At 42.1% G+C, this 72089-nt stretch overlaps 2 protein-coding genes across 2 annotated transcripts; both read left to right on the top strand.

Moving 5' to 3' along the window:
- Nucleotides 1–20911: 20911 nt before the first annotated feature.
- On the top strand, nucleotides 20912–25219 carry LOC134290198 (uncharacterized). The gene is made up of 3 exons (XM_062857264.1): nucleotides 20912–21647; nucleotides 22579–24060; nucleotides 24222–25219. The coding sequence occupies exons 1-3, from the start codon at nucleotides 20912–20914 to the stop codon at nucleotides 25217–25219; spliced, it is 3216 nt and encodes a 1071-aa protein (XP_062713248.1).
- Nucleotides 25220–25305: 86 nt separating this feature from the next.
- On the top strand, nucleotides 25306–45470 carry LOC134290196 (uncharacterized). Its single transcript, XM_062857263.1, has 3 exons — nucleotides 25306–25976; nucleotides 29075–31205; nucleotides 45369–45470. Exons 1-3 carry the CDS (start codon nucleotides 25306–25308, stop codon nucleotides 45468–45470), a joined length of 2904 nt encoding a protein of 967 aa, XP_062713247.1.
- Nucleotides 45471–72089: the final 26619 nt, after the last annotated feature.

Genomic DNA, 72089 nt, shown 5'->3' with positions numbered 1-72089 from the left:
TTATCTTAAACGTTTGTGGAAATTGATTGTGCTTCCATTCGTTTACCATGTGACAAGCGTGAAGATATCAAACCGAATCCAGTCACCCTGAGAACGATCTTGCCGATTACCCGCACGTTTACCGCTTCGGCTATTTGGGCTACTAGCAATTATTCCCATATGGTCGGTGTGATGACTGCATGCGACGATTGCGGATGTTCTTGGTGTATAGGAAAATTATTCCCATTTTGTGCAGCCCAACATTTCTGGATGTAGCACAGAACCATGGCATGGGTAGACACAATAGCCACGTGATGTTCCTTACCCGGTTGCAAGACTTATACCCATTTACGGTCGGTACATGTGTTGAGGGTTATTTATGAATAGTAAACAGTTTGGTCGAAACTACGACTATGATGTGGTGATGAAAATAATCCTAATAAGCAGAATTTTGGAAGAAAATTGTAGTGTATGTATTATACCAGAATAATTGATAAGATCAGATTGTTGATCTCTGTTACCCATATTATATGCATCATGCTAAAGTAAAGAAGAAAGATAGTTCGTTCATATTTCTATAAATTACAGTTTGTTAGATCTGAAGAATGAAATTTTAGTTTTTTTTTGTTATTTGAGATTGAGACATGCTCAAATTATAGGTAAATTCGATGATTTCATCGCAATAACTGTACTACTATCCAGGTAATCATCAAGTACTGTTCTAAACATTTTAATGGTCATTGAACAGCTTTTCAGTGTTAAAAAGCTCTGTATAAGCAACAGTAAGAACTAAAATAAGCCCTGTATGCTCATATAGAGCCAACAAGCTGCTATCCCATGTTCAATTTCTACGTATAAAAAGCTATCCGAGCAGCGCACAGTGGCTGATTTCGTCATTTTAGCGCGCTTAATTAATAACTTTTAAACTATGACGTTTAGCATCATGGTGTCTTCGAGAAAGTTTTTCGCTATAATAAGGAGCTTCTTTTGAACTATTGTAAGAAATGATCAATCCCCCTAAAAGTGAGATAGAAAAGTTATTTTTTGCATTTTTCAAGATACAAGGTTGGTGTCTTCACAAAAATTGTAGATAATGTTATTTGGAGCAACTTTGTCAAAGACGCCAAGTTTGTAACTCCGTTACTTTTCAAGATACGTTACGTTTTTTATCATCAGCCCCTTGAAAAGGGTTTTTGCGCAATAACTTTCGAAGGATTGATCCTACATTTTTCTGATGTTCTACAAAGTTATAGATAATGGTAAAACACATAACTTTGCCGAACACGACATCCTGCTAATTTCAAAAATAAAATAGTTATTACGGTTTTTGTAGTTTTTTGGGGCATATTTCAAGCATATATAAACTAGCTATAGGCAATTATATGCAAATTTCCTTTTACGCATGTAAATATACAAGTAATTGCCTCTCTTAGAATGCCAAAACCATCAAACTGTAAGAGACTGTAAGATGGTTTTTGTACAGAAACTTTCAACCATCTATGCTACTTTTATATGGGATTTATCCGTATCTTCACCATATTTTTTTGAGAGTTCATTCCAGCTTGCATTTGTATTGTTATTGTAAGTGTGTGAATATATAGAAAGGATTGTGGTGCATTCTGCAACATTCATGAAGTACGTTACATGAAAACTTACTATCTACTTCTATTTTCTGACTAACTGGCAGTGCTGCACGTAGTCCACGAAAAGAACGCATAAAGTGTTACTTTTTTTGTCAGATCACGATTAAACAGCACCTTACTGTAGAGTACAATAAGATTTATAATTAGCTATAACTATTGTAGACATGTACTAGAGGGAGCCTTCACAAAATATGTCACGCGCAAGTTTAGAATTTAAGAAAAAAAAATGGGACTTCATTCGCTCTTTTCGTGGACTACATGCAGCACTGTGAGTTAGTAAGAAAATATAAATAGATGATAAGTTTTCGTGTAACGTACTTCATGAATGCTCCAGAATGCATCACAATCCATTCTATATATTCACACACACGTACAATAACAATAAAAATGCAAGCTGCCATGAACTGTCAAATAAATATGTTGAAGATATGAATAAATCCCATATAAAAGTAAAATAGATGGTTGAAAGTTTCTGTACAAAAACCATCTTACAGTTTCTTACAGTTTGATGCTTTTGGCTTTCTCAGAGAGGCAATTACTTGTATATTCACATGCTTGAAAGGAAATTTGCATATAATTGCCTATAGCTAGGTTATATATGCTTGAAATATGGCCCAAAAAACTATAAAAACCGTTATAACTATTTTATTTTTGAAATAAGAAGAATGTCGTGTTCGGCGAAGTTATGTGTTTTACCTTTTTCTATAACTTTGTAGAACATCAGAAAAATGTAGAATCAATCCTTCGAAAGTTATTGCGCAAAAACCCTTTTCAAGGGGCTGATGATAAAAAACGTAACGTATCTTGAAAAGTAACGGAGTTACAAACTTGGCGTCTTTGACAAAGTTGCTCCAAATAACATTATCTACAACTTTTGTGAAGACACCAACCTTGTATCTTAAAAAATGCAAAAACTAAATTTTCTATCTCACTTTTAGGGGGATTGATCATTTTTACTATAGTTCAAAAGAAGCTCCTTATTATAGCAAAAAACTTTCTCGAAGACACCATGACGCTAAACGTCATAGTTAAAAAGTTATTAATTAAGCGCGCTAAAATGACGAAATCAGCCACTGTGCAGCGCTGAGAGAATCCTGAACATTCTCCGGAAATCCTGATATCATTTGTATAATTCAACATGGGAACGCTTATGCTGCAAAATTCGACATGGGACAACTTATGCTGAAAATCTCACATGACATAGGACAGCTTATGCTGAGTAAATCTCGAAAATTGCTAGATTTATCGCAGGCCTGCCAAACCTTTAATGCCGCGGGCCACAACTGACACTGCATACCAGTTGACGGGCCAGAAATTTAAATTCAAGGATAACACATTTTTTTTTCAAACACTTTTCCGACCTTTACTGTTAGGGGTAATGGGTTCAACCCGAAATTTTAGAATTCTAAAGATGAGAAAGAAATTAAACACTTTTCAGTTTCTAATAAAATATTGGTGCTTCCAAAATTTATGAAAATATTTCCAGAATATATTAGAGTTCGTCTTAATTTTAAGAAATACAATGGCATTCATAAGGCAGGATTCTACGCTGGATTCTTATGTTTTTCTTTGTATTTTATATCAGAGCTTGCTGACATCTCGTGACAAATTTGAATGCTCGAGAATTCTGATTGATTTATTGTTATTTACATATTTATAAAGCCACTCGATCTTCTTGCTGATTTTTTTTATTTATTTATTTTAATTTAGCAAGAGTTGTCAAAAGTTCACAAACATTCATATTGACATAATCAGATCCTCTCCTCTTCTTGGCGTAACGTCCTCACTGGGACAAAGCCTGCTTCTCAGCTTAGTGTTCTATGAGCACTTCCACAGTTATTAACTGAGAGCTTCCTCTGCCAATGACCATTTTGCATGTGTATATCGTGTGGCAGGCACGAAGATACTCTATGCCCAAGGAAGTCAAGGAAATTTCCTTTACGAAAAGATCCTGGACCGACCGGGAATCGAACCCGTCACCCTCAGCATGGTCATGCTGAATACCCGTGCGTTTACCGCCTCGGCTATATGGGCCCTGACATAATCAGATGCTTCCTTGCAATCTGTAAATTAAAACAAGTGTTTTAAAATTTATACACAATCATCGAAATATACTCTGAAAATATCAAATTATGATTTTTTACCAGTTTGAAATCGATAAATTAAAAAATAAAATAATATTACTGCGCTGCGCAGGCCAAATTCTATTATTTTTCTCAATTTGTGCCGCGGACCGCACAAAATGTCCTCGCGGACCGGATGCGGCCCGCGGGCCATACGTTGGCCGGCATTACATGCCCAACATAGTTTTTCCTTCAAAATTCAAAGTAAATTGAATGTGTATGAAATTTTTTGTTCATACTTCAATGATAAATACAAATTCTAACGCTATCCTCTTCCGTAGAGAAGGAAACAATGCTAAACTTAAAACGCGTTTTTCTCAGTTTGGTGTTCTGGAACATGGGACAACTATGCTGCACACGGAGCATACACAATCGTCTATTCAAAATCGTCTCCAGCACAGGGATTAAAGTGCCCCGCCAATTATATTATGCTCTTTGTTTAATAAATTATCAATAAAAAAATAGTAAATAAAAAAAAATGAGTACCATGAAAATTATTCAAATAAATGTTCACCACGCGAAGGGTGCTTCAGCTGTGCTCTTCTGCTTTATTAGAGAACAGTTAGACGTGGGATTAATTCAAGAGCCCTGGGTAAATAATGGAAGGGTAATGGGTTGCTCTTCGCAGAATTGTAGTATCTTGTATGACGAAAGTCAATCTAATCCAAGAACAGCCATTTTAGTAAGTAGGAGAACAAAATTTGTCCCAATTACTGAGTTTATTACAAGAGACATTGTTGCGATTAAAATGGAGGTCCCAACAATCCAGGGAAAAACTGAGGTATGTATTGCTTCAGCATATTTTACAGGAGACGTTGATGATGTGCCGCCATCTTTGGTCGTAAATTTTGTTAATTATTGCAAAAAAAATAAACGCCCAATTTGTTATAGGGTGTGATGCAAATGCCCATCATACCATATGGAGCAGTACTGATATTAATAAAAGAGGTGAGGATCTCCTGAATAACATTTCGTCTAATAATATAGGCATATGCAATAAAGGGGAATCGCCAACTTTTATGAATGCTATTCGACAAGAAGTTTTAGATCTTACGCTTTGCAGTTATCTGCTATCAGATAAGATCGTGAACTGACATGTTTCTGATGAGGAATCACTGTCAGATCACAAACATATCAGGTTCGATTATAAAGTCGGATCAAATTTAATTGAAAGCTATAGAAACCCAAAGAAAACTAGTTGAGACCTCTATCACATCTATTTAATGAATGAAAATTCATATGCGGGTGAGCAGATCTTGTCTGTTTCACAGTTGGAAAATGCCTCTGATGAGATTATTGATAAAATTATCTCATCATATCATGATAGCTACCCAATCCGACAGAGGTCAACAGGGATGTCCCTTGGTGGAATGATAAGTTGGCAGAACTGAGGAGGAAATCTAGACGGTTGTTCAATAGAGCAAAAGTTATATCTGATTGGGCTCAGTATAAACAAGCCCTTACAGAATACAACAGAGAATTGAGGCTAGCCAAACGGAAGGATTGGAGACGGGTATGTGAAGACATCAATAACGATCCTACAGCTGCAAGGCTTCATAAAGTCCTTTCGAAAGACCATTCAAATGGTCTTGGCAGTCTTAAAAAGGAAGATGGCAGTTTTACTGTTGACTCTTCTTAAACATTGGAAATCATGATGAGAACTCACTTCCCAGGGTCGATTCCTTGTTCGAATGAAGAACAGGATTCAGATAAGGTAAGACATGCATGGTCGACCAATGCCTATCAAAAAGCTTGTGAAATCTTCACGCCGTCGAGGATCGAATGGGCACTGAGTTCTTTTCAACCTTTCAAATCTGCCGGGAAAGATGGAATTTTCCCAGCTTTACTCTCAAATGGTGTAGGAAAGAGGGGTTAAGCGTAAACCCTTCTAAAACTGTTATCGTTCCTTTTACTAGAAGGAAGAAATTACATCTTACCCAACCTTCTTTAGATGGAGTTCAAATTCAGTTCTCGGAAGAAGTTAAACATCTCGGTGTAACTTTGGACAAAAGATTGAATTGGAATTCTCATCTAAACAAGGTATTGACTAAGGGTACAAATGCCCTTTGGGTTTGCAATAAAATCTTGGGGAAAACGTGGGGGCTGAGACCAAACATGACAAACTGGATTTATGCAGCAATAGTCTGGCCAAAAGTTACATATGCTTCACTTGTATGGTGGCCTAAAACAATCGAGGTAATCGCTCAAAAGAAGCTAAGCAAGCTTCAAAGACTTGCATGTATATCAATTACAGGGGCAATGAAAAGCACACCATCGGTTGCATTAGATGCCCTTCTCAATATATTACCATTGCACCAATTTGTTCAACTGCAAGCGGCAAAAAGTGCCCTGCAGTTTCTGCGTCACAACAAACTGCTAGAAGGTGATCTAGTAGGACATTTGAAGATCGTCAAAGACTTCAATTTAAACTCAGATATTAAAACAGTAGAGAATTGGATGATAACGAAGACCAACTATGATGTTCCCTTTAATGTGGTTAAACCAAGCCGCAATATTTGGGATTCTGGTGGGCCAAGCTTACGTCCAGGTTCTATTGTATTTTATACTGATGGGTCTAAGATGGGGGAAAATACTGGTGCTGGAGTTTTTGGCCCAGGTATAAGTAAAGCTATACCAATGGGATGTAGTCCCACTGTATTTCAAGCAGAGATTCAAGCCATATTAGAGTGTGCTAATACTTGCCTGAGGAGAAATTACAGATTTGCAAAAATCTGCATCTTCTCAGACAGTCAAGCTGCTCTAAATGCGCTAAGGGCATTCACGTGCCAGTCCAAGCTAGTGTGGGAATGCATTCTTTCTCTGAAGCAGTTGGCCAGTAGGAACGAAGTAACATTATACTGGGTGCCCGGCCATTGCGGAATTCAGGGAAATGAAAACGCCGACAATCTAGCCAGACAGGATGCAGCATCAAGCTTCGTAGGCCCTGAACCATTCTGTGGAGTTCCTGAGTGTACTCTTAGGACGAAACTAAAAATATGGGAAATGTCTATGGTAGAAACCAATTGGAATGCCACGGATACATCCAGACAAGCAAAAAGATTTATAAGACATAGTGCAGCAAAAGCCAGGACCATACTAAATTTAAACAAGAGAGACCTGAGGGTAATAACGGGCCTGATAACCGGTCACTGCCCCAGTAGGTACCATCTACACAAGATTGGAAAAATCCAATCATCTGAGTGTCGTTTTTGTAAAGGTGAAAACGAAACCGCCGAACATTTACTCTGCTGCTGTGGAGAGCTATCCAATCAAAGGTTGTCAATATTTGGAAAAGGGTTATTAGAGCCCTTGGAAGTTTGGCAAAGTAATCCTAACAGGGTAATAGACTTTATAGTTAAAACGAGTTGTGCCTAGTTGGGATCGAGTGCTATATCAACCAATGTCCATCACAGCTCAATTGTGACAGGATAATCGATTAGCACCAAATTAAATATGGGTCATACCACAATATTCCTAAATAATGGACGCAGTGGTTAAAAGGCTCTACAGATGAGGAAAAAAAATGCTGCACACGGCAGTAAAGTTCGACCAAAAAGTAGGTGTTTTTTGGTATAGGCCATTTTCTTAATATAGGGGTTTTTTTATCCAAAATAAGAAAATTAAAAGTCGGTATTGAGTAATATGCTATGTGTACATAACTGCTAGTAACAGTTTTTTCAGAACAGATTTTTCTCCGTACATTTTTTTTTCGCTACATCTGATTGAAACGATAAAACAATTTTCAAAAAATGGCATTTTGCACAGTTTGTTATTTTGGGTGGTGTACTCTCACCTTACCTTACCGAACAGGCTAAGGCCGGGGTGGCCTCTGCTGTACATTTTTTTTTCCTGTTGGGTACATTTTCCACTGCGACCAGTTTTTTGATCTATTGTGGACGGCCCCGTTTTAATGTTTTTGCCCATATCAGTGTGTCATATCACTATGAGTTTGAGTGATTTCCACTTGCTGACTGTAGGCATTATCCCAGTACGGTATAATAGATCGAATGAAATGTATTACCTTGCTAGGAGAAGTCATCCATACATCTGATGGTTTTATAAAACCTTTATCGAAAAATTTGCATCTTGCTGTACATAGTAACCGTCTCCATTCCACTCGGTCCATGGCTGTTTGTCTCCAGTTCCGCACTCTGCGTAGGATCCGCAGACCGTCATCCACTTGGTCGACCCACCTAGCTCACTGCGCTCCACGTCGTCTTGTACCGGTCGGATGACTCTCGAGAACCATTTAAGTCGGGTTGCTATCCGACATCCTGATGACGTGACCCGGCCACCGTAGCCTCCCGATTTTCGCGGTAGACGATGGTTGGTTCTCTCAGCAGCTGATGCAGCTCGTGGTTCATTCGCCTTCTCCAAGTCCCGACTTCCATCTGAACTCCACTGTAGATGGTACTGCAACACCTTCCGTTCGAAAACTCCAAGGGTGCGTTGGTGCTCTGCACGTAGGGTCCATGTTTTGTGCCCATAGAGGACTACCGGTCTGATCAGCGTTTTGTAGATAGTTAACTTCATGTTACGGCAAATTTTATTCGACCGTAGAGTTCTGCGGAGTCCAAAGTAAACACGATTTCCTGCCACAATGCGCCTCTGAATTTCTCTGCTGGTGTCGTTGTCGGCGGTCACCAGTGAGCCCAAGTACACGAATTCTTCAACCGCCTCGATTTCATCACCGTCGATATGAATTCGGGGTGGCGGGCGCGCTGATTCGTCCCTGGAGCCCTTTGCCATCATGTACTTTGTCTTCGACACATTAATGACTAATCCGATTCACCTGGCTTCACATTTTAGTTGGATGTACGTTTCCGCCATCGTCTCAAATTTACGAGTATTAATATCAATATCGTCAGCGAAACCAAGCAGCTGAACGGAATTCGGGAAAATCGTTCCCCGCTCTCCTTATTACACCCTCTTAAGCAATGCTGAACAACAAGCACGAAATACCATCACCTTGCCATATCCTCTGCGAGATTCGAAGGGACTCGAGAATGTCCCTGACACTCAAACTACGCATATCACTCGATCCATCGTCGACTTGATCAATCGTATCAGTTTATCCGGGAATCCGTATTCGTGCATAATCTGCCATAACTATTCTCGATCGATTGTATCATACGCCGATTTGAAATCGATGAACAAGTGATGTTTGGGCACGTTGTATTTGTGGCATTTCTGCAACACCTGCGGATGGCGAACATCTGGTCCGTTGGTTGTAGCGCGTTCACCCATAAATCCAGTCTGATATTGCCCCACGAACTCTCTTGCAATCGGTGATAGACGGCGGCATAAAATTTGAGAGAGTATCTTGTAGGCAGCGCTCAGTAGTGTGATCGCACGGTAGTTCCCGCAATCCAACTTGTCGCTCTTTTTATAGATGGTACACACGATACCTTCCATCCATTCCTCCGGTAATACTTCCTCCACCCAAATCTTGGTAATGACCCAGTGCTTTCACCAGTGCTTCTCCACCGTATTCTAAAAGCTCGCTTGGTAGTTGATCTGCTCCAGCGGCTTTGTTGTTTTTCAACCGGCCAACCTACTCTTCAATCTCTTGGTGGTCAGGGGCCGGAAGTCTTTCGTCCTGTCCACATACTCCTTGATCTGTTAGCACGCAACCTTCGGTACTTGTAACGTCGCCATTGAGGTGCTCATCGTAATGCTGCCGGCACCTCTCGATCGCCTTATACTCGCTCGTGAGAATATTCCCGTGATTATCTCGGCACATGTCGGTTTGTGACACAAGGTCTTTGCGCGAGCGGTTCAGCTTCTCGTAGAATTTTCGTGTGTCCTTAGCGCGGTATAGCTCTTCCATCGCTTCGCGATCTTGTTCTTCCTGCTGGCACTTCTTAATCCGGAAGACTGAGTTCTGCCTGTTCCACGCCTGTCTGTAACGTGCCTCATTTGCTCTCGTACGATGTTGCAACATTCTCGCCCATGCTGCATTCTGCTCGTTTTTCAACTGTTGTGTCACATTCGCCGTCGTACCAGTCGTTTCTGTGATTCAAAGTCGCGAAGCCTAGTGCTGTAGCCGAGGTACTACCTATGGCGGATCGGATGTCGCTCCAGCCATCTTCAAGTGTAGCTGCGCCAAGCTCCTCTTCCGCTGGTAGGGCCCCTGCTAACTGCTGCGCGTAGTCTTGAGCCACTTCTACGTTACGCAGCTGCTCGATGTCGACTTTGACGCGTGGTGATAACTGTCGTAAGTTTTGAGCGCATGCATACAGCGACTAAGTAGTGATCCGAGTCTATATTCGCACTGCGGTATGTGCGGACATTCATTGGTTATATCCGAGAAGAATTTAGCGTCGATTAGAACGTGGTCGATTTGGTTTTCTGTTTGATGATCGGGTGATCTCCAGGCGGCTTTGTGGATATCTTTGCGGGGGGAGAAGGTGCTTCGGACTACCATACCACGGGAGGCTGCTAAGTTTACGCAACACTGGCCGTTATAATTCGATAACGTACAGGCTGTTTTGCCTGATTACCGGTCTGTACATTTCCTCCCTTCCTACCTGCGCGTTCATGTCGCCGACAACGATTTTCACGTCACGCGGCGAGCAAGCATCGTATGTTTGCTCTAACTGCGCGTAGAACGCTTCTTTCTCGTCATCGGGTCTCCCTTCGTGTGGGCTGTTGAGGGCGCCGCAGTGCCTCAAGCGGATAGCGTTGGACTCTTCGGTATTCCGGGCGGGAAAATGTCTCGCAAGACCTCGGGATGCCACGGAACACAGGAATCCGGCTCGAAGGACCAAATGTTGAGGCGCCGCAGTGCCTCAAACGGGAAGCTCTTGGATTCCTGGCGGGATGGGGTATGGGCAAGACCTGGGGTACCAGAAATCCTCCGTTGATCCGGCTCGAAGGACCAAATGTTGAGGCGCCGCAGTGCCTCAAACGGGAATTTTTCCTTCCGCAGAAAGAAAAATACACGGGAAGTACTTTACTCTAAAGCACTTTATTCTACTTCAAACTTTGCATTGTCGAAGCCACGCAAACGCTTATACACTTCCACTTCGCGTTATCGAAGCCACGCGAACGCTTGTACACTTCGATATTACACACTTCACTGTTGACCGTTTGCCGGGTCAATTCAAACTGTTTCCCAGTTCGGAGTTGGTGCTCTTCTTATATAGCACCTCAACGTGCATCTAGAATGTTCTCCAACTTTCCCGAATTAAACATTCCAGAATATATGGTGAGCGGTCCCGCGCTGTCGCCGTGTTTACATTTGTGGGAGCTAGAGTGACGCTGTTCAATCTCGTAGGGGAATGTGGGGCACATTTTCCACCGGAGTGCCCGATGGGCGCGAACATACTGCCCCCGGGCTGAAAGCATTCCTGTCGAAGCAACGGCATCGGATAACGTTTGTCTTCTCTGTTACTGGATCGCTGCGGAAGTCGATTATGTCGGAATGTCTCCCATGCTTTGTCCTCGTCGTGTCGTTGGGTTTTTCCTTCTCCATTCAAGTCAAGGATTCGTTGGCGATAGACGGTTTCCATCGGCCACTTGGAATTCTCCTTCCGGGTGCGGTACAGGCAGCAAAATCTGATTTCCAGCTTCCCTCCGACAGTTTTCCAAACGGATTGCTGGCCAAATAATGCACAATCGCTTTCCTCTTCCCTTGGCTGCACTATCTTGGTAGGCAGTACGACGCAATACATCATGTTGGACAATCCAGCTTGCCCTGCCTTATCTGGTCTGAATTGCTCGACGATCATTTCAGAGCAAGCTTCCGCACTGATATACTCGGCCAGCAGAGCAGACCTCGAAACATTCGCAGAAATCTTTGGTGGTGGTTTCGCTGGCTTGGTGTGCCACTTTTTTGTAGCCTTCGGTCTTTCCAGGTCTCGGAACTTTACCTTTTCGCAGTACGTGTTAAAGACAATGACACGTGCTGTAGTGTTCGAAGTCAATTTCACAATGTCTAGGGTTCCACACTCCATGGTCTCCGCCTCTGTGCTCTTGGGAAATATCGTTGGGTTCGTCGATATTTTCACATACGACGACAACTTGGAGGGTTCGACCTGACCGGACTCCACTTGGTCGAAAACAGGGTCGAGGACTGTCACAAGTGAGAGCTCCCTGTGTGACAGCAGATGCGGTTCGTCTAGAACGATCTCCCATTGGATTGCAGCTGTTGCACTACTCATTGGCTTTACGTGCGACGGCTTATCCTGAGCGATCTTCACGTGTTTCGGGGTAGCTGCAGTGGAATCTGGCAGATCACTGCACGACTTGGAATGCTCCTTGTGAGCAGACTCTGGTTCCACGGCGGGTGTCACAGTGCGCAGAGAGTATTCTACGCAGGACAAATCAGGGAGCTCCTCCTGAGCGGACTCTGATTCTCTCGTGCTTTCCGTGGACTCGATGGTACGTGAAGAGGGTTTCGTCATATCCATTACATACGACTTTGTCTGCATTCTCGGGGTGAAGACGGATCCTTCGTCGAAAGTTGCAGTGTGAACGGGCTGTTCCACACTGGACGGACCAGAGAGCTTCTCCTGAGCAAGCTCTGGGCACTTCACGGCTGCCACTGTCACTGTCCTTATGCTGGACTCCACATGACGTAGCTGCTGCTCGATACTGGTCGGCTTGGAATGCTCCTTCCGAACGGATTCCAAATGCTCGACGGATGTCACAGAATGGAGATGGACGTTTGGATACGATTCTCCTCTTGGCTGATTGGATTGCTTCTTCTTAACGGGCTCCGAGTGGTGTAGATGATCTACACTGCGCAGACGATCAGGGGCTGCTGAATCGTCCGCGTTCAAGGTACGACTTGGTGAGCCTGAGTGCTCCACCCAAGCAGACTCCGGCTGGCGATGGTTCCGGATACTTACCGGCTTGCAGTGCTCCTTCTGAGCATTCTTCGGTTGGTGATCTGATCGCACTATCTGAGTCGATGGCACTACCCTGGGCGCGTCGGAGAGCTTCTCGCGACCACACTGCGATTGATGGCGAATCCTCAATCTTCCTGAAGTTCTCCAATCCTTGCTGACCGATTGGATTACCTGGACGGGGATCGCTGTGCCACTCGATAGCTGCACACAGGACTGGCTAGATAGCTTCGTCGGTGTGAACTCTGTCCGGAAGGAAGTCCGCTTCCAATCCGCGCCATGTCGATCTTCAGTGCTTGGCACGTCACATCTCGTTGTGTGACGCGGTTCCTTCATACAGGACGACCTATCGTGTTCCCTGTAAACGATGTTCGGTTCGTCCTTGGACGTCTCAGAGATTGCCGGCGGCTCTAGACTGGATGGGTCGAAGAGTTCTTCTGAGACGGACTTCACCTGATGCCGATTATGGAGGCTACCAAAAGCTCGGCACTCTCTCGGTTGCGACTTGGCTGGTGGCTGGGTATTTGTCACAGTGTGATTTGTTGGCGTCACACTGGACCAATTCAAATGCTCTTCCTGAGCGGGCTCCATCTTTTTGACGGTCGTCGCAACGTGATGCAGCGGTTTCACGTTGGACTGGCCAGAGAGCTTCTCCCGAGCTGGCTCTGACCACTGCCTGCTTTGGAATCTTTCCAAAACAAGGCGCTCACTCTTGCTGAGTTCGTACTCACCAGCCAAGCTCGCTGATAGCTGCTCTATCCTTAGCAGCGATTCGGTGTGCAGCCGGTAGAAGTCCATCTCCAGGTCACCCTGATCCTCGAAATCCGATGCCGGGATGCGATCCAAGATCTCCTGGTGAAGCTTGGCGTACTCCTGGTAGTACATGCTTAACTTCTTCTCGTACACTCGCAGGAGCGATGATGTCATCTTCGACGGGTCGTGCTCTGCCTCCACCAGGTTTCCCAAGATGTGCCGGGTCTTCCGCGAGACCTGTTCACGGAGATGAATGAGCAGCTGTGTCTCATGCATGGCGGGTGCCTCAAATTCCGGTGTACGGTGTCTCATCTTCACTTCAACGGTCGGTGGTTGGTCGATAAGTCCTCTTTTCGGTGCTCACGCAAGAATTCACCGACGGTGCCGATCTATCTTGACCGCGGAAATCCTCGACTGATCGCCTTGTTGACCAGGGGAACGATTTGTAAGGGCTGAGCGCCTCACTGATTGGCGGCAGATCTTCTCCTTGGTGTCTCGGCGACTAGAAGGGGCTGTCTCGTTTCCGCTGATATCTCCTTGTTCAGCAGAAGGCTTTGACGGTACCGATCGCAAGACTCGTTGACCGGTAGAAACTGTCTTCTTGGTTGTCTTGCCGTCGGCAAGAATGATGCATCCAGTGCCGATCGTTTACTGACCGGCGGTAGTTCCTCTCGCCCGTTGACCAAAGAAACACTTCTTCTGGAGCCGATGACCTCGGTGACCGGCAGGAAATGTTCTCGTTGGTGCCTTTGCCGGCGGCAAAGATGTCACCCTTGATGCTCGTCGTACACTGACCGACAGGATTCCTCGACTGGTCGCCTCAATGACCAGCAGGACGCGTCGCAGCGTCGTACCGACTCTTCGGTACGTTGATGTCCTCACCGGCGGTAAGGATGTCAGCGTTGATACCGATCTCTCGTTGACCGGTACGGCACTCCTCGGCTGGTCGCCTTGATGACCAGCAGGACGTTTCACCAGGACCGACTGACTCGTCAATCGGTGGGATTCCTTCGACTGGATGGTGTCTTTGCCGGCGGCAAAGAAGTCACCGTTGATGCCGATCTCCTATGACCGACAAGCATCCTCGGTTGGTCTCCTTGTTGACCAGGGGAACAACGCACTAGTGCCGACCACCTCGTAGACCGGCGGAAAATCTTCCAGGGGAAAGGGTCTCGGTTCCACTGATCTCTTCTCGACCAACAGAACCCTTCGTTGGGACCGACCGACTCGTCGATTGGTAGAATTCTTCCAATGGGATGGTGTCTTTGCCGGCGGCAAAGAAGTCACCGTTGGAGCCGATCGTCCGCAGACCGGCAGGGATTCCTCGACTAGTCACCTCGATGACCAGGGGAACAACTCGCTGGTGCCGACCGACTCGTCGATCGACGGAAACCCTCCAATGGGATGGTGTCTTTGCCGGCGGCAAAGACGTCACCGTTGGTGCCGATCGTCCACAGACCGGCAGGGATTCCTCGACTGGTCACCTCGATGACCAGCAGGACGCTTCGATGGTGAACCGGAGACTGTAGGCCGGTTCCACTCCACAGGTACGGTATCCGGTTCGGACGGACCAAATGTTGAGGCGCCGCAGTGCCTCAAGCGGGAAGTTCTCGGATTCCTGGCGGGATGGAGTCTCGCAAGACCTGGGGTACCAGAAATCCTCCGTTGATCCGGCTCGAAGGACCAAATGTTGAGGCGCCGCAGTGCCTCAAACGGGAATTTTTCCTTCCGCAGAAAGAAAAATACACGGGAAGTACTTTACTCTAAAGCACTTTATTCTACTTCAAACTTTGCGTTGTCGAAGCCACGCAAACGCTTATACACTTCCACTTCGCGTTGTCGAAGCCACGCGAACGCTTGTACACTTCGATATTACACACTTCACTGTTGACCGTTTGCCGGGTCAATTCAAACTGTTTCCCAGTTCGGAGTTGGTGCTCTTCTTATATAGCACCTCAACGTGCATCTAGAATGTTCTCCAACTTTCCCGAATTAAACATTCCAGAATATTCTACTCATCTGGCTGCACTGCCTGGTGGAAGTCACTCACGAGTCACTCACGCGCGGCATGCACGCGTTCGTCCAACTGGGTGCCGCCGCGACGACGCGCGCTCGCTTACAGCTGTCATCATCAATCGTCATCGCAATCATCGTCGGTGGTGAGCGGTCCCGCGCTGTCGCCGTGTTTACATTTGTGGGAGCTTGAGTGACGCTGTTCAATCTCGTAGGGGAATGTGGGGCACATTTTCCACCGGAGTGCCCGATGGGCGCGAACATGGGCAGTGGACGTTGATGATGCTGTAGTTGAAGAAACGGCCCTTACCTTTTAACATGCACAATGCACATCCTGGCGTTGATCGGCTGTCACCCGATCACACGTTGTCGCATCTTGCCCAACACTATAAATCCTGTTCCCAGTTCATTGGTGGTGCCACAGCTTTGGTAGAAGATAGCCGCTCGATGCCCGCTTTTCCACACTTCCTGTTCAGTCCAACAAAGCTCCTGCAACGCCACGATGTCGAAGTTGCGGTGATGTGATTCGTCGTAAATTATCCTGTCACATCCTGCGAAACCTAGTGACTTGCAATTCTATGTTCCAAGTTTCCAATCGTAGTCCTTATTTCGTCGCGTGGGTCTTTGCCGATTGTATCGAGTCGTATTTTCTCCTATGTTATTCGCAATGGGGATTTTTACGGGTGGCTTATTGGGCCTACGCCAACACTCCTGTCTCGCCGAAGAGACATCGTGCCAGTTCTGTTTAAAGCCCCAACCAACACTGGGAAGACCACGCTGATGGGGCTACCACCTTGGATCTACCTGGGCGTGGTGCAGCGTTTCTTACTCAGCCGCTGGATGCCAGAACTACAGACGCTGTTTGAGCCGCACCAGCCCTATTGTGCTGATCAAAATATCCATGATGTTAATAACATCAGTGCGGTACGGACCACCTGTTCCGGGGGTAAAAGTCCACCAAACAGGTAACCCCAATCCAAGGTGTCAGGCGACCCGTGCTGAGGGATGAATGGTTGAGGGGGTTTAAAAGATGCTCGATCTTTAACGGAGCCCGTAGCGTGGGTAGATCGCCTTTTTGGGTTGCGTTGCGGAGATAGATCTACCAAACCGAAATCTGTTGTTGTCGAATTTTTGGAATATGTGCTCTGGTAATTAAAGGCATTATAGTATTTAGTCTTTGCTACTGGTGTTGTGATGACTTCCAGTCTTTGAATAAAACTAAGTTTACCCACTTTACTTTGCATATAGTTAACAACCTCACCATCTGAGGCTAACCTCAATGCAAAGGAAATCAAACTGGGCTGGGGTCCGTGTAGGGTCTTGTACCATTTGGGCAGGTGTACCTATTTTGGTCACTTGCCGCTATAACTAAGTCAATTTCAATTCGATTGATTTGAATTTTTGTACAAAGTTAGATACTATACGTGCCTAACTCTATACAAAATTTCAAGTCAATCGGTTTAAAATTGACTTAGTTATAGCGGCAAGTGCCCATAATAGGTACATCTGCCCAAATGGTACAATACCCTATGTACTAACTCTTCGAAGACTGGAAAGTGCTAGTGTGCAAGGAACATTCTAGAATCTTTATTACTGAACGAACACATGTTCCATTATTGGAATGGTATTGCTGCTAATGTTAAAACCCGGGTCTCTTACTGGGGAGAATTTAGCAGTAAACTAGGGTGATGCTAGGTTTCCGATGCATGGCCAATTATCAGTACTCTTGTTTTATTTTCTATGAGAAAGAAATTTCTAAGAAAGCAAAACAAAAACTGTATCAAAATCGATACTTTATTGCCCTTCAATGGCAATTGAGTAATGCGATATGCACTTCACTAAGGATACGGGTGATGTCACAATAGATCTTAAAGCTGGTCGCAGTGACAGACCAGAACAGAAATAAAAAAAGGTTTCTCTGGCTCTTATACACTTGAACCCTTGAACGGGTTTGTGGAAGCTGCTATCCAGCGTTATCTTTATACATATGTATCTCTTAACTGATTCGAGTAACTAACAACACCCCAGTGCACAGTGTTCGAAATCGATGATTTTACGATCAAAATTAAATAACTTTTTTTAGGTTGGTTCTAGAGGTTTGGCGTGTTCCACAAAGTTTTTCTGCATGTTAAAAGACGTCTTTTGATAAAATGTAATAAATGATTAATCCCCCTAGAAGTGAGATAAAAAATTTATTTTTTCGAAATATTTTTTTAGAGGTTTGACGTCTTCGGCAAAGTTGTAGCCCATGATAAGAGAACAAAAATCGTAGAACATGTCAAAGCTCCATCTCTTACGGTTTTCAAGATATGGAGCGTTTTGTGCGAAGTACCCCTAAAACTAGTTTTTTCAGTGTAGCTTCAACAGATAAAATCCTACAGTTTTGTGACCTTCTACAAACTTGTTCAGGACGTCGAATTACATATTTCTTCCGAAGATGTCAAATCATTATATCTTAAAACAAAAAAGTTATAGGTAAATTTATCATATTTTAAGGTGTACTTTCACCTTAAGTAACTATTTCCGGCGCAAAATGGCGCAGATGGCTCAGTCGGTAGTTGAAAGATTAGACTTTTTACTATCACTTGGGGGTGGAAACCCTCGTGGGCAATAGTGGGAAAGGTGGTTTAAATACATGAAAAAAACTAATTATTTTTCCTGTAATACAAGCAAAATAAATAAAAAAATAATAATTAAGAAGCCCACAGTAATTTTTACTGCACTGTGTTACTTCCGGCAATATTTTACTACGTTTTTGCAAAAACCAGTGAGTTTTTATCTCTAAAAATTAAAACATCAGAACAAAATATTGTTTCCGAGAGTTATAACTAATGCTAGTTCTAAATAAAAGTATTGAATTTCTTCAAAATAATGACAACATATCTATGCCCAAATGAATGACAACCTACTCGATAGTCATAAAACTGGATGGCTACAGTGGTTAGAATATCAAATGCGTTTTGATAAATAACTTCGCAGTTCTTATAAAAGTAGTTGTAATTTAACATTCTTCAATACATATTTTGACGATTTCCTGGTGAAAATAAAGTTAATCTTTTATATCAAATGATCAATTTGATATAAAATTTTATTTTCAACCCGATTTTTGTGAAAAGTACTGTTAAAAATATGAAAAGTACTTCAATTAACTCACGATGCAGACGATGGGACGTAACATGTAATTGGTTAATGTCAAGAGATTAAAAATAATGTTTGAAATTAAAAAAAAAACTATCGCGTTATTTCTCGGCACCCCCTGTATTTTATTGATTTATCTGATATATTTCTATTGCTTCCCAGTTGTAAGTCAAACTCGTGGATTGCCGAAAAAGCTGTAAATCTGCTATCGGACGAATCAAAACTTCTCCTGATGTTTTCCGATACTGATTCCGTAGTTGAAAAGTCAAACAACAAATATAAATATAAATACATGAAAAAATAACAAAAAAAATCTACTATGTGTTTTGAAGCACATCTTGAACTGTTTGATATTTCCTTCTTCCTATTTCTAGCGCTACTTAACTTGAATATTGCCCCAAAAAAAACTTCAAACAGGTAATTTGAAAGTAACTTTATCAGAAATTATCTGACCATCTGATAGTAAACAATATGAATTCAAAATCATGAATAAAATATTCTGTTTGGTAAAAACAATGTTCAAAAACGACACGAATGCAACTTTGGTGTAAAGTGTCGCTAATTTAAGTAAATAAATAAATAAATCATGCTCAAAAATGTTGTAAAATATTGCTGGAAATAACGCAATGCAGTAAAAATTACTGTGGGCTCCTAAATGATTAATTTTTATTTATTTTTCTTGTATTACAGGCAAAATAATTAGTTTTTGTCATGTATTTAAACCACCTTTCCCACTATTGCCCACGAGGGTTTCCGCCCCCAAGTGATAGTAAAAAGTCTAATCTTTCAACTACCGACTGAGCCATCTGCGCCATTTTGCGCTGGAAATAGTTACTTAAGGTGAAAGTACACCTTAAAATATGATAAATTTACCTATAACTTCTTTGTTTTAAGATATAATGACTTGACATCTTCAAAGGAAATGTGTAATTCGACGTCCTGAACAAGATTGTAGAAGGTCACAAAACTGTAGGATTTTATCTGTTGAAGCTACATTGGAAAAACTTGTTTTAGGGGTATTTCGCACAAAACGCTCCATATCTCGAAAACCGTAAGAGATGGAACTTTGACATGTTCTACGATTTTTGTTCTCTTATTATGGGCTACAACTTTGCCGAAGACGTCAAACCTCTAAAAAAATATTTCGAAAAAATATTTTTTTTATCTCACTTCTAGGGGGATTAATCATTTATTACATTTTATCAAAAGACGTCTTTTAACATGCAGAAAAACTTTGTAGAACACGCTAAACCTCTAGAACCAACCTAAAAAAAGTTATTTAATTTTGATCGTAAAATCTTTGATTTCGAACACTGTGCAGTGTCACCTTTTCAAAGGATTTCTTACTGTAGCAGGAGGCGTTACACCCGTTGGAGTCGCTGCGAAAAAGCTCAATAGGGATGTTACAGAACTGACAGATGTCCCGTCAACTAATAGCTGTGCTAGTGTAGGTAGCGAATATATGAAATGTCATGACGAAAATTAATATCGAAAAAAGTGGAATGTGGTCCGTGCAGTTAGGCATGAATATGAAATTTGATCGTAATATTGGTATAGTTTGGAATTAAATCAAATAATGTCCGTAGAATGAGTTGTCACAAGCATACGATTGAATTAGTGCGTAATTATACAAAAACCATTGAAATTCCTATAAATTAGTTTGCTATATAGTTTTTGATACACTTTTAGGTTAGTTTCTTGCTCTAATAATCACTACTATCGCGGGATCAAACATATTTCTCTAAAATATTTCCATCAATACACTACCGTGAGTAAAACCTTTGTGAAATAATAGCTCATAATAAATATATTATGACTAAGACACAAACTATGTTTAAACTAGGTATACAGACGAAAAAACACTCTACACGACGGCTACCAGAACATACAGGACGAAAAGCGTATACTAGAGTCACAGAGTTGTAAGTTGTTATTGAATATGTGTGGAAGATTTGCAATTATGGGTAAATTCTGGAGCTCGATTTGAATAGGTCGTATGTGCTTTTGTCGATATAAAATTCGATCAGTTTATTTTAGTTATTGTAGCAATATGGGAGATATTTTGGAGACTTTTAATGATGCAACGGAAAGCCTGTTTTGTAAGGATTCTGCTGCATGTATCAACTTTGTTCAATTTCAATAGTTTTCGCTGTAATAAGCGAATCCAACTGATCGAATTTTTAATCGACAAAAGTACATACGACCTATTCAAATCGAGCTCCAGAATTTATCTTTTAGCTTTAAAGCTGTTTCCTCAACGATGAAATACATGGGAATTGCTACAAGAACTGTGTCTTACGTTTCTGTGTTCTGTGCCGTGCCAACACTTTAAAGAACTCTTCTCGTTGGAGTTGTGTTTCTGTGTACAGAGAGATTGGTTCATAGAGGTCACATAGAGGACGAATCGATGATGCCCACCACTACGCGAGCTGCTGCGAAGGCCACTGCTGGGGGATCCCAGGACATTTGCGAGAGATGCAAAACTCCTCATCACGTAGCAGAAATGGTAGCCTGTGACCGATGTCGACGTTGGTACCATCGTGCGTGTGCGGAGGTGGCGGAGAGCTTCAGCGGTAAGTGGACATGCAAGGATTGTACTTCCATAGTGACGATCAGTGGAGCCTCGATTTCGGGAAGAACCAGTAGCACATCTCGGTCAACACGGGTTCAGCTACAACTCATGCGACTGGAAGAGGAGAAAAGGGCCCAGGAGAAACTGATCCAGGAACAGCAGGAGCAGGATCGTATCCTGCAGGAGAAGGCTCGGGCCGCGAAAGCTGCGCTAGATAAAAGGTACCTCGACGAGAAGTATGCCCTGCTTCTAGCTGATGCTGAAGACGACGATGCTGGGAGCCACAGGAGTCGTCGCAGCCGTTCGAGCAGGAGCAGTCAGGTGAGAATGTGGATCGACGGACTGGATGAAGCTGCCGGGGGGAATCCAATCCCACAGCACGTAGAGGACATCTTTCCGCCGATTACGATTGGCAGTGAGGTCAACGTACCCGTCGGCGGAATACTCGCGAAATATACAGGAGCAGTTCGTAAAATTCCACCAAATCCATCGGTAGTTGGGACAAGCGATGAAAATCAACAACGATCATCCAGGCCGGCAATCGACTGGCTCGCCGATAACGTTGGTACTGAGGGTATGAGTACTAGTGTGGGACACGCTTGTATGAAAAAAACGAATACTCGCTCCAGTCGACTTTTTGGATCCCATTTAGGTCCCATATGAACTATACAAAATTTCAGAGCAATCGGTGAAACTATAATTTAGCGCAAGCGGTTCAAAGTTTTCATAGGATTTACTATGGGAAAAGTTACATTTTCAGATAAAAAATCCCAGAGGTCGCCCTTTGTCTCCTTAATTCAAATCGATCAATGCTTCTTGTAGAAAAATCATTTATGAAACTTTCCTTCGAAGACCGCAAAACAATTGGATGCTTGTGGAAAAAGTTATTGATTTATTACCGATTAGTGATCCAACGAACGGCTTTTTGTTGTGTTTTATCAGCAGCACTGCTGTTGCCGTTGTCGCATGGGGTGGCGGGAGGCATCACCACCCCTAGAAACAGCAGCAACCAAGGCAGCAGCTACCGTGCTGCTAATAAAACAAAACAAAAAGCCGGTCGTTGAATCACTAATCGGTAATAAATCAATAACTTTTTCCACAAGCATCCAATTGTTTTGCGGTCTTCGAAGGAAAGTTTCATAAATGATTTTTCTACAAGAAGCATTGGTCGATTTGAATTAAGGAGACAAAGGGCGACCTCTAGGATTTTTTATCTGAAAGTGTAACTTTTCCCATAGTAAATCCTATGAAAACTTTGAACCGCTTGCGCTAAATTATAGTTTCACCGACTGCGCTGAAATTTTGCACAGTTCATATGGGACCTAAATGGAATCAAAAAAGTCGACTGGAGCGAGAGTTTGATGTTTGTCCCATACTAATGAGTACCTCAGCCGGTATGAAGAACCCGATCACAGCGTCCACTCCGATTCGATTGGATGGTGTAGGTAGGCAACCGACCACACGAAGCGTACTACAAACGCAATCATCGTTGTACATACAACCAGTGTTTACACAGCCAGTGTATACACAGTCGGTGATTGCACAACCTATGCAACCTCCACCCGTTCGGCCGAAGCTCGTACCACGACCGCCACTACCAACGTTCTTGTTTCAAGAACCAATTTCAAGGCCATCAGCTGATCACGTACGTTCGTCGCTCCCACCGATAAGTGAATCACCGCTGCTACAGTCGAGAGTCGGACAGCGTACACAGATGCCCTCATCGAATCCTGTACCACAACAGCCACACACATCTCGAGCGTTTGTATCGCCACCGTCGCAGCAACCGCAGGTAGTGCAGTCGCCGGTTGATGCTTCTATCCAGTTAGCAGAGCAAATATCGAGCATGCAACTACCACCAACGACACGGGCGTCGTTCTCTCAGCTGTCTTCTCGGCAGCCACGCACACTTGCGTCGGTGATGTGTGATCAGTTAGTGGAACAATCGCAGCCCCCATCTGTGTTGCGAGAATCAATTTCGTACACCCCGGAACCACAGCATCCATCCGATCCGGAGAGATTGGCATCGCGATCACCGGTCCAGCAGACGACGACGTCGTCAGTATCGCTACAACAACAGAGCGAGCAACATGCTGCCCAACTGCAGCAGATACAAGATCAGCAATCGTTGTGGGGACAATTCCAGCAGCAGTTATCGGCCAGACAAGTGGTGCCGAAGGAGCTTCCAGTTTTTACTGGCTGCCCCGAAGAATGGCCACTTTTTATTAGCAGCTTCTGTAATTCCACAGCGATGTGTGGATATTCTCAAGCTGAGAATTTAATGCGACTGCAAAAATGCCTTAAGGGCAGAGCATTAGAGGCCGTTCGGAGTAACCTTTTGCTGCCATCTTCGGTCCCGAAAGTGATGGAAACACTTGAAACATTGTTCGGGAGCCCAGAGCGACTAGTCCAGTCGCTGCTCAACAAAGTGCGCGGCGTTCCTACTCCGAAGGCTGAAAGGCTCGAGAGCCTGGTGAATTTCGGCTTGGTCGTGCAAAACCTAGTCGGTCATTTGAAGGCTGCCAACCAGCAAGCCCATCTGTCCAATCCAACTTTACTGCAGGAGCTGGTGGATAAGTTGCCACCACACCTTCGACTGGACTGGGCATTATTCAAAAGGAACTGTGGTGTCGTCGATTTGGGAACGTTCTGCGACTACATGAGTGCCATCACGTCAGCAGCGAGTGATGTGGCCCACTTCACGGATTTTGACGGACCTCGCGCTGTTGAAAACGAGAAACCGAGGAGGGAGAAGGCCTACATCAACGCTCATGTGTCGGCCGAACCACGGAGATTCGAGCAGCATGGAAAGAAAGTGGATACCCAAGAGAGACCTTGCTATGTCTGCCAGAGCGTGAAGCACCGAATAAGGGACTGCAACAAGTTCAAGTCCATGTCGTTCGGGGATCGCATGAAGGCGGTAGAAAATCACCAACTTTGCTTGGTTTGTCTGGTGCCACATGGAAAATGGTCTTGCAAATCCACTCGTACCTGTGGAATTGGAGACTGCACAAAAAAACATCGCTGCACCCAAGTCAACAATTGGCGGCCAAACCAACGACTTCCGAAAATTCTGCTGCGCGGTCAAAAACCGATGCCGTCGTGAACATCCATCGTTGGAATCACAAAACTACGATTTTCCGTATAGTACCAGTGGTATTGCACGGAAAGGAAGCCAAGATTTCTACCTTTGCGTTCCTCGACGAAGGCTCATCATCTACACTGATTGACCAGGAGGTAGCTGACCTCTTGAACCTTGAGGGTAAACGGCAACCGCTGTGCCTCACATGGACTTCGAAGGTTTCCCGTCATGAAAGTGATTCTAGGATGGTTTCACTGAGGATTTCTGGGAAAGAAGACAGCGAAAGTTTCCCTCTGTTGGATGTTAGCACTGTGCGTCAGCTGGATCTTCCGGTGCAGACACTACAGTACGATGAATTGTCGCGTCGGTACACGTATTTGGCCGGACTTCCGGTTAAAAGCTACAAGGACGCTATTCCGAGAATCCTGATTGGATTGGACAACATAAAGCTGTCGTTGCCTATCAAGATACGAGAAGGGCGGCACAGCGAACCAGTGGCAGCGAAAACTAGGTTGGGTTGGACTGTCTTCGGAAGCACTGACGGCACTAAAGTGAACTTTCGGTCCCCAGTATTGCACATCTGCAAGAGCACAGAGGAAACCGACCTACACGACCTGGTGAAAGGTTACTTTGCAATGGAGAACCTTGGCGTTTCCGTAGCTGATGGACCAGAAGCAGAAGAAGATCGACGAGCGAAGGAGATTCTACGGCGAACGACGATCAAGCGTGCTGACGGACACTATGAAACCGGATTACTGTGGCGGTACGATTCAGTGGAATTACCATCGAGCTACGGTATGGCCGAACGTCGTTTGCTTTGCCTGGAGCGGAAGCTGAGATCTAATCCAGAACTGAAAGAGAGCTTGGAAAGGCAAATTTCCGAGTACCAGGTTAAAGGCTATGCTCACAAAGCAACACCCCAGGAGTTGGCAAATAGTGATCCGCACCGTACATGGTATCTTCCACTAGGAGTGGTAACGAACCCACGTAAGCCAGGGAAAGTGCGTATTATCTGGGACGCGGCCGCCAAGGCGAATGGTGTGTCTCTTAAGATGTTCTGCTGAAGGGCCCAGACCTTCTTACGTCGTTGCCAGGGGTATTGTGCCGTTTTCGTCAGCGAGAGGTGGCGATTGCAGGTGACATTCGCGAAATGTATCACCAGTTGAAGATACGAAAGGAGGACTGCCAGGCACAGCGCTTTCTCTACCGGAGCGACCCGTCTCAGAAACCAGACGTTTTTGTGATGGATGTGGCGACCTTCGGTTCGACTTGTTCGCCCTGCTCGGCGAACTTCGTAAAAAACAAAAACGCACTAGAGTGGAAGACAGAACATCCAGAAGCAACAGCGGCGGTGATAGAGAACCACTATGTAGACGATTACCTGGACAGCCGCGATACGGAGCAGGACATGGCAAACTTGGCGTCAGACGTACGGAAGATTCAAGCAGAGGCTGGGTTCGAGCTACGAAACTGGCGGTCAAATTCCAAAAAAGTGTTGCAGTCTCTTGGAGAAGATGCAGCGATCCAAACGAAGGAATTTAGAGTCGACAAGGAAAGTCAGGTGGAACGCGTTCTTGGAATGGCGTGGTTACCAGATGTAGATATGTTTGTGTACTTCGTCAAGATGCCGGACGACATTGAGCGCTCGGATTCTACAAAGGTCGCTACGAAGCGTAGTATTCTAAGGTTCGTCATGAGCGTGTTCGACCCGCTTGGGTTGATTTCGAACCTGCTCGTCCACGGTAAGGTGATCATTCAAGATTTGTGGATAGCTAAAGTGGGATGGGACGACACTATCCCAGCGGAAATACAGCACAACTGGTTGCGGTGGATCGAACATCTATCCAAATTGGAGAAACTTCAGATTCCACGATGCTACTTTTCCGGCTACGATCCGGATAGTCTTCATTCATTGCAGCTCCATATTTTTGTAGATGCAAGTGAGAGTGCCTTCGCTTGCGCTGCTTATTTTCGTATCTGTAGAAGTACGAAGCGAGACATAGTAAAATTAAAATGAATTTCCATTTCAATGCGCACAACAACTTCCATCAGTGTATCCATCGAGAAACTGCATACACACCGAAATCCTTCTTCCGCGCTTGTGGTTGACGAAAAGACAGCGATTGAAATCCTACTCGGAGCTAGGACGCTGGTTGTCGGGAGAAAGAGAAAGGGATCGTATCAAAAGAGAGAAAACAAAGGGAAGAAAGAGCAAGATGATGGATGTGAATGGCTAGGCTGGATGAACAGTCAGTTTTGAGAATGATGTAATTGTGGATAGTTCGTGAGTCTCTATGGTGGCGGAAAATAAATGAATTGTGAATGAAATCGGAAAGAAACAGTGATTCTTCATTATTTTCTTATCAAGAAATCCTACCGACTGCGCCATTGTAGGATTTCTTGATTAGAAAATAATGAAGAATCACTGTTTCTTTCCGATTTCATTCACAATTCATTTATTTTCCGCCACCATAGAGACTCACGAACTATCCACAATTACATCATTCTCAAAACTGACTGTTCATCCAGCCTAGCCATTCACATCCATCATCTTGCTCTTTCTTCCCTTTGTTTTCTCTCTTTTGATACGATCCCTTTCTCTTTCTCCCGACAACCAGCGTCCTAGCTCCGAGTAGGATTTCAATCGCTGTCTTTTCGTCAACCACAAGCGCGGAAGAAGGATTTCGGTGTGTATGCAGTTTCTCGATGGATACACTGATGGAAGTTGTTGTGCGCATTGAAATGGAAATTCATTTTAATTTTACTATGTCTCGCTTCGTACTTCTACATCACAACACAATCACCACACGAAATAAATCTGCTGTTGAAAACTCAGTAAAAAGATGGAAAAAATACAGAACTCAGTGAAAAAATTACTGAGCTGGAACATCTGAATCTTAGTGTGTAGGGAGACCTGTATAGTGAGGTGATCGGAGATTTCTGATTTTGTGCTCGATGAATACTTCTGGAGCCTGGCAAGCTCCACCCAAGAGAGCAAGTTGAAGGAATCTTCTGGAGCCTGGTAAGCTCCATCCGTGGAAGCATTTTCAGAATCAGTTGTATTGAAGTTGAGATACTTGATTAGTAGAATGTGCAAGTGACATTGAATTTGTATTGGTTCAGGATGTTTTTTTCCTGGTTTTGATGCTTGAAGGAATCTTCTGGAGCCTGGTAAGCTCCATCCGTGGATGCATTTTCAGAATCAGTTGTAGTGAAGTTGAGGAATTTGATAAGTAGAATGTGTAACGTGACATTGAATTTGTATTGGTTCAGGATATTTTTCTGGTTTTGGTGCTTGAAGGAGTTTTCTGGAGCCTGATAGGCTCCATCCGTGGAAGCATTTTAGAATCAGTTGTATGCAAGTTGAGGAACGTTATAAGTAGAATGTGTAACGTGACATTGAATTTGTATTTGTTAAGGATGTTTTTTCTGGTTTAGATGCTTGAAGGAATCTTCTGGAGCCTGGTAAGCTCCATCCGTGGAAGCATTTTAGAATCAGTTGTATTGAAGTTGAGGAACTTGATAAGTAGAATGTGTAACGTGACATTGAATTTGTATTTTTAAGGATGTTTTTTTTCTGGTTTTGATGCTTGAAGGAATCTTCTGGAGCCTGGTAAACTCCATCCGTGGAAGCAGTTTAGAATCAGTTGTTTTGAAGTTGAGGAACTTGATTAGTAGAATGTGCAAGTGACATTGAATTTGTATTGGTTCAGGATGTTTTTTTTCTGGTTTTGATGCTTGAAGGAATCTTCTGGAGCCTGGTAAGCTCCATCCGTGGAAGCATTTTCAGAATCAGTTGTAGTGAAGTTGAGGAACTTGATAAGTAGAATGTGTAACGTGACATTGAATTTGTATTAGTTCAGGATATTTTTCTGGTTTTGATGCTTGAAGGAATTTTCTGGAGCCTGATAGGCTCCATCCGTGGAAGCATTTTAGAATCAATTGTATGCAAGTTGAGGAACGTTATAAGTAGAATATGTAACGTGACATTGAATTTGTATTTGTGAAGGATGTTTTTTTTTCTGGTTTTGATGCTTGAAGGAATCTTCTGGAGCCTGGTAAGCTCCATCCGTGGAAGCATTTTTAGAATCAGTTGTATTGAAGTTAAGGAATTTGAGAAGAATGTGTAACGTGACATTGAATTTGTTCTTGTTTAGGTTGGTTTTCTATTCTATTGTATTTTAGTTAGTTTGTGTAAGTGACACTGAAGATGAACCTGATTTATCTTATGTGAAACATTATTGTATTTGGTAACGTGCTTCGTATAAGTTCATTTTAATTTACAGGTCATTACAATAAACAAACGACACGGATTTGTACCAATGATAAAAAATATGGTAAGTAGTTATTTTTTAAGTTTATTAAATATGGTTTCTTTTTCTTTTCAGATTTAGCTCATCATAGTTCAGGCATGCTAAATGTAAAGCAATATAGCTATTCAGTATAAAAAAAAAATAATAATAGTTTAATGATCATGTACAAATAAATATGTAAATTGAGGGTAGAAGAGGAGAAGGATGTAGAAGTACGAAGCGAGACATAGTAAAATTAAAATGAATTTCCATTTCAATGCGCACAACAACTTCCATCAGTGTATCCATCGAGAAACTGCATACACACCGAAATCCTTCTTCCGCGCTTGTGGTTGACGAAAAGACAGCGATTGAAATCCTACTCGGAGCTAGGACGCTGGTTGTCGGGAGAAAGAGAAAGGGATCGTATCAAAAGAGAGAAAACAAAGGGAAGAAAGAGCAAGATGATGGATGTGAATGGCTAGGCTGGATGAACAGTCAGTTTTGAGAATGATGTAATTGTGGATAGTTCGTGAGTCTCTATGGTGGCGGAAAATAAATGAATTGTGAATGAAATCGGAAAGAAACAGTGATTCTTCATTATTTTCTAATCAAGAAATCCTACAGTATCGTCGATCGTGATCTGCCGAGATGCGCTTTGGTAGCATCAAAGACCAAGGTGGCTCCGCTGAAGCCGCTGTCAATCCCACGATTGGAGTTGCAGGCAGCAGTTATTGGAAGCCGAATAGCAAAGTCCGTCGCAGAGTATCACACGCTGTCTGTAAGTCGTAGATTTTTCTGGAGCGACTCCAAAACGGTTCTTTCCTGGATCGGATCAGACGCTCGGAAGTATCGCCAGTACGTAGCAGTACGTATTGGTGAAATCCTGGAAGAAACTCAGCCTGATGAGTGGCACTGGGTGCCCACAAAACACAACGTTGCGGATGAAGCCACCAAATGGGGGAAAGGTCCAACGTTTCATCCGGACAGTCGATGGTTCACGGGACCGGACTTTCTCTTCCAGCGGGAGGATAAGTGGCCACAGCAACAGATACCAGTAGCCGATACGGAAGAAGAACTACGAGTTGTACATGTGCATCGTGCAAAGATAATCGAGCCGTTTATCGATTGCGACCGGTTCTCCAAATGGGAACGAATCCTCCGTGCCACAGCGTATGTGTATTCGTTCATTGGTCGATACCGAGATTTCGGTAAGCAAGGGGTTTCGCGAGCCAAACGTGAGTTGACGCAGGAAGATATGCAGCGAGCAGAGAAAGCTTTGTGGCGGCTTGCTCAAGCCGACGCCTACGCCGAAGAAATAACCATCCTGCAGAAAGAATCAGACGGACACCGTCCGTTAAAACTCGACAGAAGCAGCTCGATTCGTCAACTGTCTCCGTTTTTGGATGAGTTCGGGGTGATTCGTATGGCAGGTCGAACTGAAGCTTCACCGCTAGCAAGTTACGATGCAAAGTTCCCAGTAATCTTGCCGAAACAACATCGTGTGACTGAACTTCTGATCGACTGGTACCACAGACGATTCGGCCACCACAGCAACGAAACTGTAGTCAACGAAATTCGTCAGCGTTATCACATTTCCACTCTACGGATAGTGGTACGCAAAGTTACAAAGAAGTGTCAGTGGTGCACAGTGAACAAGGCGCTTCCTGTAGTCCCCAGGATGGCTCCTCTACCAGAAGCACGTGTTACTCCGTTCGTGCGTCCATTTTCAATGGTCGGCATCGATTATTTTGGACCATATATCATTAAAATTGGCCGAAGTCACGTGAAGCGTTGGGTGGCACTCTTCACTTGCTTAGTTGTTAGAGCAGTACATCTAGAAGTAGCGGCGTCACTCTCCACCGAATCTTGCAAGTTAGCTCTTCGTCGCTTCATCGCTCGTCGCGGGGCACCATTGCAAATCTACTCCGACCACGGAACAAATTTTGTCGGTGCCAGTCGCGAACTGGCTAATCAAGTGGCATCTTTGAACCGAGAGTTAGCGGAAACCTTCACGGATATCAACACTCGTTGGCTGTTTATTCCACCATCTTCCCCGCACATGGGCGGTGCGTGGGAAAGAATGGTCAGAGCAGTTAAGACAGCAATGGAATCCATCAACCACTCTCGCGCGCCGTCCGAAGAAGTGTTCCAGACAATACTTTGTGAAGCAGAGTCAATGGCCAACTCAAGACCCTTGATGTACATTCCGCTGGAGACTTCGGACAAGGAGGCATTGACTCCGAATCATTTTATTCTTCTCAGCTCTAACGGAGTCAAGCAGCCGGAGAAAATTCCGACTACAGAAGGTGAATCACTTCGCACCGGTTGGAACTTGTGTCGATACGTCCTGGACCAGTTCTGGGTAAGGTGGATCCGGGAATATCTACCGGTCTTAACACGGCGCACCAAATGGCACGATGAAGCCAAGCCTATTCGAGAAGGAGATCTAGTATTCGTAGTCGGAGAGCCGACTCGGAACCGATGGCCTCGTGGTAAGGTCGTTAAAGTTATACCGGGTAAGGATGGCCGCATCAGGCAAGCAGACGTTCAGACGAGTTCAGGAATTCTACGCCGTCCAATGGTTAAACTAGCGGTGCTCAACATACTACCAGAAGGTAATTCTGCTGCACCGGAGCAGCATTACGGGGAGGAGGATGTAGCAGGAGGCGTTACACCCGTTGGAGTCGCTGCGAAAAAGCTCAATAGGGATGTTACAGAACTGACAGATGTCCCGTCAACTAATAGCTGTGCTAGTGTAGGTAGCGAATATATGAAATGTCATGACGAAAATTAATATCGAAAAAAGTGGAATGTGGTCCGTGCAGTTAGGCATGAATATGAAATTTGATCGTAATATTGGTATAGTTTGGAATTAAATCAAATAATGTCCGTAGAATGAGTTGTCACAAGCATACGATTGAATTAGTGCGTAATTATACAAAAACCATTGAAATTCCTATAAATTAGTTTGCTATATAGTTTTTGATACACTTTTAGGTTAGTTTCTTGCTCTAATAATCACTACTATCGCGGGATCAAACATATTTCTCTAAAATATTTCCATCAATACACTACCGTGAGTAAAACCTTTGTGAAATAATAGCTTATATTTATGACTAAGACACAAACTATGTTTAAACTAGGTATACAGACGAAAAAACACTCTACACGACGGCTACCAGAACATACAGGACGAAAAGCGTATACTAGAGTCACAGAGTTGTAAGTTGTTATTGAATATGTGTGGAAGATTTGCAATTATGGGTAAATTTATCTTTTAGCTTTAAAGCTGTTTCCTCAACGATGAAATACATGGGAATTGCTACAAGAACTGTGTCTTACGTTTCTGTGTTCTGTGCCGTGCCAACACTTACTAATAATAACAATATCGGAATAACATTTGGCTTGGAGAACCTATTTGCTTATGAGGGCGCATATAGCCGAGGCGGTAGACGCACGGGTATTCAGCATGACCATGCTGAGGGTGACGGGTTCGATTCCCGGTCGGTCCAGGATCTTTTCGTAAAGGAAATTTCCTTGACTTCCTTGGGCATAGAGTATCTTCGTGCCTGCCACACGATATACACATGCAAAATGATCATTGGCAGAGGAAGCTCTCAGTTAATAACTGTGGAAGTGCTCATAGAACACTAAGCTGAGAAGCAGGCTTTGTCCCAATGAGGACGTTACGCCAAGAAGAGAGAGAGAACCTATTTGCTTGTTATGCAGAAATCACTAAAATTGTATGTTTGTGTCTAAGGCCAAATCATATTAATTATACCACAGCACCTTTTGCTCAGAAAATGTATAAGTATACACCGAAAATATTCTTTCGTAAAACGTCTTTTCGTAAATTCATTTCAAACTGTCTTTTAACTTATAAGTATTCCACTAACACGCCCAGGTTCATCGTCAACAAGCGCCTACATATGGGTCACTAGCAATGGTAGGTATCAATCAGAAGATATGTGATCGGAGCCTGTGGTATTCATGCTGTTATATGTTTACTTATTTTAGAATTTTTTTTATGTCACTTCGACAAAAAAAGAGAGAGAAAAAAACTAGGAAACAAATTTATTTTACATCTGAAAAATTGTCAGTATGATGAAATTTGTATAATTTTCAAGATATTCACTTCAAAAGTAATGTACTTTAAAAAGGACGCTGGGCAGATACGAATCAACAAGCTGTACTTCTTACCTTGGCTACCCAAGATTGGATGATTGAATTCCAATCGAGAAGCCATTCATTCCAGCTATAACATTCCAAAATTATGTTATGGCTGGCATCTAAATTGCTATGCACTCACCCTCACCTGCAGCCTACAAAAAATCATAAATCCAATCTATTATACCGATAATATAGGAAAACTCCCACAAAAACGTGATGCCCTGGTACACCATCACGTTAGGTTACACTGTAAAAAAGTATTTGAAAATTCTTGTTGGTCAACGCTTTTCAATTTACGCCTCTACTAACCGACTGCTCACACAAGCTCAGCTAGGTGGTACTGCCGGGGGATGTGTGTGCCATTTTTGCGGTTATGATGTTCCTGCAAGCCATATAGTGAAAAGCCCCACTCAATGATGTTACTGCCGGTGTTCGACGGCCACGTTTTAACCCAACTTGGCTGGACATTTGGACAGTTAGTCGAGCGGCGATGTGGTGTGTAGACCAAAGTGTATACAGTATTCGCCGTGCGCCATTTGGAGGTTGCTGCGGTTTTTGAAACCCAGTAACATCCATTACTATCCTAACATGGAATCTTTACGTCGGCATGGCATGTCACTTTTCCCGGAAGGTGGTTTTGGAAAATTCCAGCCATAGTTCGCGATTCAAGGCCGTTTTGCGATGCTGGAGATTTTAGAGATTCCTAGATGAAGCTGCATTCCAAAAACGTATTAGCAAGGCAGAATACGAGGTTTGGCATGGCAGCGGAATTGGAATTTAAATTCATCTGTCTCCTCTGCGTACACAAATACGCCAATGTTGACAACGCAAATCATCCATTGCATACAAAGCCAATAGTCAAGCCGGAGTGGCAATCAAACTTTTCCCAGTCGCTGTAGACAGAGTAAATTAAGTAATTGAATAATGAATCCTGATAATTTACAGACGCAGCATTCTGCCTGATCGCTTTGTGTAACGAACACTTCTTTGCCGGTCATGTTGACGAGGACGAGACCACGGTCAACTGTGGGTCCACCGGTGTGGGTGTAAAACACAAGAAAACTTGCTGCAGAACAGACCGAGAATCAACAGCAGTAGCAGCAAGGACGAAGACGACGAATGAATTATTTATGAGCTTACGATGGACATTGCCGAGCTGTAACTCAGCGAGTCATCGTTGCCGTCCGTCCGACCGCTCTCGTCCACGTTGACATCCTTTCGGCAGCATCCAAGTGTGAACCGGTTTGCACTGCCCTGGCACTGCAGTTCGGACGATGTGCATCACCATTTCTAATGCAGTCGGGTGCTATTGGAATGGAGTAACGGATCCATAACAAGATAACTTTATTTTCTGTTTGAAAAAAAGTTTCTTTTCAGGAATTGTTTAACTAGAGAGAGTGCACTCGGTTGGTCAGCTCGGCTGACGGCAAGCGAGTTACGAGGGAACAATTATGTTGGAAGCTGTAACTCAGTTGACGACTGCTTTTGCGAGTAATTTGTGCAAATTTCAGTACGGGGAGGCTAAATTATAAACGACTCATAAGAAAGTGATCATTTGTCATAAATAATTCCACAAGTCCCAGTGAAGAAACAGGGGTGTAAGCAGTAATAAATAACAAAAGTTCCATAAACAAATAGAAAAATGCATAAATAAATCAAAAGTTTCCATAAATAATTGATTTTTGAGCAATTAAAAAAGTTAAAAATGCAATGAATAATTCAACTGTTGCAATAAAAAAAGCCAATTTTCCCACCAAAAAACTTCGAATTTTCCATAAATAAATTCGATTTTCCATAATAAATCAACAAAATCACAATAAAAAAATATAAAAAAAGCAATAAATAATTCAAAAAGTGCAATAACAAAAAAATAAATTATCAATAAATATCAAAAAACGAGCAATAAACGTAAATGCATTTTGAGCCAAAAATTACATAGACCATGCGGCGAAGCCGCATAGAGGATTGAGGAACTGAGGCGGCAGAAGGCCGCCGAAGTTTCCGATATCCGACGCACCGCAACTGCATCGATTCGGTTCTAGGCAAACCACAGATTCAAGAATTTGCCCGGTATAATGCAAACATAGATGTTATCCCTTTTTTAGGTCCGACGAGCGATAGCGAGTTCGGACAGCAAGCAATTGCTCGGTAAACTGCAATCATAGTTACGCAAGCTTTTCAGTCGTTTCAGTCATATAAGTGCGATTCAGCATTTCACTGTCTCATACTTTCCTGCATTTGTTTTTCATGGGTAATTTCGTCATTTTTTATTGCATTTATTGAATTTTTTATTGCTTTTTCGATATTTTTTTATTGTGAATTTTTTAATTTATTATGGAATAATCGGATTTATTTATGGAAAATTCGAAGTTATTTGGTGGGAAAATTGGCTTTTTTATTGCGACAGTTGATTTATTCATTGCATTTTTGACGTTTTTAATTGCTCAAAAATCAATTATTTATGGAAACTTTTGATTTATTTATGCGTTTTTGTATTTGTTTATGGAGCTTTTGTTATTTATTACTGCTTACACCCTTGTTTCTTCACTGGGACTTTTTGAATTATTTATGGGAAATTTTGAATTTATTATGGAACGTTTAATTGTCTGCCGTACGGGGAGGTGGCAATGACCAAGCAAATTCAGCGCCAATTATTTCGGTAAACCGCTTCTGTGTGCTGAGTAAAGTTCTTCTAGTAAACAAAACATGTAAGTCTTGTACCGTGAGGAGCAAACAACACTTTAAACTGTTTTGTTGATTCTCGGGTAAAATAGGGATGCAGAATCCGTCTTTGTACGTCAAGCACATATGGTCGGGGTTCTGCTAAACCGAACCAAAGACCATTTTTTGAAAAAATGAGGTTTCTTAACCATTAGATGAAGAATATGATGATCTTCTTTTCGTGTAAAAATCCAGTAATTCTGACAGCTCTTCGTGGAGTAAATTCAAAATTTCTGTTTGGCAGAACATAGGGTATCGCGCTACTTGGGCGGTGGTTTTCTTCGTCTGTTATTTTCGTCTGTTTTCCACTGTAACTCGGTCAATTTTGAACCGATTGACTTGAAATTTTGTACACGGGTAGATACTATACCTATCTCACCGCATTCCAAGAATTGTGTCAATTGGTTCAAGATTGACTGAGTTATAGTGGAAAACAGACGAATATAGAAGCCACCGCCCAAGTAGCGCGATTCCCTACAAAAAATAAAATTGTATCCAACCAGAGTGAACTGTAAACCATTCCATAGAATCAGCGAAATATTTTAGTTTTGGTCCAAATGATGAACATTTCAAGTTTTCCTCATCGCTGTCAAATTTCTAACTTCTAACCGACTCCTAGTAACAATCTGTGACAGAATTAAACACGTAATCAAAAATACGGGTGTTGGAGGATCGGTTTGGATTTCGATGGCGTTGATCGCCATTTCTCCAAAAAACAGTCAGCCAGACCGAACCAAATTCACTGCATTTAAAAATCAATTTATTCTCAACAATACAAAGATGAACTGGCTTTGAATACATGCGTTATGTTGATACATCTCATACTGATTATTTAACCCAGGATCCGTCATTGAACAACAAGGCTAATAAGAATAATAAAGCTTGAAAAAAATCAAACACTTGGTTCGCTTTGGCTGATCGAAAAATGGCGTTTTCACGAAAACCGTGCTAGAGAAGAATGTTTAGAACTTGATTCAGACTTAACAACTGACCTTCAGCTAAGTAAAATGACCTAGAGGTAACACGCTTGGTTATCACTTAAAGGACCCAAGTTCGAATCTCTTTAATATTTTCGATTTTTTTTGTCTTAGTTCACTTTGGCAGATCATTTTCATGGTTTTCTTCGACCAGTATAATTTTGAAGTACACAAATTGCTCCACATTCACATCTCAGGACCTCAGGACATGCAAGGACATCATTTGACATAATCACTCTTGTTCTGTGCCTGCCTATAAAAAAACATAGATGGGAAGGGCTGAGCTGGGAGGGCTTCCGCCGTTTACATTCCACACTATTTTGAGACTTTTGTGCTACCATACTACGCGTCCTCTCTGATTCATGTAAAGGATTGTGAGTGATATCGATTTCAACTTCATAGACACTGAAAAATCGAGATTTTTTTATCACATTCCGACTGGTTTTCTCTGAAACAAAGAAACACAGTCAGCCACACTGAACTCCTAAACCATATTCCAATGTTTTTGTTCAGCCAGAGTGAACTGAGTGCAAAGTACTGAGAAATTAAATGGTATTATATCAATAATTTTAAATAATATACATGTTTTCTTCATCTCTGATGGTTAATAAAGGCTTGTAAGTTACATGTGTGCGAAAAAGTTTCAAATAATCTTAGCTGTTGTTTATTTCTGAGTGGTTGAACTTGAAGCTTAATTATCTCGGAATAAACTTTTTGGCGCTTAGTTCGGTTTAGCAGAACCCCGGCCATATTTGAAATATCTACGCCACTGCCATTCGATACTGATGTTTGATCTACTAAAAAAATTTGATGTTGTGTATGAATTTCGGTAACTACAAGTTATTCTCACATCAAACTTCATCATTTCACTTGAATGCAAATACCTCCACTACCAAAGATGAACCCATTTCCATCCGCAATCACTCATCTCAGTCAACAAACCGAAGCACTAGCAAATCCATTCCAAAGATTGGTAGTTCAACGCTTCGTATCCCGTCATCATTGTCGGCATCGGTAAACTTTCTTACCACCAGGTAGGTAGGTAGGTACCTACGTAACATTTCAACACTGACTGGAAGAGTTCGCCCGCCCATTGACATAACTCAATTGACGAGTCGATAGCAGCAAGTAGTGCTTCCTATTCGGAACTCCCGCTGTTATCGAAGATGGGGTTGCATTTTTTTGTACACAGACTACAGTGATGTTCAGGGGACGCGGTTCAAGGGGCCACATTATTCTCAGATTGGTTGATTTGACATGCGATTTAATTGGTCGTTACATCAACCATTTCTTGTATCCTTGTCATCGCGTCTTATTGAATTTTTAGTTTTTTAACCTCCGATCAGAAAATAGGATCTTAGCTTCTTGGTTTTTAGGTGATCAGAGAACTTGATCTTCCAGTCTTTAGATTTTCAAGCCTTTTAGCCACTTGTAGTTTTGTCTCTTTATGTTCTGATTCTCTATTCATTTCTTCCAGCTTCCTGGAATACTTGGAGGATTCCCAATAACAATTACTGAAGAAAACCCAGCAAAAGTTTCTAGAGAAATCATAGTCGATGTATCTGCTCATACTCTGAGAGAAATACCTAAACATAAGTCTTGATGAATTATTCTAAAGATTGCTCCAAGAACTCCCGCAATGGGGGAACATTGGTTTCTGCAAGGATATTACCAGCTATTCAGAGATTTTTCAAAGGATTCCTCCAGGAATTGCTACTGGGATTCCAGTAGACATTTCTGGTAGGAATCCTCAATGATTTTTTTTCTGGCTTTCTCATGCAGGGAGGACTCTCGAGAGTAATAATTGGCGATATTCCTGCTGAAAAGTCCTGTGTTGAGAAATCTTCGCAATAATTCTCGATGTAATTCTAGTAGGATTTTCTGAAGAAATTCCAGCAGTAATTACTGTAATACGAAGATCAATTCCAAGAAGAAGAATCCTTGAAGAAATTTCTGGAGGAATCATAACATGAACTCCTGAAAGAACTTCAAAAGGACTTCTTTGGGGAACCCCAAGGGGAAACCCTGGAGGAATCTTAGGTGGAATTTTCGAAGGAACTTCACCAGGCATCCCTAAAGGAATGCCGAGAAAAACGACTGGAGATATCTTTTGAGAAATCCTCTTGAAATTCCTCCTGGAATGCTTGTTGGGTTCAGCTAGAATTTTCTGCTGAGATTCTTCCATGGATTTCTCCTAGTAAAGTATTCCTCCTGAGATTCCTGTAGGAACTTCGGCAAGGAATCCTCTAGGAATTGCTCCCAGAATAACTCCAGAAATTCTTGCTTGGATTTCTTCATGAACTCCTGCCAGGATTTCTTTAGGCGTTCTTGATGAGATTTCCAAGAAGGTATTTTAGCAGTTATTGCTATGAGGAGTTCTTTAGGAATACCAGGAGGGTTTTCAGCAGAACTCACTTGAAGAACTTATTGGAGAATTTTCACCACGAATGCCTGGAGAAATCCCAGTAGCATTCCACAAACAATTTTTGAAGGGAAATTCTCAAAGAAATCTGAAGAGGATTTCCAGTAAGAATACGAAGAGAAGTTTCAGAAGGATCTTTAGAGGAATTCTGAAGAAATCACCAAAATAAAATCCAGTAGAATTTCTGGAAGAATCCATGGAGAAGATCCAGCAGGCATTACAGGATGAAGTTCATCAAGAATAATGGGAGTAATCCCAGCACGAATTTCTAGAGGCAATCCCAGAAGAATTTTTGGATTAATTTCAATAAAATAATTCTAAATGGATTCCCTGGAGGAATCCTTGGGAAAATCTCTTCTCACATAATAAATTTTTGACTATAGGCTTTTAAGACAGCCTGGATTTCATCCAGTCGAATTCAAATACAGTCGAATACAAAATACCATACTAAATGCATTCACCGTGTTGTTTTTATAAAATTTGCTTTTGAAATAGTTACATCTTGTAGTTTCGAAGTGAATGAAGTTCACTGCGTAAAGTATTTGTAGCAGGGGTTTTGTGAGCGGCAAAGTAGGCCTACTGCTCATCTTTTGCGAGAGTGTTAGTGTCGACTGGCAACGCGAGCTGGACCTGGTCAAATGCTGCTTGAAAATCGGTTTGTGTTGCCGATGGGGATGGCCCGCCAAATCGCATTGTGTAGTGTGGGAAGGCTCACTCGATGCATGTAAGGTAGGCGTAGTTTATTCGAGTTTGACGTACCTGCACCTTCCCTGGTTCGTAGCGAATCCGAACAACGGGAATGTGTAGGAAATCTCTCTTAGAAAGCATTGCGACTTGAAGATGTTTTCTCTTGGCGTATTGTATTACTTCCTCAATGGAGCCACCAACCCATTATTACAGAACCAAGGATGGTCACTGTTCGTTGAGAAAGTAATGATTTCTTTAACCATTTTGCTTCCAAAAGATGTAGAAAACTCGGACTTCGAAATCAACAGGAATTGCTATCAATCCGTTGCAACGGATGGACAGTTTTGGGCATTTTTTTTTTATTTTCGTACAAGTTGGGCCGAAGGGTCTTAGATTTTCATGAAACTTTTTCCACAGGCATGAGCCCTTCCTGGCCTTCCACAGGCATGAGCCCTGGATAAATGAATAAAGAAAAAATTCAGGGTCGCCTATTTTCCCGGAAAACTCAGGTGGAAAATTATTATTTTCCCTTGACACTACTTACTTTGAAAAATCATTACTCAAGAACAAAGCATCGCAGAATCAAAGTTAAAAAAAAAATTAAAGCAAACTTTCTCAGAAATAAAAAAAAATATGAACTGGGCAAAGTTTTCCACAAAATTTTCCACAGTTAAGAAAATTTGTAAAGAAAAGCCGGAAAAACTATGCCCGAACTCGTGGACAATTGAAAAAAATAAAATATATTTCTGAGTAGGTTATTTCATAAGCTTTAATCGCTGAAATTTTTGGAATGCACTTTTTCGTTTTTGAGCTATGGCAATTTTGTTCAAAAATTTCCAATTGTGCCATATAAGCCTTTTTTGAAAAATCATAGATCAAGAACGAAGCATCGTAGAAACAAAGTTTTTTAATGAAAGCAAATTTTCTTAGGAATCCAAAAAATATAAAGTAGAAAAAGTTTTCCACGAAATTTTCCACTGTTAAGAAAATTCAGAAAGAAAAGCCGAATAATAAGCTTTAGTTTATGAAATAACCTTCTCAAAAATATTTTTTTTTTAAATTTTCCACGAGCTCGATAAAAGGAGATTTTTTTTATTACGGGTTTGGGCCGAAGGGTCTCAGATTTTCATGAAACTTTTTCCACAGGCAGGGCTTATGGATAAATGAATAAGAAAAAAATCGGGGTCGCCTATTTTCCCGGAAAACTCAGGTCATGTTTTCCCCTGACACTACTTGTTTTGAAAAATCATAACTCAAGAACGAAGCATCGGTGAAACAAAGTTTTTTTTTTTTTTAAATGAAAGCAAGTTTCCTCAGAAACCCGATATTTGTAAAGAAAAGCCGGAAAACTATGTCCGAACTCGTGGAAAATTTTCAAAAAAATATTTCGGGAAGGTTATTTTTAAGCTTAAATTGCTGAAATTTTTGAACTTTTTTTCGTTTTTGAGTTTTGGCCAATTTTGTTCAAAAATGTCCAAATGTATATAATATATGCGACATGAACATTTTTCACAAAATTGACCATAACTGAGGAAAGAGAAAAAAGTGCATTCCAAAAATTTCAGCGATCAAAGCTTATGAAATCACCTTCCCAAAAATATTTCTTGAAAATTTTCCGTGAGTTCGGGCATAGTTTTTCCGGCTTTTCTTTATGAATTTTCTCAACGGTGGAAAATTTTGTGGAAAACTTTTTCCACTTCATGTTTTTTTGAGTTCCTGAGAAAATTCGATTTCATTATCATTTAAAAAACTACGATGCTTCGTTCTTGAGTTCTGATTTTTCAAAGAAAAGGCTTATATGACACATTTGGACAGCTTTTAACAAAATTGGCCATAAATCAAAAACGAAAAAAAAAATTGCAAAAGTGCCATAACTCAAAAACAAAAAAAAAAGTGCAAAAGTGAGGAGTAGATAAGGACTCTACACGTACAGGGCGACTGGAAGTGATTGGCCCAGGACTGAGTCAAGCAGTGGAGGCGATTGCTTCATTTGGCGTAGACTCATTTGAACTTCAGTTTATTCTGGCATACCAGAATCAGTCCATTTGTTTGTTAATATTCTGATTTTTTGGTCCTATGGTGTGTTCGATGATCATTTTTTTAATTACTGATGTCTGGTGGTGTTCTAGTATTTCAGTGATGTAGTCTTTTGGTCTTCTGGACTGTAATATTCGGTTTTTCATGCCAGTCTTCTTGCCTTATGGGATTTACGTTTGTTGTTTTTCTTGTCTTCTAGACGAACCAGCCAAGGACTGAAAGTCTCTTAAATAAAGACAATCAATTCTTGTCTTCTGGTTCTTTGATTTTTTTTTACACTAGTCGTTTTATCTTAGTTGTTTTGATTCTCAGATCTTCAGATAAGAATGGCAGGAGATAGGTGAGACTAGTGAAGGTCAAGCTTGGATTTGAATCGCGAGCAGAAGAAAAAAACTCAGGCATCATTGAGAAAGAGCGTTTTGTAATTACACCCACGGGACGCGGTACGAGAACGGACACAACACGTATTGTTCTTACAAACGATTTAAAGGGTTTTTTAATTACCTTTTTTGCCGACCGATAACTCTACGGAATTAGTCGGACATCGTTCCGTCGATGGGCTGCATCGAGCCCGAAACCGGTCGGCAAAAAAGGTATTTGAAAAAAAAAAAACCCTTTAAACCGTTTGTAAGAAAAATACGTGTTGTATCCGTTCTCGTACCGCGTCTCGTGGGTGTAGTGAGAGTTCTTACGTGTGAGCAATTGAGCATAAACCCAAGAAATTGAAGCGTTTCGTAACTGTTTGATACTGATGTGGCGTGTCCAGATTGAGGAGTTATCACATTTCTACAAGTACAGACGATGAGAAGAAGAATAGGGTAAGCCAACGAGAGGGTAAGCCATAGTAAAATGCGAATTCTCCAGAAAGGATAAGCTCAAAGCGATTCCTTCCGAGAACATAAGCCAATGCTTATTTCCCTGAAAAGGTTATTCACAATAAAAAGCGAATTCCCCCGAGAGGGGGAGAAGTATGAGATGATAGATGAGAGATCCGAGGAAAGAGATATGAGATAAGAGATGAGAGATGATGAGACGAGAGATTAGCTGTTCGAGATAAAAAATGAGAGATGAGAAATGGTGATGACGACGATAATGGATGATGATAGATGAAAAATCAGATGAGAGATAGGAAATGAGAGGTGGAAGATAAGAGATAACATATAAGAGATTATGATGATGAGAGATGACAGATGGAAGTTAGAAGATGCGAGATGAGAGATGAAAGATGAGAGATGAAAGATGAAAGATGAGAGATGAGCGATAACAGATGAGCAATGTGAGATGAGAAACGAGAAATAAGAGATGATAGATGCACTGGCGTAGCCACGGGGGGGGGGGGGGTTAAGGGTTAAAACCCCCCCCAGAGCCAAAATTTGTTGAACAAATTTTCAGTATCAAGTGCTTTGCGACCAAAAAAAATTTTCGGCTGCGCCGCTATTTTCAAACTACGAATACAATTGCTCATTACTGTTTACAAAATGTAAGTGTCAAATCAAAAAAGGTATCATTGACCGTTGAAACCCCTCCCAGAGATAATTTCTGGCTACGCCACTGGATTGATGTGAGATGGGAAATGAGAAATGAGAAATGAGAGTTGTGAGATGTGAAATGAGAGATGAGATATGAGATATGAAGGATGGAAGGTGAGAGCTGAAAGATGGGAGATGAAAGATTAAATATAAGAGATAAGTGATCAAAGATAAAAGATGATGATGATGATGATGATGATGATGATGAGAGATAAAAGATGATGATGATGATGTTGGTGAGAGATGATAGAATCATCATATGAGATGTGATGATGATGAGAGAAGAGGAATGAAATATGAGAGATAAAAGATGAGAGATGATGATGATGACGATGACGACAACGATAAGAGATGAGAGATGCAAGATGACTAAAGAGATAAGAGATAAAAAGTAAAGAGATGATAATGATGATGAGAGATGAGTAATGAGAGAAAAGAGATGAGACATGAGAGACGATGGTTATGATTATGATGGTAATGATGATGATGAAGATGATGATGATGATGATGATGATGATGATAAGGAGCTTGGAGATAAGGGATAAGAGATGATGATAATGATGAGGGATGGTGATGATGATGTAAATGTAAAGATGTAAAATGTAGTAAAAAAGGACAAAAAAGATGACTGAAAATAAGGGTGTTTGCGATGGTTAAGATTGATAATATTGTTTTTTTTACGAACGAAGGCAATTCTAAATTGTGATTTGCATCCGTCCTCGTTGGTTATAAGATTCAATTCTGCCATTGGAATTATTTTAAGTGGCCGCAGTGTCCGTCCAGACACTACAATGTACTCTGGCTTTCTTTTATTTTCTTATATTTCAATCACTCAGGTTTATCTATTTTCTCTTTTTTTCCTAATTGTCTGCTTTTTTGGTATTTAGGGTGCCACAGATTTTGTTTTTTAGTATTCAGGATTTTTCTTCCGAACCTCTTCACTTCGAATCTCCTTCAGTCTGTTGGATTTGGAATCCTCTGGTATTTTCCTCTTCTAGGCTATTTGCATTTTGATCTTTTGATTCAGAGTTATCAGGTCTTATGGTCCATTGTGTTCAGCTAATCTTCAGGTTGCGTTTGTCTTCTGGTTGTTTGATCGTCCATCTGGTGCTTGAGCTTATGCTTCATTCTTCTTTGGCCTTTGAATATTCTAGTTGTAGTTCTTCAGGTCTGCAGTTTATTCTTAATTATTACTACTTGGTTTAATACTTACCTTTTTATAGGGTTTATGATAAAAAAAATCGTTTGTCTTTTATTTTTCGCTTGAATATGTAAACGGTGCAATATCCTTTAGTAAACCTTTTATCCACCGCACAATTTGAGTTCTTACAGCCGCTGTTGGGTGGACTGGAAGCCAAAGTCAGCTCCAATCTCAATGAATGCCTCTACCGCCTTAGCATTTTTCCATTTTTACTCTCTTGCGGGAAGCTCCTTTCCATTCAACCGAGGTGGCCAGAAGAAGGCAGATAAACACGTTAACGTCTGCTTGACTACTGCACTGCTGGGTGCTGGCATCAACAGCGGTCGGAGGAATTTGAATACCGACAGGTTTCGCAAGGAAATATTCTACCTACGCAGTTGGGATGCTCGTCTAACCCCGACCGGATGAAGGTGTATATGTGTGGTGTTACCTACGAGTTTTCCCTTACCTGACGGATTCAGTTGGTTGTCGAAGGGTGGAAGTCGGTTGGTTGGTCGGATGGTTTGATGAACCAAGAAGATACGGCCGGATTGAGTATGAATGCTCGTTCGAGTGAATGATGTGTGTGCCTTGAAGGATTTCCCAATATCATCACAACCATCATTTCCATCACTGGCGCACTCGCTCGGAACCGGATGATGGGGAGACAGACAGATGGAAGAGCTCTGACTAGTGGCAGGTAGGTGCAAAACGGTGTCAGAGATCCGGTACTCACCGGGTGGACCCTTAGCTTGATCCGGATAGTTGTAGTTGTTCGCTTGGTTTATGTTTACTTCTGCCTTTGCAACCTGGTGGTGGTGGACTTACTTTCTTTTGGAACTTCATTCTGTTTCTGCACTATAACGTTTTTATCATTTATTAGATGAAAAAAATTTAATTTTCTTGAATTTTCAAATTTATATTTTATTTAGAAATAAGTAACAAGGTTTTCTTAGTATATTGGAATCGCACCCAACATTTCCATAGATTGGCGTTACCTGTCACTTCAGCTTTCTCAGCCATTGGCACACCCGAATTTATTTACACTGACTCAAAATGAGAGATTGGTTATGGAAACGGGAAACGCAAGTGGTGGTAACTTGACTCGAGTCGAGAGTTCATGTTGTGTATGCTTACCAGCACATAAGATACCTCCAATTCCGTCCTAACAAACATATCTATGGCAGTTCGTCAGGGAAACGTGTTGCAGCGAGGTGGGTACCATCCGGTTGTGAAACTTGCCGCCCAAGACTCCCAGCTACACGTGTTGGCCTGGTCGGTGCTACAGCAGCAGTGAACAACATCAAGGTCGATGGAATGCTTTCATGCTTTTCAATTTGCATATGAGAATTCCGAGACAGTTTGATATGATACCGTGTTTGGCTGCCACCGCACCGCACGTCCATGGCTGTACGAACGTACAGTCAGTGGCCCCGTCGACGCGTCGTCCGTTTTTGACGTTAGCTGCTCAGCAGTTCTGAGGTGGACCATGTTCTATTGCAAATGTTTGTCCCTGTTTGTGACTGTTAACAGTGTCACATTTCAAAGGATTAATCCCTTACGTTGATGCGACCAGGGATGGAATGCAGCCATTCGTTGCGAGCATCGCCGTTGCTGTCGTCATCGTCGTCGTCGTCGTCGTCGTTGTCGGTGTACTCCCGGAATGTTGTGACGTTGTTTGTCGGATGTGCACTGTTGTACGGAATGCGGGTAGACGGAGCGTAGCGTTATGATAGTGGGAGCTGATGATGGTAAAATTTTAGGGAATATTTATGGGAAAAGTCTCAGAAGAACCTGATGTGTTCGTCGCGGATTGAGAGAACAAGAATGGTGCTATTTACACAATGTAAAGATGTTAAAAAAGTATTGGGAAATATTGCCCGAATAGTTGAACAAATTAAAGCTCTGATCGACTTGGAGATAAAAGAAGCACGAGGCAACGCCCACGCTGAGGTAAGTCAATGATGCCATTCATCAGCTCAAAACTAACAGAGCAGCTGGTAAGGACGGTATCGCAGCTCATCATCAAGATGGGCCCAGAAAAGTTGGCCACCCTTCTGCGCCGGTTGATAGTCAGGATCTGCGAAACCGAACATCTTCCCGAGAAATCGAAGGAAGGGGTAATCTGCCCCATTTACAAGAAAGGCGACCATTTGGAATGTGAGAACTTCAGGGCGATCACTATTTTGAATGCTGCCCACAAAGTGCTATCCCACATCATTTTCCGTCGTCTGTCACCTAAAACGAATGAGTTCGTTGGAAGTTATCAAGCTGGCTTTATCGGCGGCCGGTCGACAACAGAATAGATTTTCCCTGTACGGCAAATCCTCCAGATATGCTGTGAATACCAAGTCCAACGCATCACCTGTTCATCAGTATGAAGTATCAAAGCGGCATACGGCAGTATCGACCGCGCAGAGCTATGGAAAATCATGGACGAAAACGGCTTTCCTGGGAAGCTGACTAGACTGATTAAAGCAACGATGTGTGAGTTTCGGATGAACTATCCAGGTCATTCGAATCTCACCGGGGACTGCGACAAGGTGATGGACTCTCATGCCTACTTTTCAACACCGCTCGGGAAGCTGTAATGTGATGAGCCGGAATCTCAACAGCCGGGGTACTATTTTCACAAATTTCGGCCAATTTGTGTGCTTCGTGGACGACGCGACATGAACATTATTGCCAGAACATTTGGAACGGTGACAGAACTGTACACCCGCCTGAAACGCGAAGCAGAAAAGTTAGGATTGTTGGTGGATGCGTCAAAAACAATCTACATGCTGGTAGGCGAAACCGACTACGACGAGGGACAACCACCTTCGAGGAGGTGAAGGAATTCGTCTACCTCCGATCCTTACTGCCGGCTGACAACAACGCTTGCCGTGAAATACGAAGACGCATTATCAGTGGAAGTCGTGTCTCTACGGGTCTAAAAAGATTCACCCACGTACCAAGTGCACCATGTACAACACGTTGATAAGACCGGTGGCCAGGCTTGACCGCACTGAGCGCATGAAAATTCTGCTCTTTAGATTTACACCAGCAAGCACATCATAAATTATAAATCTTTTCATCCTATCAGATAGAAGGATGTTGAAATATTCTAAATGTCATATCGAACTGTCAAAAAACCGCACCGCAGAGCCACACGGAGCGCGCAAAGAGATTTTCACCCGGGTGAAAACACTCCAGTGAATTTCACTTTGAACTTCCCGTGCGGCGCTGCGGTGCGGTTTTTTGACAGTTCGAAATGACATTTAGAATATTTCAACATCCTTCTATCTGATAAGATGAAAAGATTTATAATTTATGGTGTGCTTGATGGTGTAAATCCAAAGAGCAGAATTTTCATGCTCTCAGTGCGGACAAGCCTGCCGGTGGCCCTCTACGAACACGAGACATGGACCATGCTCGAGGAGGACCTGCAATCACTCAGAATTTTCGAGCGACGCGTGCTAAGGACGATCTTCGGTGTTCAGGAGAATGGTGTTTGCCGAAGAAGAATGAACCACGCTGCACTTTGCGACGAATCCAGCATCCAGAAGGTGGTCAAAGCCGGAAGGATACGGTGGGCTGGGCATGTTGCGAGAATGCTGGACAACAGCCCTGCAAAGCTGGTGTTTGCAACTGATCCGGTTAGCACAAGAAGGCGTGGAGCGCAGAGAGCACGATGGGCGGACAAGGTGGAGCGTGACTTGGCGAGCATCGGGCGCGACAGAGGATGGAGAGCGGCAGCCACAAACCGAGTATTGTGGCGTACTATTGTTGATTATGTCTTGTCTTAATGATGTTGAACAAATAAATGTTTGTATGTATTGACAGCTGATAACAATGCTAGCCGTTGAATACGTTGGCGCATAATCAGTAGAAGTCGTCCCTACTACGGGTTCCAGAAGAATCTGTGGTCTAAAAAGATCTACACCAAAACCTCCATTTAGGTAACGAGTCGGGACTGCCTAAATAGAGTATTTTTCCTAAATGGATTCATTACCTAAATGGATTCAGTTCATTACCTAAATGGATTTGAAGATTGAAAAGAAGTTCAAGAAGGGCGAGTGGCCTGGTGATTGAAAGAGGGCCATGCGGGGTTTCAGAGGGATTTTATCAGGGTTTCAAGAGGGGAGGGGGTCCGAGGCGTTGCACCGGGGGGCTTCAGGGGTATTTTCGGGGAGTTTTGAAGGGTCTCAGTTGCGTTACATGGAATCCGATGGGGTTTTAGGAGGATTTCAAGGGCATGTCAGAAAGCTCCAGAGAGTTTCAGACACGTTACTCAGGCGTTTTCGGTGGTTTCTGAGGGTCTCAGGTACGTTACATGGGGTCCGAGGGGGTTTTTGAGGGATTTCGAAGGTATTTCAGACAGCTTCAGATGATTTTTGACGAGTTTCAGAGACGTTACTCAAGCGTTACGTAAGTGTTTTGGGGATTCCAGAGGGTATTGAGAGCGTTACATGGTGTCCGAGGGAGCGTTACATGGATCACAACACTTAAGTAAGCTTCAGGGAGATTTCAGCGGTGCTTTAAAGCGTTTCTTAAACGTTTCAGGTGGTTTCAAAAGAGATTCAAGTCGTTCCAGACTGTTTACGATTGTAGATCCGTTGACCTATACTAAATTGAGCTCTTAGAGATACTTTAACAAACATTGATCTTACCACTTGTCAGCACAAAGTTGCTTGAGGCTGTATTAGCATGACTTTTATTCAAGAATTTAAGTAAAAAAGTTATGCATGTAGATTCGATGGCTCATTGCCCCCACCCCCCTGAGCATGCCCTAAACTCCCCTCAATTCTACTAGCAACATTATTTCCTTAAACCCTAATATAAAACACTCCAACTGCTCTGAACACAATCAGATTCCATTTAGGTAACGTTACCTAAATGGAGGAACCTAAATAGATTTTACCTAAATGTTTTCGACCTAAATGGAGGTTTGAGTGTACCCACACACTAAGTGCACCATGTAAAAATGCTAATAAGACAAGTGGTTCTCTACGGACACTAGTCATCGACCATGCTCGAGGAAGACTTGCAAGCACTCGGAGTTTTCGAGCAACGCGTGCTAAGGACGATCTTCGGCAGTGTTCAAGAGAATGGAGTGTGATGTAGAAGTTCGTTGCACTTTACGGCGAACCCAGCATCCACAAGGTGACCAAAGCTGGAAGGATACGGTGGGCAGGATATGTTGCAAGAATGGAGCGCAGGGAGCTTGACGGACAGACCAGTGAGACCGAGAGCGTGACTTGGCAGATATTGGGATGGAGATTATGTCTTTCTTATAAGTGATGTATAGCAAATTAGAAGAAGTACATACACTCCCGTTCAAAAGTTTGGGGTCACCCCCTCAAAAACGTGTCATTTTTTTAGGCCCATATCTCCGCCAATTTGCGTCCGATTTCAAAACCCTAGGTTTCATTCAAAAGATAATAAGTCAAAGAAACTTTGAACATGATTTAAAAGAAACTTTTTCAAAGAAAATTGTATGTAAACTTAACCCAAAGTTGCCAAATTTTCTAAAAAATGAATGTAAACTTACGGCAGTGTCGCTGGAAGTTGGGTCGACCATATTTTAAGATGAGAGCGGTAATATGACCCATTTTCTATTAGCTTTCAACTGCTTTTTACAGAACTTAGCTAAAAAATCTAGAAAAAAAAGTTATTAAGTAAATTAATCCTTGATGTCATCGACCAAAAGTTTGGGGTCACTATCGTAAAACATGGAAAAGTGATTTGTTGATATCTTTGTCATCTTTCATTCAATTTTAATTCTTCTTGGCTTATTCGAAACAAAATGAATGATACTTACTGCATAGACATTGAACCACACATATTTGTTGAAATTTACATACTAAAACTTAACGTAAAGTTGCCTCATGTTTTGAAGCGTGGTAAAATGTGCCAACTTTACATAACATTTTCATATACAAAAATCGTTAAATACGATAAGTTGAAGACATCAAACGTAAATTTAGTTAATTATCTTTGAAATGAGCCAAAAATAATTAAAATTGAACTATAGATGACGAAGATATCACCAAATCACTTTCCCTTGTTTTACGAAAGCAACCCCAAACTTTTGGTACATCATATTGATGGGTGACCCCAAACTTTTGGTCGATGATATCATGGATTAATTTACTTAATAACTTTTTTTTTCAAGATTTTTTAGCTAAGTTCTGTAAAAAGCAGTTGAAAGCTAATAGAAAATGGGTCATATTACCGCTCTCATCTTAAAATTTGGTCGACCCAACTTCCAGCGACACTGCCGTAAGTTTATATTCATTTTTTAGAAAATTTGGCAACTTTGGGTTAAGTTTACATACGAAATTTTTTGAAAAAGTTTCTTTAAAATCATGTTCAAAGTTTCTTTGACTTATTATCTTTTGAATGAAACCTAGGGTTTTGAAATCGGACGCAAATTGGCGGAGATATGGGCCTAAAAAAATGACATGTTTTTCAGGGGTGACCCCAAACTTTTGAACGGGAGTGTAGGTATGTATGTATGTTGTTTAGAGGACCGATCTTCATATGTCCAAGCCGAAGAATGTTAGCCTCAACAGAAAGTGCTGCCATCGGCTAATAACGAGGAACTACGAGCGGTTCATGTTCATCGGGATATGTTAGCATTTCTGATGTGGGAATCTCGCGGTTTTCGAAATAGTAGCGCCTGCTGAGGACTGTTGCCTACGTTTTCCACTTCGCTGATAATGGACGCATTCAGGAGTACATATAGTGTCTACTAATCCATATCGAACGAGCGGAACGAGCTCTTTGGCATTCAGTGCAGACGACTGATACGCTTGCAGAGCAGCTACTGCGAAATTATGTAGAAACAGGAAGACGACTTCGCCAATTTGAGAAATTCAGCTAGATACGAAAGCTTTCACTATTTCTAAATGAATTTGTGGTGATAATGGAAGGCAATTGATGCATCACCGTTTGCATCCTTTGATGGGGAATTTCCAATCATACCTCCTAAAGGTTACTTAATAACAGAGCTCCAGATTAATTGGTATCCCCGGCGCTTCAGACATGTTTTTGAACAAAATTGAAATTCCAAGTATCTTATCAACGGGTGGTACGTGATATAGGAAGACGATCCAGATACTGTTTGGTGCGGTAAGCCATACCTAAGGTGTCAATAATGGCTCCTCTCTCTATAGCACGAGTGACCCGAACGACCGTTCTCCAGAGTAAGGGTTGCTTACTGTGACCCGTTTATCACTGAAGTGCTCCGAAGAAATGTGAAGAAATGGGTGGCGCTTTTCAGGTGTTTGGTAATGCGGGCCTTATTTCTTGAAGTTGTTGCGTCCCTATCTACGAACACATGTCTATGTAACCCTTTACAAAGATGTACACATTTGCTGGTACGCACTGAGAAAAAAATTGAAATTTAGAAGATACAAAATATTGATTAATGCAGATGAAATTAAAAAAAAACCCTAATTAATCCACCTAGCGGTGATGGTGCCTTTCTCGTGCCATCGAAAACACATTTCAACACAACTCAAGTGACATGTTCATGAATATCGTACTTTCATACGTTTAACAGAAATCCATTTCATGGCATCAGAGATCATATTATATATCTGGTTTTTGATTTTTGAGCCTTGAACTCTTAAACAACAGTCACAATCTTGAATTTTGAGCCACCATTTAGGATTTATGTCCAGTAGCTTGGAAATTCTGGTCGTTATTTTTGGACTCCAGACTTCTTCCCCATATCAGATACACCCATATTGAATGGTTTTAGAGCGTAAACCTCCATTAAACAGCTGCCGTCTTGAAGTTTTTTCCGCCATCTTGAATTTTGAGACGCCATATATGGCAGTGAACATATAGCCTTTCAGTACACTTCGGTGCACGAGAAAGGCAAAACAATATTTTCGAGCTTAAATTCTGTAGAAAACTAAGATATTTAACTAAACCATAAGATTAAAAGATCTGTTTTAGATAGAAAATTAAATAAACTTTCGAATGAGGGTTAAAAAGCTGCGATAAGTACCATTTTCAAGTTATAGCCAGTTTGAGACAAGCAAAGTCAAAAACATCTAAAGTTAATTACTATAGCTGTTTTGATTATCGGCAACGCAGTCTTTTTAATTTATAAAACGAGTTTTATTATTTAACCCGACGTTTCGGCGCAGGTATGGCGCCTTTTTCAGGGGCCATACCTGCGCCGAAACGTCGGGTTAAATAATAAATCTCGTTTTATAAATTAAAAATACTGCGTTGCCGATAATCAAAACAGCTATAATAGTACAGTCGAACTCTCATCCAGTTAATTACTATGTAACGGTTGAGATTTGACCATATGCGTACACATCACTCCTTAAAAAGTTTGCATTCACCCATCGGGGCCCCCCGGAACCGGTTCCGGAACACTGCCAGTTCAGATATGGACTGATAGTGTTTTCCTGCTAACCGTTCATCAGGTTATCGAAAATGCCGCTGTTTGTTGTGTCGCATGAATGAGTTATGTTCAATTTTATAAGTGTTTACTTCCGGCGGAACACCCAGAACCGGATCCGGAACACTACCAGTTCATATATGATCTGATACTGTTTTCCTGCTAACCGTTCATAACGTTATCAAAAATGCCGCTGTCGCATGCATGGGTTTGGTTCTCTTTTATATTTGACCACTTACGGCGGGACATCCGGAACCGGTTCCGGAGCACTACCGGTTCTGATATGGTCTGAGACTATTTTCCTGCTTACCGTTCATCAGATTATCGAAAATGCTGTCGTTTGATGTGTCGCATGCATGGGTATGGTTCTCTTTTGCGTATGGCCAATTCCGGCGGGATATCTGGAACCGGTTCCGGAACACTACCGGTTCAGATATGGTCTGAGACTATTTTCCTGCTTACCGATCATCAGGTTATCGAAAATGCCACGGTTTGATGTGTTGCATGCATGGGTTTGGTTCTCTTTTATATTTGGCCACTTCCGATGGGACGTCCGGAACCGGTTCCGGAACACTACCGGTTCAGATATGATCTGATACTATTTTCCTGCTAGCTGTTCATCAGGTTACCGAAAATGCCGCTGTTTGATGTGTCACGTACGTTGGTTTAGTTCTCTTTTATATTTGGCAACTTCCGGCGAGGCATCCGGAACCGGTTTTGGAACACTACCGGTTCTGATATGGTCTGAGACTATTTTCCTGCTTACCGTTCATCAGATTATCGAAAATGCTGTGGTTTGATGTTTCGCATGCATGGGTTTGGTTCTCTTTTATATTTGGCCACTTCCGGCGGGACATCCGGAACCGGTTCCGGAACACTACCGGTTCAGATATGGTCTGAGACTATTTTCCTGCTTTACATTTATCAGATGATCGAAAATGCCGTGGCTTGATATGTCGCATGCATGGGTTTGTTGCATTTTCATGTCTGGTCCCTCCCAGAGGTACCGATCCGGAACACCTAAATGGCCATAACTCCGGAACGACTGGACCGATCCGAACCATTTTCAATAGGAAACAATGGGACTATATGCCGCGTCGAATGAACCGTCGCTCATTGAAATCGGTTGAGGTTTACTGCCAAAAAGTGATGTGAGTTTTTTGTACACACACATACACACACACACACATACACACACACATACACACACACAGACATCACCTCAATTCGTCGAGCTGAGTCGATTGGTATATGTGACTCGACCCACCGGGCCTTCTATCAAAAAGTCATTTTTGGAGTGAACATATAGCCTTTATAGCCTTAGTGTACGAGAAAGGCAAAAAATACGCGGTCTCGAACCCACGACTCCGTATTCGCTAGATGCTTTAACCAACTATGCAAAACCGACTAGCCTGGTTGGCACAAGAAGGCGTGACGCACAGAGAGCACAATGGATGGACCAAGTGAAGGGTGATCTGGCGAGCAATGCGCGAGTATGGAGAGTGACAGCCACAAATCGAGGATTTTGGCGTACTATTGTAGCTTGTCTCATATCCTAAATGTGATGTTGAACAAACAAATGTTTTTGCCTTTCTCGTACACCAAGGTGTACCGAAAGGCTATATGTTCACTCCAAAAACGAAAATTTGATAGAGCCCCCGGAGGGGTCAAGTGTTATATACCAATCGACTCAGCTCGACGAGTTGAGATGATGTCTGTGTGTATGTATGTGTGTGTGTGTGTGTGTATGTATGTGTGTGTGTGTGTATGTGTACAAAAAAGGTCACCTAATATTTAGATAGTAAATATGAACCGATTTCAACGACCGATGGTTCATTCGACGCGGCATCTGGTCCCATTGTTTCCTATTGAAAATGGTTCAGATCGGTCCAGCCGTTCCGGAGTTATGGCCATTTAGGTGTTCCGGACCGGTACCCCAGAAAGGGGCCAGATATGAAAATGCAACAAACCCATGCATGCGACCCATCAAACCACGGCATTTTCGATTATCTGATGAACGGTAAGTAGGAAAATAGTCTCTGACTATATCTGAACCGGTAGTGTTCCGGAACCGGTTCCGGGTGTCCTGCCGGAAGTGACCAAATAAGAAAATGAACATAACCCATGCATGCGATACGTCAAAAAGCGGCTTTTTCAATAACCAGATGAACGGTAAGCAGGAAAATAGTTTCAAACCTCGTTTGAATCGGTAGTGTTCCGGAACCGGGTTCGGATGTCCTGCCGGAAGTGGCCAATTAAAAAAGTGAACCAAACCCAGGCATGCGACACATCAAAGAGCAGCTTTTTCGATAACCAGATGAACGGTAAGCAGGAAAATAATTTCAGACCATGTTTGTCCGGTTCTGTTCCGGAACCTGTTCCGGATGTCCTGCCGGAAGTGGCCAATTAAAAAAGTGTATCAAACCTAGGCATGCGACACATCAAAGAGCGGCTTTTTCGATAACCAGATAAACGATAAGCAAGAAAATAGTTTCAGACCATATCTGAAATAATTGTATTCCGGAACCGGTTCCGGATGTCCTGCTGGAAGTGGCCAATTAAAAAGGTGAACCAAACCCAGGCATGTGACACATGGAAGAGCGGCTTTTTCGATAACCAGATGAACGGTAAGCAGGAAAATAGTTTCATACCGTATCTAAACCGGTTGTGTTCCGGAACCGGTTCCAGGTGTCCCGTCGGAAGTGACCAATTAAAAAACTAAACCAAACCCATGCATATTTATTGGCTCTTTATTATGGGGAGCCATGCATGCACAACATCAAATCATCAAAAATGTTCGTTAACCGGATAAACGGGAAGCAAGAAAATGATCTCTGACCATACTTAAGATTACCAGTGTTGCAGAATCAGGATTGGATCCATTGCTGAAATTACGCAGGTGAACAAAATCGATGCAAGCGATCAATATGTGTAACAGAACAAAATCTTGATAAAAATTTTAGCGATCTTGTCAAATTACATCATTTTAGATTCCTGAGGCGTCATTATACAGTAGGATGGATCAACGTTGTATGGAAAAAATTATATTTTATAGCACCAATCCCATTTTGCGTCTAAAATTACTGCGAACAATTTTGATGCAATTGGTTGAGCCCTCGCGCTCTGTAACACGGTTGAAATTTGAATGGGCTTTAATAGGGGAAATTTCGCTTGCTTGCACTTTTTTTTTTGTCAAATTTGACATAAATCTTATAACTAATGATAATTAAATTAAATTTGCCGAAATGTATTGATAATGATCGGCATCCAGTGCTAGTGAAGGTGGTCAAGCAGTCAACTGAGAGATTTGATATTTTTCAGCTCAATCCAAACGTTTAACATAGCGTCTGAATATGGGCCATCAATTAGGCCGCCATCAATAAGTTTCCAAATTCAATTATGGCTTTGATAAAATTCTTGCTTTTCTGAATAAGGCTGACACAAATTTTGATTTTCTCTTAAGTCCAGAGGGGAAATTTTGGTCGGCATTCAACATTTTGAAGAAGTGCACAAATAAATAAACCAATAAATTTTTCAATTTTAAAGTGAAATTAGAGTCTTCCAGAAGTTTTTTTTTATCAAAACCGATGAGTTAAGTGGTTTTGCTTAATTTTTTAAGAATGTTTTCATCAAATTCATTTATTATTTATCAACTCCAACCCGCATTGACGAGTTAACGAGCATGTGACAATAGAAGAAAATGAGATTTATTCCGTTCTAGAGAATTATCAGGATTCAGGAACACTTCAGCTTATGGCCGGAAAAAAGGTTGAGTACATATTCGACGAGAAAGGCACTATCACCACTAGGTGGATTAATCTGGGTTTTTTTTTTTATATTCTTCATCACTTAACCTAATTTACAGCTCTATTGTCCACTGGGGCACTACGTGAGCTATTTCAATTGACAGCTGCACTTACATTTTGTACAGCGCCTAGATTCCATTCTACTTTATCGAACTGGTTGCCTTTCTGCTGCTTTCACTTTTTCTACTTTTTACCTAGTAGAATGATGAGCACAAGGAGGATGATGGATGGCCGTTGTTCCTTTCCAGTCCGATTGGGGGTCCATTATGAGTAGCAGTTCGCCGATGTCCAGGTATCCGGGTCCGTTTGAGCTATGGAGCTCAGAAGAGGGTCAGTGTCAGTTGCTCTCGAGGGAAAAGCAACTGACGAAAAATTGCAAGTGCCGGGGCTGGGAATCAAACCCATGACCATCCGCATATGAAGCGAACGTGTGACCAAAAAAAAACAAATGTTTGTATGAAATGTTATTTGTTTTTAAAAGTTTGAGTACTTTGGTAAGATTTTCCAGAGTTTTTCCCACAGTTCTCGCCGTCATCCAGAGTCGAAAACGACAACATCCATGCACGCAACCATGGAATGCGATGCTTGCTTGAAGATACCATACACTTGAAAATATTTTCCTACCTCCATTTGACATCGGCTAACGAATGGATAAATTCCGTTCGAATGGAATCCATTCGATTTGAATTGACATTGATTGAGGAATCTGACATACTTGTCCAAACGTCCGGCCAGACGTTTTCTCGTGGCATTCTTTCCGGAAACGAACACATCCTTCAATTGGAGCTCCGATGCACAAGCACCCGTTTCCTCGCTCGACGGTGGAAAGTTATTTCACCAATTTGTTTTCCCTTCATCAAAAATCCCCTTCCTAAATATAACACAAACTCAGTCGGTGGTCGTTGGAACCCCGGCGTGTAGTGTCAGCTGTGATCAACGGCGGCGATGACCTATTCCCCAACGTCGGGCGCACAAATTTTCCCCAGAGTTGTTTTTACTCCACTTTATTTTCGGTTAACAACAACACTGTGGCAGAAAACTTTCCGCCCCCTCTCAACCGGTTCGGCTGGGACGGGCAGAGCTGCGAACATTATATGATGTGTAGCTACATACACACACACCCCCCACCTTCCGTGACCGGAATGGGCGGGTAGGGTCCGTTGCATTGAGCTTGAGCTGACCGGCCGCCATCCGGTCGCCAGGCGGACCCGGAAGTGTGGGTCTTCTTCCCTCGGTTCCGTTCGTTGTCGAACCAAGAGCACTAACAACGCCAACCGTAATCAACGTTCATGAACCGAACGGGATGTAACACATACTTGCTAGAGCTTCCGTCACCCACCTCGCTCCCCGGGAACATTCCTTGCCCCCCGTGTGGCCGGAGAAAAAGTTCACACATGTTTGTGTTCCATGCTGGGTGGGTAAAACACCAATCGTGCCGCAGACAGTGCCGTGGAAAAGTTTTGGCTGGAGACAACAGACAAACACTACACACATGCAATGCATGGATATCAGCCGGTACCACAGCAACACGCTCCACAATTTATTGTTCGGCTCATAACCCGTTTGTTGGTCCCAGCAACGTGAATGGCTATCGGAGTGCCATACCGGGGAAAGTTTTACTCTTGTAACGTAACCAGAGAGGTACACCCCGCAGGCTTAAAGTCTGGGTCATCGGGAATGCAGATTAAATTTGACATTAAAGCTTTTCGGGTGTTCAAATAGAAAGGACTTTAGTGATTCGAGCAGCGATCGAATAGCAGCGAAAAAAACTATTTTTTATTTGTAACCTCTTATCTAGCAACTCCTTTCTCTACTAACTAACTCCACGTGGCACTGATTGAGCTACGAGTAACTTTAGAAAAAGATTGGAAGAACAAAGGGTCAACGACGCTCATCTTGAACCTTCGTATGTCAAGGTTGGCATTATTGTCAGCCGTCAGTAAAGATCCGAAGTAGACGAATTCCTCCACCACCTCAAAGGTATCCCCGTCTATCGTCACACTACCTAGGCGCTGTCCATAAACTACGTAGACTCAATTTTGGAAATCTAAGACCCCCCCCTCCCCCCTCGTAGACTTTCGTCCATTCAAAATTTTCGAAATTTGTAAGGACCGTAGACTTTGGCCAGACCCCCCGTCCCCCCCTCAGAGTCTACGTAGTTTATGGACAGCCCCCTAGACGGACCCGGTCTTGTTCGGTTCCACCAGCCAGCATGTAGGGTAAAAGCCCCCTTCTTCGGCCTAGTACCTATATTCATCTCATTTTGTCTCAAGGACTAGAGATGTGCGCCGTCAAGATTTATTACTTCACGCCGCCGGATGTTTTGATTTTCTACCACGCCGCCAGCTTAAAACTCATCACACCGCCGAACTTAGAATTTCCCCAATAATCTTCAGAAAATAATCGATTTAAGTTTAAACGCTCCCAAAATGAAGCATGTCATTCATTGCCGAATAAACAAAATATTTCGTTCAATGATCCTGTTGAGATTTTAGTTACTTTTTAGTCACTTATATATCATCATATTAAAATCCTAGAAAATATCGTATTCTTCACACACGGTGTATAAAGCATGCAATGGCAGCATGCATGATTTTCCCCGCGTGACGTCATAACGACGTTCGTTTATAATTGAGGGGGTTAGAAGCAAAGGGGTGTAAGTGACAAAAACCCACTTTCGAGTAAATGAGGTTTAAAATTTTTCGTCAATTTTTCATTACATACATACAAAATGTGAGGAATTTCAAAATCAACCCAATTTTCTCCGATTTATTATAAGTTTTTTTAATCATCGTAAAAATAATCTTAAAAATGTTCCTGAAAGCTTGAAATCTGAAGAATTCAGGTCCTAATAATTCAATTCATGCCATAACTTAAGAATTATTTAGGCAGCATCCATTTATTACGTAACGCTAAAATTAATGGCTGGGGGTGCATAAATTAAAAAAGGCATAAAATGAGGGAAATTTGTGCAAAAAAAAACTCCTCCATAACGCTTCCGTAACGCCTCTGAATACCGCCGAAAATGCTCTGAAACCTCCTGAAATGGCTCCAAAATTCCCCTTAAACCGCCTCGGACCCCATGTAACGCCCCTGCGACGCTCCAAAACCCCCGAAATCTCCTTCGTAACGCTTCCGTAACGCCTCTGAATCCCAAACGCCAAAATTCCTCTTAAAAAGACGCTCCGAAACCCCCGAAAACGCCTCCATAAGGCTTCTGAATCCCGCCAAAAATGCTCTGAAACTTCCTGAAATGCCTCCAAAATCTCTCTAAATCCCCTCGGACCCAATGTAACGCATCTGAACCCCCCAAAAACGCCTCCGAATCCATCTAAGACCCACTTGCACTCGTTTAACGCACGTGAGATCCTCGGAAACCCCCGAAAACATACCAGTAACGCCTCCAAACCCCGTCGAAAATCCTCTGAAACTCTCTGCAATGCTTTCGAAAACCCCCCGGAGATCTCCTGGTACCTCGCGGAAACCCCTGGGAACCCCCTGAAACTCCCCTGTGACTTCCATTTGCTCATCCTTATAAACACCCTTTAGCCGCCGTTGCAATAGTTACCGTCATTATTAAATATTCTTATGCATAATATTGGTTCTGAGTAGCTTTCTCTTAATTTATGCAGGTCATAAAAAAGTGCATAAAAATAACATGCATAAATTGAAGTTTTAGTGTATTTACATTCTCATATGCAAAGTATAGTTTGTTAAAATGTTTCGCTATATGAGATGTAAAAGAGCGAAATATTGAAATCTCATTTTTAACGCCGCCGCCGCCGACGACCAAAAATGATGTTTTAACCGCGGCGCACATCTCTGCTGAAGCACCAAAGCAAGCGTCACAGTGGTGCCAGACATCAAGAAACAAGTAGTTAATTGAATGAGATTTGGTCACTACAAATACGATGTTTTTTCAATCAGAATATGGTCGTTTCTTGGTTTAACATCTTGGTAATCGAACTTCTACGCAAATCGATCAATAATTTCATTTTCCAACGCCGTTTCTTTCAAAATATTTGGTTTGGTTTTCATCTAAATATGCTGCTACCGCTCAAGCTTTACGAACTATCATCCAGTTCGGCAGCACTGATTTGCCAATCAGCTGTGAATGTATGCGAGTGCAAAACGTGGGGAGCGAGCATAGACGATTCGTCGCGCCGCACATTGTTGTGACTTCTCCTTTGCGAGAGAGAAAAACAATTACAATGAAACTGTCACCTGCTAGGGAAAGGGAGTGCGTTAGTGGGTGAGTGCAGAATGCTCTACGATGAGAAAATGTGAGAGTGGTTGTGGATTTGCTGTAAATACTGTTGAGATGAACCGCGATGAGATGAAAATTTTACGGTGTGCTGAAGATAGGTGCGAGTGGCTCGCGATTTGTGATCGCAATTAAATCAAATATTGAAGATAAATCCCACTCTAGTGCATCGTAGGATCAACAGTGGAAGTGAGCACGTGTGTTAAAGGTTTGTATCATTAAGTTTGAAGCGTATACATTGCGCTGTGAGTGATTTTTCATGTTGCACATCCTTAATGAGACTAAGATAGGCACAAATACCCTACATTCACCACCAAGCTTTGCAGCTTCGCGTTTCAGGCAGGTGTACAGTTCTGTCACCGTTCTAAATGTTCTGACGATGATGTCTATGTTGTCCGCACAAATTGATCGAATTTTGTGAAAATCGTACCCAGACTGATAGGCCCAGCTCGTCGCATTCGTCCTTCCAGAGCCATGTTGAGTAGTAGGCATGAGAGTCCGTTTGACGCAGTCCCCGGCGACATTCGAATGAACTGGATAGTTTACCCGAAACTCTTACGTAGTTTTGCACACCGCCCATCATTGCTTTTATCAGATTGATCAGCTTCCCAGATAAGCCGTTTTTGTCAATGATTCTCATAGCTGTGTGCGGTCGATACTGTCATTTTCCGCTTTGAAATCGATGAACAGGTGATGCGTTGGGACCTGGTATTCACGGCATTTCTGGCGAATTTGCCGTACGGTTAAGATATGGTCCAAGGTCAAGGAATCGTTGATGTCGCTGGCTTGATAACTTCCACGAACTCATTCGTTTTTGGTGACAGGCGACGGAAGATGGTCTGAGATAGCACTTTGTAGACAGCATCAAAAATGGTGATCGCTTTGAAGTTCTCACATTCCAAATGGTCGCCTTTTCAGTGAATAGGGCAGATTACCCCTTGCTTCCACTCCTCCGGTAGCTGCTTGGTTTTCCAGATTCTGACTACTAACCGGTGCAGACAGGTGACCAACTTTCCTGGGCACATCTTTATTATGAGTCGTTGATAGTTATCAACGTCAAAGTGCTGCTTTTACCTTTGGATCACCTCACGTCCCTCCGCTAAGAGGCCACCGTCCTTATCCCTGCATATTTCGGCTCGCGGCATGTGGGGTGCATTGAGCTTCTCGTAGAACTTCCGTGTGTCGTGGGAATGGCACAGTAGTTCCGTTTGCTCACACTCCGCTTCTTCCAGGATGCACTTTTTCCTCCGAAATAGGCGGGTTTGCTATTTCCGCTTCTGTTTGTTATGTTCCACGTTCTGGCGGGTCCCTTGCTGCAGCATTATCGCCCGTGCTGTGTTCTCCTTATCCAAAATCTATCTGCACGAACCATTCGTTTCGTCGACTCGCCCGAACTCGCCCTCGTCTGGCAACGTTGGTTGCCTCGAGATTCTACGCGTATGCTGAGGTGACATCCGGTTGCTTTAGTCGCTCTAGGTTGTACCGTGGCGGTCGCCGGTACCGGACATTGTTGATGTCGGAAAGTTTTGGGCGCAGTTTGACCATCACCAGGTGGTAAGATTCGATGTTGGCGTCGCGATAGTTCTTGATGTTGATGACGTCGGAGATGTGCCGTCCATCAATCAGAACGTGGTCGATTTGCGATTCCGTCTGCTTTGATGATCTCCAAGTGTAACGAGGCTGTATTGGAAGAAGGTGCTACGTTTGGCTATATATTTGGAGGAGGTGAAATTGATAAGTCATAGGTCGTTTCGTACGTCAGCTGGTGAGCGTCAAGCAATTCAATCGTCGGTCTGAATCAATGTGATATAGAGAAGGTGTGGAGGAAGTCCTATCTTGATTGTGTTAGTAAGCCTCCAAATATAAACAAAATTTGAGGGGAGGGTGGTGACGTCATACGGTTTCATCAACCGATAGTCTCTAATATATTTCGCTAAGAAAATTTTCTTCTCGCGTCTAATTTTCTCTGTTTTTTTCTATCAATGAGAAATTTATTAAGACATAAAAATTACTAACACAAAGACGGCAATCAACTATGACTATGAAATTAACATCTTTGTTTTCCATTGATTTAGCTAGCAAAAGGCACGCCATCCAGAACACTTCTCGTACACTAGCACTTTTGGACGTCGTGTTTGAACCCTAGGTATAGTCATATGTTGCCAGTCATTCCAAAATGAATTATTCAGGGATTCCTTTAGTTATCCAGCTCTATTTTCCAACCTAAAATAATATTAAAACCCATTAAACTTTAAATAACTGATTTAAAAAACAGGATGAATTACCTGAAACATCATCATCTTTTACAGCAGTGAAAAAAATTCTCGCTACTGGTGTTTGGATAACAATGCCCTACACGGAGAAACTGAAAAACTCAAAATTAGGTACTTTTAAACTCAATTTTGAGTTCTTTTTCATCTCCCTTTTCATGCGCTCTTTCTGTTGTTGTCAGAGAGTGAAGAGAGAAACAGCCCAACTTTTGCAGTTCCGTGCGTCAAGCCAAAACTGAGTTTCTAGCACAGTACTCAAATTTGAGTGAATACAACCTAGTCAAAATTTCGGTTGAGTGGATAAAACTTAAAATTAGGTATTTTTTTCACATGGAAGCAAGCGGGAACAACCCAACAAAAACATCGATTCCATCAACTCAAAATTGGCTTGACGCACGCAATCCCGAAGTTGGGTGGAAAGAACTCACTTTTGGGTAGTTTCGTCTCTCCGTGTAGTTACCCATAGAAACTGCGGTAAACTTGCAATGTACCGCACGCTAAGAGTCATTATTGCAAAAATGTGTTCTTTCGTACTAAAAAGATTTTTCAAAATCAAAATAAAAGTATGTTTCTTTTATCCGGAATAACTTTCTCTTTATTCTTTGAATGGTTTTTATTTAAATTTGTATTGCAGGAAAAGTGTAAAAAGTCGGTGAGAGACTTTCAACATAATACTTATATGGTACAGATTTGTGCAGCTCAGTAACACTTTTGATGTAAAAATGGTTAGCGTGTGCGAAAATTAACAACAACTTGTATGACGTCAGATGTTGTCAATCTGAAAGGGGAAATTTGGGGTTGCTATGCTACAACAAACACTGTGCACTAATACACGCAAAGTCTTGTGTAGTATGTAAAATGATCTCTTCACCTTACTTTTACCACATTGGGTCTGAATTTCTCCAGAGCATTTTGATCTCCTATGATTGTCTTGACGTTGTGGCTTGGGCAGCGGTCATACTCGCGTTCGAGTTGCACGTCGATTGTTGTTCTTGTCATCATCAGTGCTTCCGGAGAGTGGAATGTGCACGTCTTTTATTACAACTTTTTCAAGGGGATAGCTGTTAACCGTTCCTCGTTACATACATCGAAAATTTGTCTAGTAGATCCAATGCGAAGTCCTCTAGGAGTTTCCTCCACGAAATTATCGAGAAGCTCCTTTGCGAACTCCTCTAGGAGTTACTTCAGGAGAACGTCCGGAAATTCTTCCAAGAGTTGCTTCGGAAATTTCTTTAAGCGTTACTGCAAAATTTCCCCAGAGAATTGCTCTAATAATTTCTCCGGAAACTGCCCTTGTAGTGTCACCAGGAATTCCTTCAGATATTCCTCCTGGAATTCCTTCAAAAGTTCCTCCATGAGTTCTCCTAGGAGTTTCTTCAAGATTTCCTCAAGGAGTTCCATCAGGATTTTCCTTTGGAATTTCCTGCAGGAGCTCTTGCGGGTATTCCTTCAAGAGTTACTTCTAAATTTCATCAGGGATTTGCTATTTGCTCCAGAAGTTCCTCCGGGATTTCTGCCAGGATTTTTTTCAAGTTGTTATTTCGAGATTTCCACCTGGAATTCCTTAATATGTTCCTCCGGGAATCCTTCCACGAGTTCCTTTGGGATTTCATTCAGGATTTTCTTCGAGAATTTTCAAACATTCGTTTTTGAATTCCTATAGTAGTTGCAACATGATTTTTTCGAGGAGTTCCTCAAGAAGATTCTCCGTAAATTTCTCCTTCATTTCTCGCAAAGTTTAATCGGAAATGCTTCCCTTCAGTTCCTGTGGCAGTCTCTCTTGTAGTTCCAATGGAAATTTCTGCAAGATTTTCTCTGGAAATTTCTTAAGAACTGATATTTATCATTTAAGTATGGACAAAATATTTCATGAACATTTAATTCACATTAACTTTTTAAAGAAAAACTTTCAACATTTTCAGCATAATCTATCCCATGTTGAATTTAACAGGAAATATCTGGATTCCCATACGATCAGGATTCAGGTGCGCTACATGAGGTTCGAGGGGATTGTAGCTGAATTTTGAAGCCATTTCAGGAAGTTTCAGAGGATTTTTGGTGGATTTCAGAGGCGTTACGCAGGGTTATTTACGGTTTCGGAGAGTCTCAGGTGCTTTACATGGGGTTCGAAGGGGTTTTAGGGATATTTTTGAGCCATTTCAGGAAGTTTCAGTGCGTTTTCGGCGGGTTTTAAAAACGTTGCAGAGGCGTTTTTGGAGGTTTCTGAGTTTTAGGGAAGATTCCAGAGGAATTTCCGGATGCTTCAGAGCATTTTAGCGGGTTTCAGAGCGTTATTGGAGGTTTTGGAGGGTCTCAGGTGCGTTACATGAGGTCCGAGTGGGTTTTAGGGTGATTTCGGAGACCTTTGAAGAAGTTCAATAATAACTACTTACTTCTCATTCCTCACTTTACGCTGCGTACTTCTAACTCCTCAATTTTCACTACACATTTCACACTACTTGGAGGAGGTATACGACTGGGAGGAAATGTTGAACTGTTGTGGCTTTCTCAGTCTAAGAGCATTGAAACGGCTAGTTTGGCATAGCCCGACGTTTCGGTCCCGTGTATTGGACCTTTTTCAAGGGATAAGGAGTCAACCGTTTCTCGTTGGTCTTTGAATGCAGTTTGAGAGTTGGAGCTTCTTGTAATGCTATTTAACATAAAACACATATTTTTTTCTAGATCTTTTTGGGACAACTTGCACTGCACACTACAGATAACAGTTCGCTGCTCACTCCCACTACTCATTTTCAATTCCCCACTGCTCATTCCTCAGTTCTCAATGCCGCACACTCCTCATTGCTTTACACTCCTTACTTTACATTCTTCATTGTTCACTTATTCTCCCTCACTAATCATAGCTCACACTTCACTTATCACGACAAACTTTTCACTTATCAACTAGCAACTTGTTCAAACTTCTTACTTCACATTCTACATTGCTTTACTCTTTTCTTTACTCTTCATTGCTCACACTTAACTTTTAATTTCTTACTTTCCATTTCTCATCATTTATGGGGACAGCCTTTTATGCGTATAAACTGAATATAAAACAGCTTTTGAGATGGGAAAAATAACAAGGGACAGCTAATGATGACAAAATTGAGCATGGGGCAAATTGACTTGATGTTGTTTTCATTGAGTTCTCTATCAATACCATCGGATACATACATACATACATTTATTTGTTCCACATCATTAAGACAAGACATAATCAACAATAGTACGCCACAATACTCGGTTTGTGGCTGCCGCTCTCCATCCTCGGTCACGCCCAATGCTCGCCAAGTCACGCTCCACCTGGTCCGCCCATCGTGCTCTCTGCGCTCCACGCCTTCTTGTGCCAACCGGATCCGTTGCAAACACCAGCTTTGCAGGGTTGTTGTCCGGCATTCTTGCAACATGCCCTGCCCACCGTATCCTTCCGGCTTTGGCCACCTTCTGGATGCTGGGTTCGCCGTAAAGTGCAGCGAGCTCGTGGTTCATCCTTCTCCGCCACACACCGTTCTCCTGCACACCGCCGAATACCATCGGATATTCCTCTCGAAGTTCCACCGTGAGTGAGTGTCGGGATTTCTGTTGGAGGCTGGCAATTTCTCTAGAAGTTTAACTGGGAATGTTTCTAGTAGTTCTACTACTAGAACCAAAGAACCAAAGGGTGTATCAATGGGAATAATTCTGCATGTAGAAACGGGTTATAGTTCAATTTCCTAAACTAATAATTCAATTACTTACCGTAAATTAAACGTTTTTTACACTGAAGATCAGCAATCTAGTTTTACTTTTAGTTCATCAACAGTGTTTGCCTAGAGCTAAGTACAATTTAGTTTAGTATTCATTATTTTTATAATTAAGTAGTTCATAAGTGCATGACATTCTTCTTCGTACTATTATATTATGGGAAAAACCAACTAGGAGTAAGAATAATCGTTAAACTTAACTTCAACCAGTAAATTCTCGCAGTTTCAACAATTTCAATGCACACTGCTTAGCATAAAGTTTCGTATTTGCTTGGTCATTGTTTTTGTTTCGTTTCTCTTTTTCCCTGGTGACCATTCGAACGGCCACAGTTGTGACCATCGCCCTGAACGGCCACAGTTGAGCTGTGACGAGAGGTCTCGTCGCGATAAAATTCCTCCAGTAGGTCGGGCTTTAATTTCTCAAGATGTTCCATTGGCAATTTCTCGACGAGCGAGGTTTTTTGGTAGTGTTGTTCTTTTTACAACAGCGCGCGTCCTGAAGGGTTAACAATTTCCGAGTTTTAGCGGAGATTCCGGAAGAATTTCAGGGTGCTTCAGAGCATTTTAGCGGGTTTGAGAGGTGTTATTGGGGGATTTTGGAGGGTCTCAGGTGCGTTACATGAGGTCCGAAAGAGTTTTAGGGTGATTTCGGTGACCTTTCAGGAAGTTCAATAATAACTGATTACTTCTCATTCCTCACTTTACGCTGCGTACTTATGACTCCTCCTTTTTCACTGCACATTCCACACTACTCATTTCTCACTCTTCCCTCTACCACGCTCACATCTCACTGTATACTGCGCAGTTCTTGGAAATCACTGCTCACTCCTACTACTAATTCTCAATTTCTCACTGTTCATTCCTCAGTTCTCAATGCCTCATTGTTTTGCACTCCTTACTTTACACTCTTCGTTATTCACTTATTATCTCTCGCTAATGACAGCTCACTCTTTACTCATCACACCAAACTCACAACTCACAACTTGTTCAAACTTCTTACTTCACATTCTACATTGCTCATTCCTTACTCTTCATTGCTTACACTTTACTCCTAATTTCTCACTTTTCATTCCTCATCATTTATGGGACAGCCTGTTATGCGTATAAACTGAACATGAGACAGCTTTTAGGATGAAAAAAATAACAACTTAAATTTAGTTTTAATAAAATGTGTATGGCCCTTTGAACCACAGTAAAATTCGTTTTATATTCATTGTTTGAAATCTTGTATTCCGTTGTCCGTTCCGCTTTGTATTATCCGCCTTTTTACTACACCTACACCATAGGAATTTTCCAAGACCACCTCAATGAGCCTGAGATCCAGGTAATAAAAAGAGGCCTTGAGCGCCCACTTCGGAAGCTGCTGTCGACTCAAGACCAGCAGCTTGGGGCTTTGGCTGGTCCCCGTCTGGGACCTAGCAGAACCACCCTGTATCATTGCAGTGATGTTATAGAACTTTCAGCCCTTGGCTGGCTTGTCTCTACCCTGTATCAAAGCGAATCGTTTCAACACGAGTCTTCAACGGGAACTTCTTCTCTCCTCTTCTTGGCGTAACGTCCTCACTGGGACAAAGCCTGCTTCTCAGCTTAGTGTTCTATGAGCACTTCCACAGTTATTAACTGAGAGCTTCCTCTGCCATAATGACCATTTTGCATGTGTATATCGTGTGGCAGGCACGAAGATACTCTATGCTCAAGGAAGTCAAGGAAATTTCCTTTACGAAAAGATCCTGGACCAACCGGGAATCCAACCCGTCACCTTCAGCATGGTCATGCTGAATACTGCCTCGGCTATATGGGCGGGAACTTCTAGGCTCATCGAATCTTCAACGGGAACTCTAGGCTTCATTGTACGGAGTTTGGGAGATCAAAATTCCAGTAAAACTTCAGGCAGTTGCACAAAACCAATTTCACTGAAAAAAATATTAACATGTTTTGGAATAAGTTTGGAATTTCTTAAGTTATTGAACAGTTAGCTGTAGTGTAGCCTGTTTTATTAACACTGCTACGCCTATCACAAATATTTTGCCATTAACTTGAAGTTCTTATTATGAAATAGCCAAGAGATTGCATGATTTTTTTTTCTGCAGTAAAAGTTACGAGCAAATGAAACATTTTTGTAGGAAATACAGTTTATTTATTTGTACAGAGATGAACTAGCCACCGGCTAAAAATCTCTATAATAAAGAAAAAAAAAAAAAAGTTTATTTATTTCTCCACAACTCTTAATTATGGATGTTGCTCTATTGAAAATTTCATAGCAACTATACCTCACAAGACGACAAAAATAGACCTGGTTCTAAATTAAATTGCCGAAAAATATTGGCATGCATGAGCTACCAAATAAATTATTTCCCAAATGGATTGAAATAAATGCTTCTAGATGAACAACATGGTTCTTTTGCAAAAGCACATACCATATGCAGCCTCGGCATCGGCAATGCAGCTCCATTGTATATATATATAAGTTTTGCAGTGCATAGTCAGGCCACATAGATACTGCTTCCTGTTCTTTTCTATGAGGCTGCTCTGGGCAAACAAGTCTAGCAACCAACAAATGTGCTCATAAATGAAATTAGATGTGCTTACGTTCTGGTAAATAAATGATGGAACTTTTGAGTGGCTCCTTATGCACTTATTTTCCAAGCGCACTTGATTCAAGTTTGTGTTATAAATAGCAAGTGTTTTGAATTATTGCCTTTATTAAAAGTGTTTGACAGAATAACATATGTTTTTGCCAGCTAGTAAATCAACTTTGCCTTTGGAGAACAAGGCGTGAAGATTTGTGGCTTGTTTGAACAACGTCCGCGCGGAAGCATCCTTATTAGAATTTATTTTCGACAACAAGGCCACCATCTATCTTACCAGTTAAAATGTAGTACTAAATTTCTTTTTGTTTTTGATATTCTGCTACCTTTTACTATTATTTAAAATAATCGTTATTGTATTATGTATTTAGATGAAATTCTATTCTTCATTATTCCTCTATACCCGTGAGTTTACTACATCTGATCTATGAGCCTGCTCTACAGAGAAAATACAGGCAACGATACACAAGTTATTGAAAAATAGTCAAGCAATATCAATATTTCTATTACGTGCACGGTGTTCCTAATCAAGCACCATCATTGAACTATCATAATTCATCTGTAAGCATACTCTCATGCATCCACTATGTTTCCAACATATCCAATTACCGCGATCGAATTCCATTCCACCATGTACACACTCGATAATCATATTGAATTCTCTAATATCTGATTCCTGCGTCCACGGTCTGGAACTCATTTCATTTTAATTATTTCCATCGGAGCATTATCAAAAGCCCATCTCAATAATGCAATTCCACCGGATCACACACGGACGTTTATTTGTCGGTGGTGGTGGTGGTGGTGGTGGTAGGCAGAACGTATGGCCGGTACCTCTCCTCGGCGATGCAATGTGCCCCGCACGGGCTAGGGGACTGGGACAACCTCCAAAAATCCCATTAACATGAATCCAATTTTAATGGAACAATACATAGAACGATAAAACATTTAGCGTAAATCCTCAAACGATCCCGCCCGCGTGGAGTGGATGTAACCGCAAAGAGCACGATTTCCGCTCCCGGAGTGGCTTTTCATTCCCCGGCAAATGGGGAACCCCCAGTCAGTATAGGGGTTGAAGCTTGGGGGTGAGGCATATTGACGTCGAAATTGCGTTAATAATTTGCTGAACGAGAATTTTGCCAAAATTAAAACACGCCAAAACAGGCATTTGGAAATTAACTAAATCGCATATATGTTCGTCCGGAGGGTTGAGTGTTTTGGAGACAGTGATGCCAAATTTGTTTTGTTGAAAATATATGTATAGAAGAGTAGCAACAGATACCGACAAGATCACGATAAAGATGGCGCAGTATCATAACGTCCGAGGCATAATGTCCCAAGGATTTTTTGGTGCATTTTCCGGGGTATAACGTCCGTTCATACAAATACGCCACGAAGTCCAAGGAAACGAGGCACATAGGATATTATGACGCATCCAATCTTTTGGACGTTATTTCGCAAAAAAAAAAACGCGACTTAACGACCGGGACAGTATGGCCTCGGACGTTGTGATCCGGCCCCGATAAAGATAACCAGATCCTTTATAAATTGCTCCTCTGCCTCTCAATTTGCATTGACAATATAGTCACAAATAAATACTGACTGGAAATATAAAATAATGTACATATGGAACAAGAAACTTTCAAGCATCGATCGAAACGTTTTGATCTTTTCATACACTATGAGACAGATCAATTCTAAAATTATGCTGATCTACTGAAACACCAAAATGAGTGATAAAGCAAGAACTTTTCGATTGCAGCTTCTCGTTCAATTTGTATTTGTTTTGAGATACACTAGATGCATGCTAATGTAATAAAATTCGTATACAATGGCAGTATGCTGCTCAAAGTTGCCGACTAAACCACGTTCCCGAAAATTCTCAATGGTGAGGATTTCACGCATATATTGAGACGAACTAGTATGACACTACTTGAAGTTGCGCCTGAAACGCGCCACCAAAGTTCGATTCAAACATCTGATAATATTCCCGCAGAAAAAAAATCCTCCAACGTTAAAATATATTTTCGAGCAAGTGGTGAGGTTCAGAAATACATTCACCTACATATTACATTCTGTATGATATACTTGGAGTATTGCCGTTGATTTTCTTGGTAACTTCTAAACAATTCCTTCGACAGATTCCCGACCTAACGATTGATGTTTTGAATCACCTGACGGATGATTCGATTAATGAACCCTATAATGAACTTATATTTCGCGAAATTCTTCTGGAGATTCTTTTCCGACAATTTTCCATTGATTCCTTAAAAAATGTTACAGAAATTTATGTAACTCTTCCTGAATTTCCCTCAGAAATTTCACAAGAGAAGCTTCCTGAAATTTCAATAAAAATTCTACAAAAAAACTTTTCACGCTCAAAAATTCCTCCATAGATTATTTCAGTAATTTCCCGGGAATTTTTTCAAAAAGCCGTCCATGGATTTAAAACATTCTTACCGCATTTCTTTTGAGCTTAGCTTGAGCATGATCGTCCGCCCGTGGATGCTACTCCAGTATCGCCAAACCAGCTACACTCACACAAGGAACCAATGAGATATCTGCCAGGGACTATCAGTCATCTTCAGTGTGTGATTGTTGGTAATCTTCTATTTTTAGGCGATAATGGCGCCTGCCACGTCAGGTTGCCGGTCAATGTCGGGAAGGGGAAGGAAGTGATGATTGCAGTCATTTGTATCCACAGCACTCCGAATATACCTTTGCGTCTGCACAAATTCATGCGGATGTCGGAGTGTTGGTGGGATATCGTTGGCAGAGGGTTCACACAGTAGTGCGTGGATGCCAAGTGTAAGATGAAATATTAGTGTGTTTATCACTCTG

This window comes from Aedes albopictus, chromosome 3 (assembly GCF_035046485.1).
Source record: "Aedes albopictus strain Foshan chromosome 3, AalbF5, whole genome shotgun sequence".
Taxonomy (NCBI): domain Eukaryota; kingdom Metazoa; phylum Arthropoda; class Insecta; order Diptera; family Culicidae; genus Aedes; species Aedes albopictus.
The sequence above is the reverse complement of the archived record's forward strand: the minus strand, read 5'-3'. Positions and strand labels throughout refer to the sequence as shown.

Bases quoted from the DNA above. Each gene is read 5' to 3' on its own strand.
- LOC134290198 (XM_062857264.1), top strand. From the start codon at position 20,912: ATGCCCACCACTACGCGAGCTGCTGCGAAGGCCACTGCTGGGGGATCC. The intron at 21,648-22,578 runs GTATGAGTACTA...ACATACAACCAG, and splicing joins CGATAACGTTGGTACTGAGG to TGTTTACACAGCCAGTGTAT. The intron at 24,061-24,221 runs GTACCTGTGGAA...TTTTCCGTATAG, and splicing joins ATGGTCTTGCAAATCCACTC to TACCAGTGGTATTGCACGGA.
- LOC134290196 (XM_062857263.1), top strand. From the start codon at position 25,306: ATGTATCACCAGTTGAAGATACGAAAGGAGGACTGCCAGGCACAGCGC. The intron at 25,977-29,074 runs GTTGCGGTGGAT...GAAATCCTACAG, and splicing joins GCGGAAATACAGCACAACTG to TATCGTCGATCGTGATCTGC. The intron at 31,206-45,368 runs GTAGGTAGCGAA...GCAGTTCGTCAG, and splicing joins CAACTAATAGCTGTGCTAGT to GGAAACGTGTTGCAGCGAGG.